The sequence below is a fragment of the Paramacrobiotus metropolitanus genome, unplaced genomic scaffold, assembly GCF_019649055.1.
Source record: "Paramacrobiotus metropolitanus isolate TYO unplaced genomic scaffold, Prichtersi_v1.0 Parri_scaffold0000084, whole genome shotgun sequence".
In the NCBI taxonomy this organism is placed as follows: Eukaryota; Metazoa; Tardigrada; class Eutardigrada; order Parachela; family Macrobiotidae; genus Paramacrobiotus; species Paramacrobiotus metropolitanus.
In genome coordinates, this window is record NW_026570304.1 from 421,919 (window position 1) to 491,733 (window position 69,815).

At 44.6% G+C, this 69,815-nt stretch overlaps 8 protein-coding genes across 8 annotated transcripts in view; 4 read left to right on the top strand and 4 right to left on the bottom strand.

Moving 5' to 3' along the window:
• Positions 1-5,235: 5,235 nt before the first annotated feature.
• LOC129595926 (uncharacterized) lies at positions 5,236-7,080 on the top strand. Its single transcript, XM_055493058.1, has 2 exons — positions 5,236-6,165; positions 6,317-7,080. Exons 1-2 carry the CDS (start codon positions 5,358-5,360, stop codon positions 7,039-7,041), a joined length of 1,533 nt encoding a protein of 510 aa, XP_055349033.1. The 5' UTR covers positions 5,236-5,357; the 3' UTR covers positions 7,042-7,080.
• A 47-nt stretch (positions 7,081-7,127) lies between these two features.
• On the bottom strand, positions 7,128-8,223 carry LOC129595944 (uncharacterized). The gene is made up of 2 exons (XM_055493079.1): positions 7,776-8,223; positions 7,128-7,702 (listed from the first exon to the last, which is right to left on the bottom strand). The coding sequence occupies exons 1-2, from the start codon at positions 8,221-8,223 to the stop codon at positions 7,128-7,130; spliced, it is 1,023 nt and encodes a 340-aa protein (XP_055349054.1).
• A 173-nt stretch (positions 8,224-8,396) lies between these two features.
• On the bottom strand, positions 8,397-10,008 carry LOC129595928 (uncharacterized). Its single transcript, XM_055493061.1, has 5 exons — positions 9,624-10,008; positions 9,481-9,552; positions 9,328-9,420; positions 9,181-9,270; positions 8,397-9,118 (listed from the first exon to the last, which is right to left on the bottom strand). The coding sequence occupies exons 1-5, from the start codon at positions 9,775-9,777 to the stop codon at positions 8,718-8,720; spliced, it is 810 nt and encodes a 269-aa protein (XP_055349036.1). The 5' UTR covers positions 9,778-10,008; the 3' UTR covers positions 8,397-8,717.
• A 24,165-nt stretch (positions 10,009-34,173) lies between these two features.
• On the bottom strand, positions 34,174-34,892 carry LOC129595969 (uncharacterized). Its single transcript, XM_055493106.1, has 2 exons — positions 34,609-34,892; positions 34,174-34,438 (listed from the first exon to the last, which is right to left on the bottom strand). Exons 1-2 carry the CDS (start codon positions 34,837-34,839, stop codon positions 34,196-34,198), a joined length of 474 nt encoding a protein of 157 aa, XP_055349081.1. The 5' UTR covers positions 34,840-34,892; the 3' UTR covers positions 34,174-34,195.
• Positions 34,893-48,564: 13,672 nt separating this feature from the next.
• LOC129595952 (kelch-like protein 2) lies at positions 48,565-52,318 on the bottom strand. Its single transcript, XM_055493087.1, has 6 exons — positions 51,989-52,318; positions 51,505-51,781; positions 50,708-50,951; positions 49,628-50,236; positions 49,205-49,285; positions 48,565-49,109 (listed from the first exon to the last, which is right to left on the bottom strand). Exons 1-6 carry the CDS (start codon positions 52,255-52,257, stop codon positions 48,847-48,849), a joined length of 1,743 nt encoding a protein of 580 aa, XP_055349062.1. The 5' UTR covers positions 52,258-52,318; the 3' UTR covers positions 48,565-48,846.
• Positions 52,319-60,757: 8,439 nt separating this feature from the next.
• Positions 60,758-63,267, top strand: LOC129595946 (kelch-like protein 20). Its single transcript, XM_055493080.1, has 6 exons — positions 60,758-61,062; positions 61,314-61,590; positions 61,745-61,976; positions 62,117-62,728; positions 62,820-62,894; positions 63,040-63,267. Exons 1-6 carry the CDS (start codon positions 60,758-60,760, stop codon positions 63,258-63,260), a joined length of 1,722 nt encoding a protein of 573 aa, XP_055349055.1. The 3' UTR covers positions 63,261-63,267.
• Positions 63,268-65,382: 2,115 nt separating this feature from the next.
• Positions 65,383-67,071, top strand: LOC129595947 (kelch-like protein 41). The gene is made up of 4 exons (XM_055493081.1): positions 65,383-65,657; positions 65,757-66,033; positions 66,367-66,607; positions 66,743-67,071. The coding sequence occupies exons 1-4, from the start codon at positions 65,383-65,385 to the stop codon at positions 67,069-67,071; spliced, it is 1,122 nt and encodes a 373-aa protein (XP_055349056.1).
• A 2,211-nt stretch (positions 67,072-69,282) lies between these two features.
• Positions 69,283-69,815, top strand: part of LOC129595948 (kelch-like protein 3) — a 5,129-nt gene continuing 4,596 nt past the window's right edge. The window contains exons 1-2 of the mRNA XM_055493082.1: positions 69,283-69,370; positions 69,418-69,611. Coding sequence (XP_055349057.1) covers positions 69,283-69,370; positions 69,418-69,611 — 282 coding nt within the window. The remainder of the gene's footprint in view (positions 69,371-69,417; positions 69,612-69,815) is intronic.

Genomic DNA, 69,815 nt, shown 5'->3' on the forward strand with positions numbered 1-69,815 from the left:
GGTTTCTTAGGTTTCTTATTTTTCTTAGGTTTCTTGGGGGTTTCTTAAGTTATTCTTAGGTTATTCAGTCAGAGTCAGAGTTTGGACAGTCAGAGTCTGAGTCAGAGTCAGAGCTTGAGCGCGGGCCCGGTAAGGCCGGTTTCAACTTAGAAAAGACAAGCGGCACTTACTCGTACCTTTAGCAGTATTAAAGCGGCGTTAATATATTCCTTGCGTCTTGTACAAATTCTGAGTAATGAACGTTAGTATACGAGTGTTTCGGAAATACATCCTTGTATCAATATCGTTATCAACACTTTGCTGTATTACTTACAATATATATGTAGAATAGAAAAGCAGACTTGAACGTATGACCTTGCTGGGTTATATTCCCTTTTATTGTTCTAACAGGGCTTCGCTTCGGTCTTATAGTGCTAGCCTTAAGCGGTGCACTTTCCTAGTACAGCGAGGTTTTGTGATTTGGGAAATGTTTAAATTTCTGCCCGCTTACAGAATCCTGTACGGCGTAAATCAGTGATACTTTGTGTAATTAAAAAGCAAAATTTTTTTCTGGCGGACTTCCGTGGTGAATATCAGAGTAATGTTATAGCACGACGACATGCCGCACTGCACAGTTGTGCGCGTGCGGCGGGAATAACTATACCATAAAACGACAGGAAACATGAATTGCCAGCATGCCGCACCAAGCGAACTGGGCAGTGCACTTCCACTCATTTACAGTTCACTTTCAGCTACGTATTTACCGATGTTTCCCCGCTTTAATAATAAAGAATGTACGTACAAACAATTTTTTATTTTATTATGGGTGCAAAACTGTTCTGTAAAACCATTGTCAATAACTGCAACTCTAAAAAAAATATTGCCATGAAAACATAAGAAAAAGAGTAAAATTACTGGTATACTCTGCGCATTCCTGCGATGGTTGTCAGACTGCTCGAGGGTCCTACCAAAATTAAACTTTAAAATGCCAATTGGCTCCAGATACAGTGCATTAAAAAATAAGCATTGTAGATGAGTCGCGTACGCGGACTTACGGCCGTTTGACCGTCATAATTCTACTAACCAGGTAAGTTTTACTGTGCAATGTATTTCATGTGCAGATACGCTGAATCATTACAAAACGAACTTCAAAAATTAAAATCATCTCGATCCTATTCATTATCTGAGTGCAACACAACTGCTGCTTAATTCGAGGCAGTAATATTATAACGTCTCAGAAGCGTAATGGAAAATTGGAGTACAGTGACTGCAAACTCGTCTGCGGCAAGCGAATTACAAACTGAAGATGCTAAAATCTTTTAAATAATCATAAATTTTTTTAAAAAATAGTGATATGTTATCAGAATAACGGCCCAGTCTCGCCTGAAAACCAAGCCAACGCGTTCATGCTATTCAATCACATCATTCACACGGATAAGACAAACTGGCTCTTTAATCAAAACAAAATAATAAATAAGTCGAAATTATTAACGTACAAGTATATATTTATGCACTTATTTATGCCGACCATTAGTGGCCAATGCCTTCCACCGTCTGATACGAAATGTCCTTGGTCTGCAACCATTTATGCACACGCTTGCATTTAACTGCTGGTATCTTCTCGCGCTGATAAAAAGATGGCGTAGACATGTAAATTTTTAAATTTTTTTGCGTATTTTCTTATCGGCACAAAACAATTTTCGAAAATACTAATTCAAAAATTTTTACACAGTATACCGAAAGGGGAGGAAAATTAAAATTTTCAAGTATATAGAGTCAGCTGCCAGAATATGGCTAACAAGGCTGAGAAAACCGGGTAATAATCTAGGCCATTTCACTACGACACCGCCAACAAGCAAACAGTTTGTGCAGTTTGTAGGATAAGCTGCCGGGCAACCGGTGGAATTTTTCGGTAAGGTTGGCCCAGTGCTTCTACCGTACTGTTCCGACAGAATCATCCGCAATTACAATAGAGCTATACCTACATTGCCGTAACAAAACAGAATTCATGGGAAAAACAACAAGATAGAAAGACGTAAAATAATCCCCTCATTTCGCAGTAATCAAATTAATTTTCAAAATACAGATACAAGGCAATACATGTGCTTATATACGTAAAAAATGTCGCACTGATTTTTCAAATAATTTTAAAAATCTGCAAAAATCGCACAAATACAGAATCACCACAAGAACAATTTAACAAAAACAAGTTACTAAAATTTACTTAAATCTATACCAAATTTTACTATCATTGTCCATCAAATTGTTTAAAAAAATTGAAGATGCATAACAGATTTATCCAATGGCAGAAGAAACTTGTACCATAATTATGAATAAAATCTGTAGGGTAAATTCTGCAGGTAATAAATCATGGGTGGGTAGGTACTGTTTCCCCCGAATCAGAAGAAGTCGCCAAGCGTCTTCTCGTGCAGCGGCTTGAAGCCTGCTTCTGTGGTTTCTTCCAACATTCCACCAATATTACTGTACCAGATGCGAAGTGCTTTTGGAAGTGATCCGGCAGCCTGATGTCTGGTCGCGACGGATGCTGTTCCGCGCCGTCTACAATCGCCGGATCACCTGCACAACAATCAACATTAATTTATCCACCATTTAAATTATACTGAAATCTTAAAGCACATCATTGTTTCATCTAGTGAGATCGCGGAAAAAAAGCAGATACGAGGTACAACCTACTGTAAACAATCCGCCTGACTCAAAACCAATACAAAAAATGATTCTCGATTTAGCGAATTCACACCGGCAATATATATCTAGCAGCTTTACAGGAAAGCCTGAGTCAAAACGGCAGCAACTTGCAAACCAGCTCACTACGTTACCGACGACCAATGCAACAAAGGATTATGCATGGCACATTTGTGCATAACCCAAATAAAACATGATACATGGGCGCGCAGCTCTTCCGCCTTGGCCTTCCAAATTTGTTGCCACCGCAGAACGGTCAAATACTCAAGTGCGTCAAGAACAAGAACGATCCAGGCAGCATACGCATAACGCTCAGCGATCGCTGTATATTATGTTTAGACGGCGATTCCGGCTGCCGCTCCTCGCGAACAGCCCTCGGAATCGGGTGACCTCGCTGCTCAATTACATCGCTAGCCTCTTGTTGTTGATATAACCTTTAGTTGGCTCTTTCCGAAATTCCGATAATCGAGTTTTTTTTTATTTTGTGGTTGCTTTATGTTTCCTGATATTGCTCTGCTGGACTTGCCGCTGTTCGCGAACGGTTCAGGATGGAGGGCGAAACCGAGCCATATCGGAATAATTTCGACAGTCTGTGGCAGGCGCTGCTGGCAGGCGCTGTTCCAGGTGATTGCGAAACTTCCAGCGAGTTCTTCCTGATAACTAAGTTATTGTTATGTTTCTCGGTAATTTTAAGGTAAGGTGGAGTACAGTATCGACTGTGCCAAGCGCGCGAACAACTGTGTGCGTAGTGCGATATTTTAAAGCAGACGTAATACGAACTGTAAATAATGAAATTTTTCACCTTGCGAAAGCTACTGCAGCTGGGTATTGCTGTAATTTTACTTATCGTCAGTTAGTTACATGGAGCAAGTATGTGTCAAGTACACTACAGAGGCTGAAGAGGCGAAAACTGTAGAATAGTGGCTCTTAGTGGAACGTTACGTAAAGTCTTAACGTGCTTGCCGTAATAATTTGAAAACAATGAAATGTAACGAAAGAGAAGCTTCTTTCTTGTTTCTTTCTTGTTACAAAAAGAAGCTTTCTGTCGTTTTATTAAATAAAAATTTAAAACAGTATTGTGAAAGACATTTTGTAGATATTCCGTTCAGTATTTTCTTGACCATCACCATTGGCAATTTAGCCGACGCATGGGGAATAACGCAAGTGCAGAAGGAGGAGCTGCTGCAAAAGGCGTCGTCATCGCGTCAAGGGTCTCTGACATTGCCCACGGCGAAGGTGGCCATCGAAGCAAAGAATTCCAGCAGAATACCGGTTTCAGCAAAAAAATTATGCTGCTGCACCCGTACTCGATGTCGCTGTGGAGATTACTTTACCCCGTCCGGTGGCGATGACGAATGTTGCACTGCGTTGTGATGTTGAATTAATATTGTTTTTCTCTGAACCTTATCGCTGAAGTGAAACAAATAATTTAGTAAGTAGCTTTGTAAAAGAAAATATCTATACGAGTATCTATCTGTATGTGCTGGAAGTGCTGCTGTAACTGTGTGACAGTGTATATGCTTAGCTAGTATGTACGTCAAGTACTTTATCAAAATTTATATTAATTTATTACTTCCGGTCCATGTTTAACATTGCTCGAATTCGAAATTTTAGTACGTACGGTACTAAATTACGTAATTTAGTACGTCGTGTGTACATGTACGTACTCACTCGAGTATGCCCAAAGCCAACTCACGATACAAAGGCTGGATCGCTTTTATGATTCGCAAAATTTGTGGGGGTTGTAAACCACATCATTTGCACCGAGCGAGACCCAGGACCACTGATACATGGTGTTGGGTTTGTGTCCGTTTGTGGGAGAGCACTGAGAAAAGTGTTAAATGGCGCTCTTCCCTGCATTAAGCCTACAGCATCTCGTTGCGGTCGATGCAAGTAATGATATTATCACCATGGCAATGCAGATTATCGACTATGTAAGTATCTCGCACCGTAATTCCAGTGAAAATTTCACACGGCAGTTCGTTTGTGCATTGCCCAAGTTGTACTTTCTGGGCATTTTGAAAAAACTGCAATACTGTTGTTTTAAAATTTCAGTTTAAAAAATAATCAATAATTAATTGTACTTTTTGGGTAATTCAGATTTCTGTTCCATAATGCACCGGATTCCCTCTTTTCCCCCAACACAAATTCTGCTTTAGACCAGTAAGTCAGACTTGCATTCCTGTCTTAGACGTGACGTATTAACCGTGAAGCCGTGATTCCAGAGGATGCGCAGAGTCAAAACGCGGACTTACATCGAGCATCTGCGACTTACATCGAAACGAGAAATAGGCGTTTCAAGTCCCAATTGGCTGGGCTTCGATGTAAGTCACTTTTTGCTCGATGTCTGTCGGTGGGCGTCGACGAAAACCGTTACGAACATGGGCGTACCTTGTAACGGGTCTAAGCGACGCCCAGGTACTTACAAACTTCGTGTTTCCGCGATTTTTATTGGTGGGTCAACATTCTGAGTTAGATCGAGGCTGCCCACCGCCAATAGCAAAATTCCAAACCACGTGGTACTGCTTCAATACTTCAAGTTTTAATTGAACCACTGTTTTCGGTTTTTTGAATAAAAGTTTTGTTAGTCTATCCTAAAAGTTGAGTTTCGGCTTTAAATTAGGATCTCCTGAATTTGTCTTTCTTATCGGGATAACTGCTGGTGGTAACCGGCCATGAGCGGACAGGTTCAGATCGAAGCTGCAGGCACGAGCAGTAGCTTAGTGCCTTCCGTGTTAATCCCATCAGCACCAACGGGTTTACCTGCGCAGGGTTCCCTGCTTTCCGCTGGCAAGCCAGCTGATACTGAAGCTAACGAAACTACCAGTAGTTTACAAGCGGCCATCCGTTCCACAGTGGCTAAGCAGTACGCTGTAAACAATGCGTATCGGAAGCCTAAAGGGAAGAAACGGCCTAATGCTGATGACGACCAGAGTAAAGACAGGCCATCCCGCAGGCCACAGCCACCCAACGAAGATACGCTCAAGAAGCTGCGAAACGTTGTGGAGGTTAATCCCTACAGCCATAGCGTGAAGGACAGCCACGACGCTTGGTGCGAGGTTGTGCTGCTCAGTCGCGAGCGGATAAGAAACGACGCGGGGGACTTAGTGGTGGATGCAAGTCCCGTTCTTTTCAAAGAGATTCAGAGCCTGAAAGCTTTGGTTCGTCGGAATTCAACAAAATTTAACGAACGTCATGTGCGAATCACCGGCACTGAGGAGGAATGGGAAGAATGGGACAAACTGATGGAGCAGATAAAAGAGTATTCTGAATGTGTGCCATTGTCTACTCGGGATCCCGAGAAAGCAGCCAGGGAAGCCGGCCTACAGGCGCGAATCCGCGCTACTCAATTGGGTATGAAAAGTGGAACAACCAAAGAGTCCTGGGACGCTGCGGACGAAGACCAAGCTCGAGAAGATTTGGAGTTTGATATGGGATTGACGGATCATCCCGATGATTTGGCCGGGAATCTTCGCTTTGACGGTAAAAATAAGTTCAAATTTATCTTCTCTCGCTAAGAAATGTGAATTCGTTTTTTGGATTTTGTACGCAGAAAGTAAATTAATTATCTCCTGACATATTGGTTCTTGTTTGAAAGATCTTAAAAAAAATTTATTACCTAAATATTTTGCAGTTGACGAGTTAGCAGATTTCAACGAAGATGGTACGGTTGCGGTTTTTACGGCTAGCCGCAAGAATGGGGTACCCCATAGCGGAACCAGAGGAGAAACAGTTGTTGCAGTAGATGGACAGGCACAATTTCCCGAAAAGCAAACAGCGGCAACCCGCGACGCACGGCTACCCGGAGAACGGTCAAGCGTATCGGAACCTGCATCCCCTGCAAGTGAGGACGAGCCCTCTGCTGCTGGTAGTGATGTCACTAAGAAAGTCGCAAACAGCAACTTCGTTGCGAAAAAACTGTCTAAGCCAGACGAAGCTGCAGCAGCAAGAAAGACTCATCAAAAGAAATTGTCAGAAAAATTGCGTCAAGAGCGAATAGTAACCAGTCGTCAACAAATCGTACAGACATTTACAAGCTTGAATAAAACTGTGGCTCGGATGGAACATGGTGACTCCGAAGAGCGCCGGTTTGAGCGCGTAGAGCGTACAAAGGACAGGGAAGCCGAACGGGAATCGCGACAAGAAGACCGCGCTCTTCAATGGAAGTTGGCGCAACAAGAGGCGGAAATCAAGGAAAAAGACCGCCTGGAGCGCATCAAGAAAGAAGAAGAAGACAGACTCGAACGCAAAGAAAGTCGAGATCAACAGTTTCAACTACAGAAGCTTGAAATTGAGGGCCGCAACAAACAGCAGGAAAGAATGTTAGATATGATGGAGAAGTTTGTCAGCAAAAATTAATTATTTTTGCAGTGCTTTTACCTGCATTTACGATTTGATACTGGCTACCCAGTTGTCTGTAGGGAAGCCTACACCTTTTATTAAATTTAAAAGCGCAAGTATGTTTCTAAAGACGGCGGCTGAAGGCCAAACTTTTGAAAAACAAGTTCAAAGCCGTACATGCAAGTCAAGCAGTTTGCTAGAACTGCTGAGACCAAATATGCTTTTGCAGATTGCTGCCAAAACAGTTTCTGATTTTCGCGGTAATTTCCAAATGCAAACTGCGTGCATATACGCTGAAAACCTAATTCCACGATCAATCGGCATTTTGACATGACGAGGTTGAAGGCAATCTCCGCTTCGCTTATATTGCCGCCTTTGTATGGGCTCTGGACCTCAGCACTTATACTGTACCCTTTGTCCCCAAAAATACAGTAATCTTTTCCCCAAATAAGATTCCGCAAACGTAATCGGTGTCGTAATTTTGATGCACCGAGCATGTACATATCGTGCCGCCGTCCTTCGCAAGGGCCATACATATTTACAATTAAGCCATCCGGAGCAACTAAGCTCTGAAATTTGATAACATGTCCGCGGTAATGTCCAGAATAATACTCTCTCTGCAGTCTTCCTGGGCGACAAATCGCACGTGCAGTTCCGTCCACAAATGCCCAACAGTTATCTAAATAATAACACAAAATCTGGCTAGCCAGATGAGCAGGCATCCCTGCTTACCATTTATAGAAAATGGTTACCGTATCTTCCGCCCGACGCCCGATGAACAGCTGCTGCATATGCCGCGATGTTATCAGCGCCCAGCCAAGGTTGTCCAAGAGATCGCAACAAATGGCCGTGTTTATCATAAAGAAAATTTATGGTTGCATTAAATATCCTCGATAACTGAGTTGCTTCTCTTCCAAGTAAATCGGCGCAGTCACGCCAGCGATTTGGGTAAGCAAGGCGACGCAGAACCACAGCAAGTGCAAATTCTCCAGATACTTGGCACCGGTTATCACAGCTTATTGTGTCCGGAATTTGAAGACACTGAGACAGGCGTTGAAAATCTTCGTAGGATTTTATTCGGAAAAAGTGGCGCAGACGATCGCGCGGCATAGCTTTCAAGTCTAGTTCATGCCGTACATAAAATTTCTCAAGCTCCCGATCCAATTCATCCGCAAAATAAAGAGCGGAAGCATAAACCATAGAACGCACCGCGCTCTTCTTAAATTTCTTCCGCTTTTTTATAACAACTTTGCTGCTACGAAACTGCCTCCTGGCTACCCAGGGAAACATCCTGACGGCTACCCGTTCGAGACAAAATCAACAAAACTTCTGTTTTAGTTCGGTTTCTGCTGAAAAAATGTGATAATTTCAATAGACGTGAATAAATTTGCGCTCTTTTGATATTAAGTAGGGTGGCAGTTACGTTCGTTCTGCCGTAAATAGTTTCTTGTGATTTGGTAAATGCTATCAAAACGAATTTATCTTGTTGTAACAAAACAATTTTAAAAAGCTATTACTTTAATTCTGTAAAAAAAAACGCGACGGACAAGTAGATCAAAAACAAAAGAGATAAACGAATGAGACACATGTTGGTTACAACAGAAAATTCCGATGTTTCTGTCGACATCATGACAACCTCAGAATATCAAAAACCCACAGTCGGCTACCCGACGGCGCAGGCTACCCTGCGGATGCTACTTTTGGTTACGCATAGTGCGCACGGCTTCGTCCCATTCTTCGGCTTTCCGCAGATCTTCGCGGGCACGCTCCGTTTCTACCCGATTGTCCTCGCGTTGCCAGCGGGCATCCATGGCAGCGTCTTCAGCAGCACGAGTCAGCTGCAAGTTGATATCTTCCTGACGGCGGCGGAGATCACGAGCAGCGCGCTCTTCGTCACGACCACGACGGCAAGCGTCGTCTTCGACAGCGCGGGCTTCGCGGATACGACGCTGCTCGGCATTTTTCATGTGAAGGAACTCCTGGAAGCCGCGCGAGCGATCACCATCCCGACGAGTAGGACGCCGACGCAACCGTCCGAAGCGCGGCGTATTTTCATCGTTTACGGCTGGCAACCCATCGCGCTGCATGTTGTTGTCTAATAATAGTAAGCAGATTCGATGAGTATCATTTTTAATATGTGGTTAATTGTTTTCTTACTCTGTTCAGCGAATTGAGCGTTCCCTGCTGGGTAGCCAGCACCAGCTGGGTTGCCAGCTCTTTCGGGTGCGTGGGCGCTTTCGTCAGGTTCTAGAAGGTACACAATTCGCTAAAACTATTTTGCCATTGTGTTAGAAGTGCTCTCACCGTTCAGCTCTTCTCCGCCGTTGCGGCCTGCTGGATAGCCAGCATTTCCAGCTGGGTTGCCAGCAAAAATATTCGCGGAAATATGCAGCCCATCTACAAAAACTTTCTCATTTGTAGCCAGTGCTGCAGTACAGTACTTAGTAGCAGACTCACCGTTTACTGATTTGACGGCAGTTTCAGCTGGATTCCCAGCGATCTTCTGGATAGCCAGAACATGGCCAAGCGCTGCAAATTTATTTGTTTCACTTTACACAAGTACTGAATAAATATACCAAAACAACAGAAGGTGTATTTACCTGTCTCGATTTTCTTCAGTCCTTCCAGCAGTTCTTGCTGAACTCCCTCCTCTGGCGCTAACACGCTAAAGCTGGATGAGCGAGACAGATCGGCCATGCTGGAAGCGCGGCTCAGCATTAAGGGTCGAGGGAGCAGTTTATGTTTTTCAACCATATTTACGTTAGGGCAACTTATCTTTATTGAGTTCCAGGCGACAAATTAGTCACTGAGCTAGACTAATGTCATAAGCTGACAATTCAAAACAGCAGAGATGAAATGTTTCAAATTCTGAACCACGGGGAACTATTTAGTATTTACGTTGTCACTTTGAGTTGAACACGTGCTCTTGCATGTAAGTATGTGCAGCCGTTTGCGCATGCAGTCCGGCTTAACACAGATAGACTTACACACAAGCCGTGCAAAAGGGCGCGGTTTTGCCTACTTTGTATGTAAGTGCACGCTGAGATTCCTTGTAAGTAAGTCCCCGAAGCGCCTGTGCGGATCTGGTCTATTGATTGCCGTGTTACGCGTACATCGATTTCGCCCGTAAATTGCTTAAACTCACTGTACAGGTCAGCTGGTTGCTCACTCACGTAAAATGGACATCAGCGCATGGCTAAAGCCGCAAAACCGGTTTTGCGGCTTTAGCCATGCGCACCTGATCGAGTGAGCGGAGACATAGAACAGAAGAGCGGCTGTTGCTGGTGAGCAAGCTGCTGGCCCGTAAAGCGAGCTTGAACAATTTACGGGCGAAATCGATGTATACTGTATCTTTCGATCACCGAATAAGTACAGATAAGTTGGCACTTGGCAGGCAGTTCAACTTTTGAATTGCAAACATTTAACTAACGTGGCGCTTGAGTTGAACTTGCATTAGGCTGCATTCATGCAGTCAGCTGCAATTTAGCACAAAATTTGAAAAGCTCCAAATTTAATATGAAATGCACGCTCTCCTAATTAAATCTGTGCACCGTCCACTATTATGTACAACATGATGTCTTCGTATCAGCCATATATACATTTAGCAGCGCTTTCGTAGCCGGCTGACCATGCTTGCTGCTCACGAGTCATGGCCACCTTTCGGGGGCTTTCTCTAACGTGGTAAACTCTTTCGTCACTGAATACTGGCGAGTCGTATCGCTGGCCATGTCGTTTTAGGAACGTGTAAAACAAGTTCTACTCCCAAACATCTGCTGGAAGCACACAGTTAACCCTTCGCCGCAGCTTACCGGAAAAGTCCAACAGGTCCTCCACAGCAGGTGAAAGTTAGCGGCGTTTTTTCTGTTCGCTTAGGGCCACCGCCGGCCGGAAAATTACCTAGGCGCATCCTCTCCGTTCTGCAGCAGATCGCCAAATGTTCTCGCATCTTTTTACTGCTGAAGGAATTTGGCTTCTACCGGTCGTCTTTGGTAAGTGATTTCAATCGCAAAAGCAATGGCAAAAACGTCACAGCCATATCCAATTTTTCGCTGCTGTACTCGAGGAAACAAAATGTCGGTCAACTGGCCTGCGTGGAATTTTATAGCTTTTTCTAGCAGCCACTACACATATCCGATCGGGATTGTGCCAGGGACTTCTGTGTGTATCTGTCAGTACTTTTCAATACAGGCAATTATTACCGGGTTTACTTATATCAGCTTTTAGAGCTCATGAACGCATAGTACCACTATACGGAAATCTAATTCGCATTTAATTCCGCGATGTACATTTGTTTTGAAAATCTTTCGATTGAAATGTTGGAAGAGCTAAACGTTCGATTTTAAGAATAATAAGAATTATGAAAATTTTAAAAATTAACCCACTCAAAGATCAGACATACACATATTTTTATACAAAGAAAGCGCTCAAATGCACGTCGTTTTTACTGGTATGATCAAAACATGTTTAGCTCAGCATTCTTCCGGTGGGCATTAAAAAATAACTGAATTTTGTTTACTTCTGTTTTATGAAGACAAAACGAATCCACACTGGCTGCTTGCTCAAGCGCAGTTGATAATATTATGAACAGCTTGCACACAATCTAACTGCATACCGGAGAGGCGAATTCTCATAATACGTAACATCCTACGACATCCTCAGACCGAAATTAATTTCCGGGTGCGCGAACGACAGTAATAATAGTTACACTCAATCTTCAACTCCCCGCAGGGAGATGCAACTCCTTGGAGCTAATTGGCCCCGCCTTGCGGCTTGATTGGTCGCTGTAGTCAGAGTTGCAACTACGGTCTACGGCGTAGACCAGCTAAATAGCTGGTGTAGCTTCACCGTGGACGCACCCCGACCAAACTAACTTGAATTTTCAACTTTTGATGCCATAGACAGGCAAAAATTTATTTCGTGCATTTCTATAAAACGAAGTTCATTAAAGCTATTCAAAAAAAGTAAAACTTTTCAAAAGTAAATTTTTTGTTTCTTTCATCCTATCGCAGATATTTGTACGTTGTCATAAGAAAACAGTTTTAAAATGTATGAAATGAAATTTCTCAGAACAGCTTAAAATTTTGCGTATCTTATTCCGTAAAAGAACAACTCCGGACGCGCAAAGCTATGGAAACCACTCTCAATCTTTGTTTTTAACTTGAACTGGGAGACATTTTCTTATTCGCTGCTTTAAACACTCCCCCTGTCCACGGGGTTGCCAGCCCGTGCAGGGAGTTGAAGATTGAGTGAGACTAATAATGTTATTATGCTTGTAGTGATATTGTGAGTGTGCACGTTGTTTTTTTGTTGCTCGCCACAAATTGTACGTACTTCTATTGCGCTGGGTGTTCCTAAGCAATGGCGAGCCCGAAATAGTGCTGTTCATTAATGTACAGAATATCTATATTCGTTGTGCTGGCGTACGGAACTTTTCGTCTTCTCCAGATTTACTGCGCGATTTCTATCGCAAGCCGCATTATTGGGTGCAAGTACTGTGTAGCGTTCGACATTGTTTCATACGATGAACTTTATTGTAGGTACAGTACGGAAAACTAAGAAAACAATAAATTGTACTTTTATTATATTCAGTAAAAGGGTATCAAACGGATATCAGGATATCACCCATAGGGCTTAAATAAGAGTAAGCATTTATAAAATTATATCATATCATTCATTTATAAGCAATATTTATGTCAATATATGACTCATAATATGAGTCATACTTACCGGTATTTGGGCTCGCGGTTTGTTTCGGTTCGGCTCGCTTGGCCCGCCTCACCCGCTTGCTTCTCCTTCTCTTTGGCAGCCGTCGCCGCCGCCGCCGCTTCCCTGATCCTCACTTTGGACATGGAAGCTGAAATTTGCAAGACGTCCCGGTCCTCCTTGGCTGATGGAACGACGCCGTTCTCCTCGCCGTCCTTCTGGCCGGTCGAGTACTGGCGCTGCGCTTCGGCCAGCTTCGGACAGAAGCGCACTGTGTGCCCACTGTCCTGACACAGAAAACACAGGCGCTTGCTTCTGGTCTTGGTAATTCCTCCTCCCCATCCGGGCATTCTGTCGTCCCCGTCCCTGCCACCACGCCCGGGGGGGGGGGGGGGGGCACATACCGGTATACGGTTCGGGTACTAACATATTGCTTCGGCATTTGTTTTTCTATGACATTATCTTTTTCTTAATCATAATTTTTTAACGAGGATTTTTTAGCCAAATGGCCCCAAAAAGTCAGATCCATTGTAGTGGTTTCGTTGCGAAGATGAATGGTCCGGATAATGCGGGAACTGCCTGAGAAACTGCTTCCGAGGAGCAACAAAACTGTTACCAAGACTATCGAAGTGGTCTTGATAAGTGGTTTTGGTAGCAGCTTCCTATTAGCAACCACCACAACCAGTGCGTAGTGCTTTGCACTGTTCGCATCTTCGGTCTCGTATAAAACTGGACGATAAACACATCCGCACCAACGATGCGTTTGAAGGCTTTGCTGTAAGTTAACTTCGGTTCATCGTGTGCTCCCAATCTTGATAGCTCTTCAGACCGAAAACGCTCTGGAAGCAAAAGATCACAATCCTAGCACCGGTCTCCGGTCCTCTGAATACGCTACTCTGACGTTAATATGGTCCGCATAAGCTTAAGGAGTCACGGGTTTGAAACAGTTCACCAGCAGTTCACACTTAACGTATGTAGGCAGTTAGTGGCTTCTGCTCCCGCTAAGTACCAGCCGGAATCAACGCAGGATGTATCAGTATGTGAGCGGTAGTTTTCTGATTGGTGCGCACCCAGACAGGTGAGGGCGGTTGCAACAGTGACAGTGCGACCGCTTCCGACACCCAATTTTCTGGAGCCTGCCCTTGGTCCAAAGATGGTAACGACAGTACGCTAAAGTCATAGCACACTGTCTCGTTACCTGAAAAAAAACACCCCAGGAATTAGTCACACAGTTGACTCAATTACCTAATTACACTTACTCGTAGCACAAAGGTGGCATATGTGAATTGTGAATCGTAAACCTTTTCGAAAAAGTGCGTGTCACTTTTGTAGAAAATGGTCGTTGAGTTCATGGTCCCAAATTGCAATCCAGTACATAACACGGAAACTTTGGCTGCGTGACATAAGTACACACGTGGCGCAAAAGATACAAGCTGCATGCCCTGCTCCTTCATATACACTACGATACAGTTTTTTGGCATCTAATACTCCAGATTTATGTGTCGTGATTGAACGGAACAGCCGTAAAAAACATTAAATTTTGATTTTTTTAATTTTTTCCTTATTTCTTGCAACAGCAAAATATTATTCCAGCGGCAGCGCCACTAAGCGGACACTAGAGGCTACAGCGGGTGATAATACTGGTTAATTAAGTTTTATATTTCCATAATTTTTTGAAAAATAATATAACTAGAGTTGACTGATTTCTTTCTAACTCCTTGCCCTTTCAAGCTTCGCAAAATAATTGCACTTTATCGGCAGAAATTAGTCTGTAAAATTTTAAGGATGGCAATAATGGTGTTGCACCGCAATGCGGTTTTTGAGCGGCCAGCGACCCGCTAGCACTGAATTGGTTTGTTTCATCAAACCAGCAGTTCCAAACAGCTGCTCTCTTGAATAACGAAATCTAACAGACTGCGTGAACATTCAGGTCATTCAACACTTTCCGTGTTCTCAGCAACAATGTCATTTCAATCGCGTTAAAGACAGCCCTAGCAATTATCAGTACTTCTTCAATAAGTCCCTTCACAGTTAGGCCCCACTCTTCCAGTTCTGTGTTGGCCATCGTTTTATTGACCTCCAGTACTGGCGCAGTCGGCGCAGATACAATTAGCGACGGCTAACAACACCGTTTAAAATCTGCAAATAATTATTCTCTATCTTATATATTTATTCTGCAGTTAATTTAAAACCTACAACACCTTCCGATGGAATATAGTGCTACAACATGCAAGTATTCTAGAATTTCAGTGCATTAACGATTCGATGATACTGTGTCGGTATTAAGTTTATGGTTTCCGCTTTGAGCAGCATTTGGGATGCCGAAAACTGGCATCTTTCTGCTTGCCCACGGCGGAAATTCTAAAGGTGATCATAGTAGCCTATCTAAATTGCGCGCATTAAGTTTTGAGGAACGAGCATTTTGATTCGACCTGTATAACAACAGTTTGCATTTACTGTCAATGCGCTGTTCTTTGGCGCTTAGCGCTGAGCACATGCACGTATCATACCAAGCGCACACGTTTGTGCGAAATGTAACGCAAAGTTCGTTACACGCACTGCAGAGAAATAAGTACCTTAAAACGAAAACTTTTGTGCCGAAAGTGAACCGCAATAAAAGTACTCTAAGTACATACAAGAAGATCGTGAACTGCTGCTGAAAAGGTTATTAGCGGTAACATCATCTGCACTAATATGTACACTTAGCGCTTTACCAGATCGTGATGATAATTTTATTAAGTACAGTAAGTACCTAAATTGTTGTTATGTACAAGTAAGTACCAAAACACTGTACAGAGTATGTGCCATGCGACGGCAAACAACTGTGTAAGTAATTCAGTACCAAACAACCGCATGTCATTTTCGTATACTGCAACAGTGCTGCAAGCAATTACGAAGACGCCAAGACGTAATGACCGACCCACCAGAGACCAAATTTATGTGTTGCCACCATGTACAACAAGTATATACTGCTACATAGTTGATAATAATAAAACAACAATATTACTTCCAACATATCTTAATGGCGCGTCAAAAGAACAGTGAGTATTGCAAAATTACGATAACTACCGTAATTTTTAACTTTTTTATGGCGAGAAAAGCACCTGCTCAAATTAATTTCGCCGTATTAAGGGAACTTAGGGAAGCGTTCAAGTACATGGTACCAAATTTATAGTACCAACACGGAAATTTTCGCTTTCGCGCATTCCCAACCATTTTTTGCATTGTTTTGTAGCCTTTTCTATTTGATATGTGCACCGTCGTACGCGACATCCCTTCCTTCGCGCAATATCCGGTTGGGGAGTTATGAGCAAAGTACTATTCCAAAACGCTTAAGCGCAAATACGTGTACAGTACCAAAAAGGCGCGTTAACGGTCTTGTATAATTTTGCAAGTAAGAGCACATAACCACACAGAACCAGGATCTAGCATTTTCTCTAGTTGCAAAATAAATTTAAAGGAATGTAAAATTTAAGTACCATGGCAACACTCATTGCACCCTGCCAACAGTTTTCGCAGTACCTACCGTAAGAATCTACGGCTCTACGAGTACTTGCTTTCTAATCTGGGCGCAATTTAATTTCTTTCTAATTTCTATTGGAAAATATACAAGTACGGTATCACGTACTATTTATGGTACTGTACATTCCAAAATTTAAGCGAAATTTTAGTACTCTTTAGCCCATATTCCAGAATTGTGTTCCCAAAACGCGATGGACACTTTCTTGCGAAGGCAGTGTGGAGCGCACTATCTCATTCCGAACACCGACGCCGGGGTAGACAAGTAAGAGAACTTTGCCTTCACAGCCAGTTAAAATGTTAAATTGAAAGGAAGCCATTATTATTTGCAAAGAAATCCATTCTAGGCAGTATACGTTTTATCATCTATATGTTGTTTTTGATCGCAATTAGCGAGTTTCAACCAACTATCCAGGAAGGTTACTGCTGATGCAAGTTATAACTGCTTTAATTTAATAAAGTGCTACCTTTAATTTAATCTGCATTCAGTAAAACCAATTATCTACAAAGTTCTATGGAGTATAAACTCCATAGCCGCACTGCTGCATATATGAATTCTGGTTTCTAACTCAGGCACTGAATACTAATTTGATCAACGAATTTTGTTCGATGGCTCCGGCGGCGTTATCCAGAGCGCGCAGCAGCTGCAGGCGCTATCTGAGGATTTCAAGCGGCTCTTCATACTGCCCGACTCCCGCAGCGGCGTCTATCGTGTTGCGGGCGGTTTTGTAGGCGCTGACGAGGACTCTGGTCCAGTTCTCGCCCCGGAGAGCCTAAACCACCTGCTGATCAGCATACGGCTGGAGCATTACTTGGCCGTTATTGCTGGCTGAAGGGCAGCTGCGCTGTCCGGCCAGGTAGGCGAGGCACCAACGGAATGCCGTCCGGCAATTCCACTGCGGGGCATCGGAGGGCTGTCGTTCCTCCGCGGCCGATATACCGGCCTCCTCCGCCGCGAAACTACAGTAGCGGACACGTGCGCGGTCTTCCTGGGCGATATTATGCCCAATTTCGGCGATGTCGGATTTCAACCCGCGGCGTACTCCGAAGTACGCCTCGACGGCGGCGCTAATACGGGTCCGCTGGACGAAGACACGACGCTGCAAATAAATATTTAGTAATATAATTTAAATTTTTATTTAAATTAATATATATATATATTATTGATTACTATTTGTAAATTATTATATTTATTTATTTAATAAATTATTATTTAAATTAATTTGTTTTAATATACCATATTGCGGCGCCCAGCAGCGTTAAACGCAAAAAGGTGTTGGTGGACCGGTCCGTAGTTGCCAGCGTTGTGCCGCCCGCCATCCCATAGGTCGTCCTCGGACATATGTGTCGTAAAGATAGTACGGTCATCAGCCATTTCGAGCCGGAAGAGTACAAATAAAAAATAATAAAAGTTTCAAAACCACTACAAAACGAACAAATTTTTATTTGTACCCGTCTTGACCCTAGTGCGTCTGTTGTTGCCAAGTGGTTCTATTAATGTATTTTTATATAAGTGCTTACTGTATATACTGTGGTGCCAAGTCGAAACCGCACTTTTTCGTACAGTGAGCGGTTTCAACTTGGCACCACAAAATATTAAGTACTGTAGTTACCTGTGCACTGTGTATGTTTTACTTATGTAGGTATTACGTAGCGTACTTCATATAGCTATTATTATTGTATTTACATGCGTAATCTAGGCTCACATAAATTTTGGTATGCCCAATATCGTTTTGTCACTGGTGCATTACCTTCCTGGGAATGCAGATAATAAGAAGAGAGAAATAAAATGAAGGAATAAACAAATCACTTTCGTTTTTTTCGTGAGTTCATTTTGCAAATTAGACGATCTTTAAAGCTAGGTTTACCACCTGACAATGAGGATACCAAACAAAAAATAAACGGTAAGAAAATCAAAAATCTAAATTGTGGGTTTAGTACATTGTACATTGTTCGGGCGTAAATCCGATGTTACAGTACGAAAGTTTGTTTCCGTTTTGCGCAGCATTTGGATGCCCTAAATGGGTATTTTTTGCTTGCGTATGACGGAAATTACTGACAAGACTTCAGATTTAATATTGTACAATATAATTGTACACTATGTCGACTGTGCACAATACCGAGAAAAAAAAACGTTTTGCTTAGATCTACTGTAAACCGCTCTGCAAAATTACTGAAAGTACTGCAAGATTCTTTAGCGTTCGATACTACCAGATTACTATGGATTTTTCTACTCGTACACAATTAGTCGCGCGCTTGTCGGACAACGCTGTTATAAATGTGTTGTTAATTTTTAGCATAATTATTGACTGTATGTAATAACTAACCATAAGTTAAAACATGGAAGTTGTAAATATGACAAGTTCTAAATATGTAAATATGAGTACGAGTATAAAAACATTCAGAGTGCGCACAACACAGCTACGCGCTAGACAGTGTCCAGTACTTTAATAATAACTTGCAATAATTACGAGTATTATTGTGAATTACTACTGTATTTAATTCTGACATAAAGTAATTCGATGACAATGCTGGCGGCAGGCTAGTCTTCCCGTGAGGCGGTATCGGCATACGTCGGTCGGAGGAATTAGCACTTCCAGCCTTTCTGGCTTCGATTTACTCCGTTTCCGATCTCGGGTGCTCCCTGCTTCCTGGTCACGCGGCCGTTGAAATCTCAGGCGCCCTAGAGTTGTGAACAAAGGCAGCAGCTGCGTAGAAGCACAAGTACTGAAGTGCTGCATATTCTGCGCGTACGCAAACTGAAACGTTATGCAGCCTGCGCGTACGCAAACTGAAACGTTATGCAGCGGAAGTCACCCATCATTTACGAACCAGCGTATCACGCCGTATGTACACGGTATTTGGCAAAATCGAACTGCGCCTGTATGAAAATACAATTCACTCCAGTAACCGGTGTGATTGAACAGGACCATGCATGATCAGCAATCTGTGCAGATTGATGGTTAAGGCAGATAAATATGCGCGTATTGCCACTGTAGCACCTGCTTGATGTAAGCTTACATATTTCTAGGGATGGTTTCGCTGTTTCGATAGTTCCACTGGCTGCATTGCTACCCGCTTAAATGCGATACTAACCATTTTGAAGGAGCCCATAAGCAGGAATTTACAATTACAGTTTTGATAATCCTTTTGATAACGTCTTGAAAATGGAATGATAGAAGCTATTGTGATATGTATTACTGAGCCACTGTATCATACGACATAAATACTGGTACTTCTACTCGAAGTACAATTACTGCTTATTGAGGAATAATATTAATAATAAAATCCTTTGCTACATGTATACATCATTTACTGCATCGAAATAAAGGGTGTACAGATACATTTTGTCCATCATTGCATTTCTAATGGGAAATGTACTGCATTTCTTTAGAATTTGTATTGAATTTGCATGGTGCGTTGAATTTGAAACAAAAAGTGAAGAAATTAAGCCCATTCTCACAGTTGTAAGTAATGCTGTACCAGGTGCCAGGTGGTGCGTAGCTGTTCCACAATCAGAATACGTACTTAATTAATCATTGCAACTAGATCAAATTTTAGGATCTTAACTTAAGGAGGACTAATACAGTACTTAGTAATGTAGTACGCAGATACGGTATGCAGTTATAAAAAAATAATTGTTGAGAATCGTTGTCAGTTCGTTTTCAGCAGACTTTTGTAGTGTAAATTGTCGCATGGAATGGTGAAGAACCCTTAAGATTTCCGCATTCGGCAAGCAAGCGGATATCGGTTTTACGATATCTGAAATGCTGCCGAACACGGAAACCCGAAGCAAAATTCGCGAATTAGCGTAATGAAAGAGCCAGTACATTTTCTGAATATTTTGCTAACATGAGTTTGCTTTTCCTAAAATACGGTCCGCCAGATAAAAACACAAGACAATTCGCAATTTATGAAATTCCAAAAAAGCGGAAATCTGAGTAAACCGAATATTTTTGTAAGGCCTGCGAAAACGGCAATCAAAAGTGTCAAATACTTACGCAAAGCATGGAAGCTAAAATTAATTAAAGCACCTAATTAAACGCTAGCCGCACCGGAAAAACCATGCGCAGCAGAATATACTGACGGACGACTTACACTGGAGTACCCTAGGATATATTCAGCACGCACACCTTCCGCATCGGACCGGTCTCAGTAAAACAAAAACAAAATCATGGAGGAGTGAAAACAGTGGTAACAAAATGCCTAGTTTTGCGGGTTGCCGCGGTGTCCTGGAAAACTGCCGGCGGCAAAAAACAACAGCCGATTGCATGGCCCACCATACGATTTCAGTCAAAACCACCAGTACACCCCTCGTGCCATCGAGACGAGCGCGATCGCACCATGATCAGAAGCCGTGCCGCTGTTGAGGTTTATATCGCTGCCAGCCGCTACCATGGGCGGCTCAAGGCTGATGTCGCGTTAATAGAGTTCATTTCCCAATGCTCAATAACAAATTAATGAACCGATTAAATAAAAACAATATAAAAATATTCAATACTAGTCGTATTTATTATACTTAAGTAAGATTCCGTTTGCTGTGTACTGGTGACCTGGTGCTGTCCAGAGATTTTGGCTGGCTGACGACCGGATGCTGTTCGCCGCGCGCGCATCTGTACGGTGATGAACTGCTGGACGCTGGACTGCATAATCCGCGAAAACTAGGCGTCATTTCACCATGTAGCGTTTGTTCGACTTGAACGCTGCCGCAAGTCACCACATCTTAAAATAATTTTTTTAAATAAGCTTCTATGCAAAATATTAGTACAAAAATATTGACTTCTACAAATACTGGATATTTCTTCTGCTGACTCGTGCCGGCTCCGCTGTCGAGGCGTACTTCGAGCTCCACCCTGGTACTGAAAACGCCGTCGCGGAAATCGGGCAAATAACGCTGAAAGATGGCTAGAAAGAATTCGCTCTGCCTGTCATGCCGCAGCAAGTGCCCGTCGCCGCATACCATCTGTCCGGGCAGAACCGATGTGAGATGTCATCGAGGATGCCAATCCGGCTTTACTGGTGTGGAACGGACTGCCATCATCGTCTCCAGTATCCGCTGACAGTTTGCGATCTGCTGTGGAGTACGGTGGCCTCGATGACTACCTGGTTGATGGGCGGTTGGTGGAATCTGATTATACGATGAGTGGTGAAGAGTTTGATGAATAGTTGTAAAGGTTGTCTGAAGAAGAAGCCTTGCTCGAGATGTTTGTTTAGTGGCTGTTTTGTGCCATCAAGATAATTACTGAATGCTTGTTGTGTCACGGATTTCTTTCTGCCGAATCCGCAGACGTTGATTTTGAACGACAACAATTTGCTGATGCGTGGATGTGTGCATCGTTTAGTGAGACGTTTCCCTAATCTGGTGAAGTTATCGATACCCGACAACTGGTTTGGCGAGAACAGCGCATTTCATCCGGAGATGGGTTTGAAGATGATGGGGTTTTTTTTGTTCGTCATTTAAATAATTTATTACTAGTTTTATGTTTATTACAACTGCGGTTCTTCCTCCAGCTGACACGTGTCAGCTGGAGAATTCATCGATTTTACTGCTCTGTCGGTGCATGCTTACGACGGCATGTTTGACAATCGGCCACGTCATCCCACATCCAAACCGTGCCAACCAGTACCAGCAGAGCTTGCTGAAAAAATGCATTTCAAAGCGGTGCAATCGGCATCGCATCACTGACCGGATATCGCTACATCAAGGTTCACGTATGCCCTTAAGTGGTTTGCTCAAGAATACCGAACTAAGAACGCTGCTGTTTTGATGTCGCCTACCTAAATGAATTGTAAAGTGCTGTGCATAAAGTTGATTCCATGAGTAACAGTAAATCGCAGGTCTATGCAATGGCTATGATGTGTTCGACCATCAAAATCTGTACTACAAGTATGGCATATTCAGCCAGTCAGACAACGCCGCAGTCCCGCATTTTAGCAGTCCCGCAATATTTATTTAGCAGAAGTTTCTTATATTACTAGACGTTAGCGCCATGTCGTTTTCCTCCAAGATTAACCGTGCTTGTGAGCATTTATGTATCTGTACGCTGTCATTAACCCAAACAGCTATTAACCTAGACGAGCGCCGTATGGAAGTCGTGACCGGACGTCGGGAATTTGGGACGCTATCATGGTTTCCGAATTTGCACACTCTCAGCATGCGAAATTGTGACCTGGACAATTTTTGTGCGTTATCGTCCCTGCCGACTCTGCGCACCCTGGACTTAGGCGACATTGCGAAAAAAGCTTGTTGAAGCACGGCTGCCTGTACGTTTGTCCGTCTCCGAAATAGATGTGTGCCGTGCCGATTATGTAAGAATAATTGAGTGTCGATTTGTTGCAACAATTGCAGCAATGGAGGAACTGATGAAGAAATACCTCATCCTTCGAGATCTCTACTTCATCCTTAATATCTCTATCGCCGAAAGATTCGGAAACAGCTTAAAGATAAAGAGCCAAACGGAAAGCACAGGAATTACTGCAGGAATTTATGCTTACATTGTCAAGGAGGAAGCGATGCCCACGCAATCGGAGAGTGGTTACCAACCTGTGCCAGCAGTTCCAAGCTGATTTGGCTTTGGCGTGTTCCACCTGCTCGTCCATCGCAGTCTGTCGTTTCATCCAACCAACCGCAGCTTGTCCCGCTCATTCCACTGTCGCCTCCACAGTCTAAAACCGATGTGAGGTGTCATGTCAGCAGCCGTTGCCGCCTCATATTCTCTCCAACACGGCCGGGATCGCTACCGGCGAATGACCCAATGCTTGCCTCCGCAGTGGAGCACGGTATCTACGAAGAATTTATGGCCGAAGTTCCGTTGGTGCAAAACGCAATGACCGTACAGGAGTTTATTGAGACAGTGTTGCACCTGCCTCAAGAAAATTTGCGTCACATGTTTCTTTAGAGTTTTTTTTTCGTGAGTTTAACTGTTCATGTTGTGTGTTATGTGGTGTAAGTTGATTATCATCAAAATTTGCATACAAATACATAACGTCTTCTCGGGTTGTTTTGACCACCTGGGGTAGACTACAGCCAGCCAACTGGTGCCATCGCATAATTACTCCCACAGCAGCAAAATTAATAACTTAATTCGTTATCCACTGAAAATTTAATGACTTTTGTCCGCATACACATAGAAACTGCGGTTACCTGAAATCAAAAATTAATGTGTTACTCTGGACGAAATAAGAATGCAGAAAACGGGCAAACACGTACGGCTATTGCTACCGCGGACTTTAAATATACTATAATGGGGACGAGAGAATCTGGACAATGTTTGGCTAAGACATGGGAACTGTTTGCGTTCCACAGATCATCTTCACAAATCCAGAGGGAATTCGAATGCAGTGATCAGCGTTACCAACCTCCTCAAGTTACCTTAAAAGCGTAAGAAGCTTATGCTGTCGTTAGCATTAGGACCATTACGTTTCAAGAAGCTGCAAACTAAAGCTTGGACGCTCGGGACTTTATAGTTGAACTGATCCCAGTCCGAAAAATACTTCTAACTGCATGTATAATTTGTCGGTCAAGTACTGTATTGCCTGATTTGGCGCCCTATCATTTTGGCCACCATTCATTTTGGCCACCATTCATTTCGGCCACCATTCATTTTGGCCACCACTGATTTTAATTACCGCGTTCGATTTTCAGCTTATACCGGGTACATGCATTCACTACGCTAATGCAAGTTTGCGAGCCTGTGATCCAGCAATGTTTCTTAATTAGTAAAACACACTAAAAATAAACGTAAGAGAACATAAGAAAAAACAAGTAAATCTAATAACCTAGAACAGTAAACACACCAGAAAACCTAGGGTAAGAAAACCTAAGAAACCTAAGAAAACCTAAGAAAACCTAAGAAACCTAAGAAAACCTAAGAATAACCTAAGAATAACCTAAGAAAAGTATCACAAAGTAAGTAAATATTAGCTGAAAATCGAACGCGGTAACCAAATCAGTGGTGGCCGAAATGAATGGTGGCCAAAACGAATGGTGGCCAAAATGAATGGTGGCCAAAATGAATGGACACGCCTGATTTGTGGTTAATCTGCATCATTATTATCGGGCATTCAATGACACATTAGGAAAAACAGCATTTGTATCGGAAAAATATTTTGTTAAGCATGCTGTTAGTCTTTATTAGCAACTATATTTTTATAAGCAAAGTCTTCTGATTGTGGACCTTGCCTGTGCTTTTAGTTGTTCAAGTATACAGATGAAAAACTTGAAACCGTTTAAAAATTAGAGGGGAGTCTGTTAAAAAAAACACAATAAAATTATTAATAATTTCTTTTAAGAATTTTTAGCGGATATTATAGGAAAAACGGGCGTTGTCGCGCGAAACTGCTTTGATTGATCTCTCAGTCTACGTTGATTTCAGCATTGTAGTTGCTCCTTAAAATTTCTTTAGCTGGAATAATTTTTCCACAAGCGTACTAGTAATGATTTACTATTTTGGATCAAAGTTCCCGCAAGTTTTGCAGTAACGAATCTCTAGTTTCGCGCGGAAGTGGATATTCAATTTAATTTATAACATTTATGATTTTTTATTCCTGAATTTGACTTTCTTGAAAAAAGATTTTTTTGTTTATGGTAATGCTTGTTGCAGGCACTCCGCCCGGGAGCGCCCAGGGGAACTGTTTAGTGATAAAAGTTTTGTATTTTGACCGCTGCCGGTGCCTCTTGTGTATCGTTAGCCTAGCCAACTAGCCACAAACATTTCATTCAAAGCAGCTATCATAAAAAAATTAATACGAATATTTGCAAGGCATGTAGCATGTCTTGGAATTTCGCCTCGGTTGTCTCGTGTAACTACAGTAGTTCACCCCAGCTTTCTTCCTCAAAGCCTCACAGTTCTTTTGAAAAATTTGCCGCCGGGACTATAATTATTATATAACTATGTACAGAAAATTATTAAGGACTGACGAGGTGAACATGTCAATGCATCCCATTGCGCTCGTTCCTATTCCTTCCTTCTGGCGCACGGGTTGTTACACGTTTTCTTAGGTATTTTAAGCCTCCACATTTTTCTTGTGGATCATATGTGCGACTGTCTCAGTATCTTGCGTTAGAAAAAAAATATCGATTTCGAAACCATCAACAAAAGATAGCCTCTGGCTCTCTCCTAGAGCTTGCAGCTTACTGTGCGCACAGCGCAGTAGCACATAATTATTCGAAAAATTCAATGCAGTACAGGAAGCGTCGGCTGCGCAACGACCAGCTGCGGACAAGTAACCGTTTTTATTTTACAAAGTACAAAGTTTTTTACGAACAAAGTTTTCAATGGTTCGTTTTTGCACGAGTAAAAGTTAGTAAATGTTAGCTCCGACTTACCTGCTTAGCGTCCGATACATCATACGGTAAGATGTACTTTTCCAGGAAAGGGCAGCATATCGACCAAGGTTTCTTATACGCATGGCAACCATTCTGAAAACTATTACTGTACTTTAACGCAATATTACGGCGATAATGAATTATGGGCGAGTTCCTGGCGAGAACATCGAACGTATGTAGAAGACCTATTGATCAAAAAATTTTAATTAAGCAGCAAATTTCAGGAATTATTAAAGTTAAGCAAAACGTTAAGCATTGTTTATAAATTTCTACCGCACTGTACACCGAATTACATTGCAGGTTGATTTTGCGCTTTCGCAAACGACTGCAGCTGTTGAACATTAGTAATTTTGTTACTCATGGAAGTACAGTGCTACAGTCCGTGCGATTGAATTCGAACGAAGTGACTGCGGCATCATGCGGCGAGTTGCTAAGTTACCATGTTGCAGACTACCGTACATAGTATAAGCCTTAAATTAGCCCCGTAATTTCTGACGAATCGATACAATTAATGAGATAACACATTTCAGTGTTCTGCCAAACTCCATACTACAGCGCGCCACGCCACAATGCATGCATGCATGCACGTAACATGCATTTGGCTGGCTGGTAACTTGGTGCACGCCATATAATTTGATGAGAATACTAGTAATAGTGATTGCCTGGTGGAAGGTGGCAAGTAAATGATCGGTGCAGGAAGCGACCGCTAACTGCGTGGCGCATTTAGGCAGTATGATAAACGTAGTGAAGGGACCATCATAATTAAAGCCCAAACTTTGCGCTAGGCTGTACCTTTACGTAGGAAATCACCGGGGCTATTAAGCGCCGCGGCTAGACACTGCTAAACTATGTCGGAGCGCGGTGGACTCCCACCGCGGACTTGGTGCAATGTGACGCTTGGGTTAAAACCTATAACGCACAGGAATGTAGTGCACGTATCACTGCAATCAATTCTTCATTCAGATAGCATCCAGATGTTTCAGCGTATGAAAATTTATTACCAGACATGCAGCCAGTGCTGGTACAAGCAGATTTCAAATTTTTCAAATGACTCCCGCTCAATTTATAAAATTTGACAAAGACATACGCTTTAGTCCAATCCAGAACGCGGCGACCATTAAAATACTGTATTGTCACGAGTTTCAGTACTGTAGTTAATGTCATCGAACGGCGCCATGACATTTAGGCCACCTGACACTTGGGCCACCGTACGTTTGGGCCACCAATACTTTCAAATAAAGGAAAACGTAATAAAATATTTGAATGATAGCTTCTTTATTCTTACTGCACGTAAAAAATTAAATATTGGCTTAATAATAAAAGTTCTGAACTTGCAGCATTAACAACGTACGAGTAAGTACACAAGATTCGAAAACGAGCGTGCATTAATATTATGGAGTGTTTGTAGGCCTATAAGCGGATACACGGGCTGCATGGGTTCGATCATTGCACTCTGTAAGGAAATCGAACTCACGCACTGACGATGTCAGCAGTTGCCGTTGAATTTACTCCGCATCCCTTTACTTATCAAACAATGTCATCTTCCTGATCAGATTTCTATTTGATCAAAATTGCAATTAATGCATGGCGCTAAAAACCTAAGTAACCTAAGAAAACTGAGAAACATAAAAACTACAGGGAAAGAAGAGTTACAAGAGACCGTAATGTGCGGTGGCCCAAGTGTCAGGTGGCCAAAATGTCAGGTGGTCCAAATGTCAGGTGGCCCAAGTGGCAGGACACCCATCGAACGCACCAAGACCAAGCTGCAATTTCAATGTAATAATGTTTATGTACATGTAACTGCCAATGTAATGTTAATGCAAATGTTAATGTAAATTTCTATTAAGTGACAATTTAAGGGAAATTTTGTTACCGTGAATGCCAGCACAAGCGGTAACAAGTACAGTCTGTACTGTAAGCAGGTGCACCAGTGCTGTTATTCACAGAAACTGTACTTACGCCGACCTTGCGCTTCTCCCGGACGACAGCAAATCGTCTGGTCGGTGTTTTAAACTGCTTTCGTCCAGTTCGTTTCGGTAACTGCTCAGTCACTTTCTTCTGCGAACGGCGACTCATCTGTTCCCAACCGCGCAGGTACTTTTTCCACCGAGGCGGGCATGACGGTAATTGAAGGAGGTGTACGGTATCTTTTCCCCAGTTCCGGAGTACTCATGGAACTTCCGCCACTCCCCAACTCGGTATCATCGGTTGATACGGTGATATCTCTGGATTCATCATTTTCCCCATTCTCTTCGCTTTCGTTATCAGTGCTGGACACGTCGTTCAAGGAAGGCGCTGGCAAAACCGGTGATTCGATGGGCAAGCCCACTAATGCTGCTAAACAAACGATATCATCAAACAGAATGACAGGCAATACTGTGCCGACATCCGCTTTCACCTGTACTGGCGCCATCTCGTTGTCAACTGGATGGCCGTGTTTCCCGGCATGAATCGAAGGGCGTTTCGTCAACGTCATTCCCAGCAGCAAGTGGACATTGCCGGAAATCGACTGCATCATACAAAATTCAAACCAAATATACGCCAAAAGCAGTAAAAAATAAATGTAATTGAATTAAATCAGGTAGGTATCTACGACAGGCTGCTGGATTTTTTCCTTGCTTACAGATTCTTTTGGCCATTCAAACTTGTAGCCATTCAAAAGGTCACCACAAATATATCCGACGGCAAGGGGATCTTGGTCACGCCAAAAATATGTAATGTCCGCCGTCGGGTGACTAAATGCCACATACAACGACGATAAAGGTGCAGTCAAATAGTTATATTTAATAATAAATAATTCAAACCACCAAGAAATTTTTCAATAATTTCTTCTTTCCATTAGTTACGGTTCGGGTTTACATTTGATATACAATGCACGAACACGTATCGTAACTACGAAAAGAATTTAAATCACAATTTCGAACGTTTCGCATAATTTCGTGCTTCAGATTAAATAATTTCAGAATCAAACAGGATTTCCAGCATTCTTTTTCTTAAAATTACTGATGTTTTGCAGTAATAATTACAATAATAATCATTGAAAAGAAATTTTGTATTGTTCAAATTTAAAAATTTCTCATTTGTTTCTATCAAAAATATTTTAGTAATTCGTAGACAGAGTATGTCCAGAGAAAGCGATAAAGTGACAATTAACGACACCACACCGGCTGAATAAAACTGGCCGTGAAGCTTAAAACGCCATTCAACCCCTCCAGAACTTCCTTCATTTCCCTCTAGTGTCACGGAGAGAGTAACGTGCGGCCGGTTATTCGCGACGCGTCGTTCATTTCGTCGTCGAGAGGCACATCGCTCGCGACATCAACAGAACCGATATACCATTGTTCGACCAGACTTGAAGTCCCTTTTGGGTTGTCTGCTCTTGTGCCGTAATAATAATAATAATTATAATAATAATTATACCGGCCCCCAAAATGGAACATGTCCGGCGCTGCAGATATTCAAAACTGTACGTTCAGCAACATTGTATAATGCATAGTGCATACATGGAATACCAATAAGAACGGAGACTGACCGCCTCGCTGCGGATTGACGCTCGGATCTCGACTAGGTGTGCTTAAAACCGAGAGACAGTGCGCAGATGACCATATTGCAACAACTGCAATTGACAACGGTACCATCGCTAATGAGGTGTGATTTCGGCTCTATTGTGTCATTTGGAATGAGACGCTCCGCAAGGTTAAGTATATGCGTCTATGGGAAAAACACCAGTGCAGTCCACATTTCCAAGTGTGTATGCTCTTTTACTTGTTTTTCCCAAGAACAATAAAAGAGGACTTGTTCAGAACAAAAAGTACTACAAAAATAAACTAATCTTAACAATTTCAGCTGTATCAACAAAATGTCGCACACCATTTTCTGCAAAAGCAGATGATGTCCCACGTTATAGCTCTTGCCATATAACGTAGCCAGGGCGGCGAATTCGCTGTACTTGCATAGCTTTCGTTTACTCTTGTACAGAACCTGTGAAGTGTGAGCGTCATTAACTTGTCGTTACAACGACTGAGAAAAACGATTTATGGCAAGTTTTCAGCAACGACTTACAAATTATGTTGCACTTCTACTGCGTTTACTTTATAATCATACATTTACAACTTACATATGTATTTGCACTTTTCTGCAATTTATCACTAATCTTTAAAATTTTGCATAGAACTGAACTAGTTTTGAAAAGTTTAAACGGATCTTTTGAGCATTGCAATTTGCAAGCCAAAAAAAATAACGAAGTCAATTTTGTAAAAACTTCAGCTCTTATTACTATTTGAAAATATACTGAGACGTTTGCACCGTGATCCAATATCAACAATTTCGCGGAAAGACGTTTTCCTTTATATCATAAAAAGTGTATAGTGGTACCTACTCTAGGACTAACTACTACTATTTTGTAAACATTATCTGAATTATTTACATATCCTGAAGATATTCCAGAAAGGCGCGCCCTATAACATCCTAAATAAACTTTTACAATAAGTCTTTAGCGCGCGTTTTTAGAGAATCGCTTTTATAACTAAATTGGCTACTACAACCATTCCATAGGTCAAGCAATTTTCGCCAATCCACAGGCTGTTTACAAAATTTTCTGGAACTACTTACAGTAAACACAAACACCAATTCAAAAATATTTTCATTTTCTCATTTTGCGCAGCATATAATTTCAACATTGATCATGAACTCTCAAACATATTTGCACCATGTCAGTGCAAAAGCATGGTTAGATTACTTCCATATATATGGCATTTCAGTAATAAAAGTGTATAACTTTATTTAAATGTGTTATAGTAAGCGACATTAAAAGCAAAACGACATTAACGACGAAAAAACGGATCCGTTTCCGAATGGAGTTCTGCATATGGCGGTGTATGTCACACGATATTCTCTCATTCCAAATGACAAGCGCTAGGCACGCTACGCCTCTTATACCCTCGGCACGCCTGATGGTACCGTTGCTAATTCACATACATGTACGATCATTAATGAAGGTATTATTTATAATATTATGCTCCAGGTCTAGCGTAGGATCAATTTAGATTATCCGGGGTGCGTTGGATTGCAGCGCCTGATTAACATACGAGTACTCATACAGATAAGTCATATAAGAGCAAAAACGTACAGAAATATTTTAACATGCTTTCTTAAACCATGGTTTACTGTGCACATAAACGGTAAAACAATCTAAACGAAGCGAATTCGGCATATGTTTAACTGCGTATGTTCTGCTTGCGCATTGCATTGTTTTGTCGGCACTGAATAATTCTGCGTGTACCATTTAGACTCTCAACAGATATCTCTTTAATGTAATCCAAATCAACGGAGCGCAAAACAGCAATTTTGCATGCGACTATACGAGTATACGTACATAGCAGTATTTTAGTTACATAATAGACGATAACAACTATGTATCTGAAATATCTTAGCAGTCCTCAATAGTATTTACTGTTAGCTGCACTGGAAGGAAGAAATTTTATACGTTGAATAACTGTAAGGTTTGGCGAATGTGCCGCATAAAGCATAATTATGTGTTTAAGACAAAATACTAACGGCACGTTTATTACCATGCTAATTAATCCACACCGCGATCGAAATTACAAATTTACAGTACTCCCGGTCTGGTTAACATGCTTTTTGAAGTGATACTTTTGAAATCCCGGGGCAGTATTACCGCTACTCACTCTGATTCCTTCATTACGCTAATATACCGATAAACGCACCCTTTTTTAGTACATCCAGATTGTAGTTACAGTATATGTGTTACGAGTTTATTAACCCTCATTAACAGTTTTTATTTAGTGCTGCGCATGCATCGTTGAAAGGTTTTATGATTCCAAAATCTAATTACCCAAATAACTGGCGTAAAAAAACAGAAAGAATGTTTCTCTGTGCAATGTTGCGTACAGATTATCAAGTGTCATTTTCGTCGGTTGGTGCACAAACTTCTGGTCAAAGTTTCGCCATTATCCCCCTCATGAGCGTTAATATTCCCAAGGCGCAAAGCATCGACTTTTTATTTGGGCTAGACGTGCAGTGACAGCAGCCGTTGCCTTCCGGTGGCCAGTGCCACCGGATTTCCGGATGGTTGCCATTCCGGATGCCGGTGCCGGCAACCCGGAGCCCAGTGTATGGATTCGGATACCGTCTGCACGCAGTCCAACATCGACGTGAATCTGCCGGTCCTCGGACGCGCAATTCCATTTCCGACGTGGAAGATTGGTGGACAGCACTGTCTATGGACTGCCCCGTGGAGGAAGGACAGCACACGGAATATCTGCAGATATCCATTAACTACTGCTGTCACCACATCGCCCGCAACTACAACGGAAGCATTATCTACCACGAGTCTGCAGTTAAATCCGATACAATTACAGTACCGTTAGCGGAGCCGACATTGGTAATACGCCGTCTGAGCTGGGAACCACAACTGAGAACACCATCACCGACATCACCTCGACTCCAACGGAAACCTCAACTGACAGTAGCGCTCTGTTGTGTATAGTGGAAAGTACACGTAGATACAAGTGCACAGATGTGTATTCTCGCGAGTGTGAATAATATCCGATGTCCATCGTGCCGTAGCAGCTGCAGGGTAATGATAGTAACTGGTAATAATAAAGGTATCAGGTAATAATAAAGGTATTATGCCGTCGCTACAAACATGGCAGACCAGGACTACGACGATACTGATACGACGGTACGGCTACGATCAGTACTGATACCACGACTACGACGGAAACCACAACCGCCAGCAGTCCTTCTACCCCGATTACAACATAGTTCACAACGGAAAGCAACACAACGGATTCCACTGGAACCATCACCGATATCACCACAACCAATACGACATGGATGTTTGTTTGTTAGTGTTTAATAGTTTTGATAGCGCCCAGCACACACAAAACTCAACGGCAGGTTGTTTTGACACACAGGCGTGATTAAGTTATGCAATTTATTTTAATGCGAAGTGTTTTGCATTACACGCTGCTAAACATACAAAACTTATATAAGTACTCCAGTTCAGGGTGCTGCTTAATTATTGTAGTGGAAATATTAACAATGCAAGTTAAAGAGTTCGGTATGCAGAGCCAGTGCCGCTCTACAGTAGTATAGGCTACTGGCGTAGATACTAATGTAGAGCGGCACTGGCAGAGCACTGCTGCTGTACTCGTATGATGGGCCGCATCTATACGAGTACAGGTATCACATGTAAGAACAGGAAACCCATCAGAAAATTCATGTTCGTCGATTTCAAAAAAGCATTGTGCGTTGTACGGTATCTGCAGTTCATATTCGCATGATTGTTTTGTACTGGAACGCTAGATACAAAGATACGTATGTACTCGTGTGGCTTTGCGTTCGGCAGTCACATTTATACTCGCAATAAATTCATTAATAAGCATTCGTTTGTCGCAGCAGTAGTACGAAACAAATGAGTTTACCATCAAAATGGTTTTTGCGATGACTCGGTTTTCAAACAGATTGTCAATCAACAACCTGATATTTTAATTACAGTAGAAGTAAATAAACGACTCGATGAATACGCAAATAAGTGCTGGTACATTAATTAATGAGCGAAAGAAAGTCACATGTTCAAGTGCATCTCAGTTAAATTAAAACCCGACACTCAATCTGCACTGCAACTGTTGAATAAAAGGTACCGAATATTCTATCTAAACAATTCCATACCAAAAAATTTAATGCCGAAAGCTATCCTGTGAGGACTGCTATCTAACCAGAGCTGCCAGTGGCAAACATGGTTGGACTCCGGTTGACGGTGATCGTAAGTCCTATTGTGCTTCTTAATAAAGTCGGCTGGTTTCCGTTGTACCAGGGCTGAGCGTAGTTATGGGTTCCGTGGATGTAGCCATCATTGAAGATGTATCTGGTGACGTTGCCGAAGCAGTCGTCGTACCCACAGTCATTGTTACCATTGCCCCGGTAGTGGTGGCGGGTGAAATCAAAATAGGATCTTGTGAAACCTTCGGTTTTCGTGTCTGCTGAAGTTACAGCGCTGGTAACCGTATGCTTCGTCATTCCCGTTGTACCGGTGTCGTAGGTTTTGTTGGTAACTTGTTTGCTGTAGTTGATTCGACAGTCAAATTGCTGGCAATTTAAGATGAAAAATGCAAACAAACCAGCGAAATCGCTCATGAAAAATTGGCCATTTTGTTGTCAAATGCAGCCCTGCAATTTACTTATCTTTCAATACGATAAATATTTAGTAACAAGAGGAAACGCAACGGAAATACTTAACCATTTTCAATCCTTCAAACACGAGCGTTTACTGGCGACACGAAGAGCGCTAACCATCGCTCCCTTGTATTCATAGCTGTATTATTATCCATCGCTCCCTTGTATTCATAGCTGTATTATTATTTATCACCAACCGGCCGAGAGAAACTTCGCGTGACAAAATCGCCTAAGAAACGACAGTTAAAATAACTCTATTAACCACCGGCAGTCAAACGACAAAATTCGCAAATAACACCGAACATCCGCACAAAAACAAGCTGCATCACAAGCAGCGAAGGGACAAAATACTGCCGAAACTAGTTGATCAGTGAAGAAACGAGTGTGCGGCCGGAGCGGCCGTGTGGCTCAACGGACAGCCGTTCAGGGACGCCAGGCGCGTGTCTCCACGAGGGTCCGGAAGAATGCCCGCTCGTCCGTTTTCCCAAACCACAGGCGCCCCTTGCAGCGCAGCTCCCACTCCTCGGCGCACTGCACCACGCAGCCCAGCGCCAGCGGCGACAGCTGGGAGAGGGACAAGGGCTGACGGAAAACCGCATCCTTGCACCGACAGCCGCCTAGTCCGGGTGAACCGTCCAGACCCAGCGCCTGCAGCCCACACAACGTCTGCAAAGCAACCATGCATCAAGTACACTATCTTCCGCTTTCGGTTCCCCGCAAACCAAACAAAATTTCGTTTAAACTCTGCTGAATGGCGTGTGGTTGGAGTAATTGGGTACTACTTGAAGTAATACTTGCTGAGATTAAAACACAGCAGCAAGCTGCACCTACGGTACCTGGCACAGCATTTTCATCATGGTCCCTTCCCAATACCGCCGGCTGTGTTTCTTGAGATGCAGTTGCGCCCGGTTGGCCTTGATCCAGGCCACCCATTCGGCCGCCCGCCGCACCTCCTCCCCGGTCACGCGCCACTCGACGCTCTCCGCGATCAGCGTCCACACCGTCTCGGCCAGATCCGCGCTGGCTACCTGCAAACGGGCCAGGGAAATGTGGGCCGGTATGTCCATGATGAAGGCCACCGTATCCCGGTTTGGGAGGTCCGGCTCGGTCGCACGGGGGTTGACGCTGAGCAGGCGCACCCGGCACTGCAGCAGCACCACCTCCGCGCCCGGCAGCCGACCCAGCGCCTCCGCAAAGTCGTCCGCCACCCGGATCTCGTAGGAGTCGTACTCCTTGTTGCGCGGACAGGGGTCAACGGACAGCTGCCACTCCATGCGCACGAGGTGCACCACCGGCACACGGATGCCCGGGAAGTGGGCGGCCATCGCGGCCACCTTCAGAAGGGTGTCTAGATACCCTCCGCGGAAGATGAGGTGGCGGGTGGCGGTGCGGAAGCAGTGGCGGAGGGTGGCCATCAGGGCGTAGTCGGCGAAGGGGTAGCTGTTGGGCCCGATGACGAGGACGTTGGCCAGCACGCCGGACTGCAGGACGCCATCCCAGAGGGCGCAGACGGGGCGCACTCGCGTCTGCTGGATCGTGTCGAGGTGGGCGAAGACTGCTGACAGGAGCGGCAGTGAAAGACGCAATCCGTCGTCACCGGAAGAGGCCACGGACAAGTCCAGCATTCGCAGCATCCGCGGCAACGCCAGTTGAAGGCGCGCAGCATTCTCCTTAAAGCCAGTCTGCAACATCAGCATGTTAACTTTTGTATGGTGTCTAATTCGCTCTACATCAGCGCGTCCATGTCCGGCCAGGAATCCAGGCGCACTGAATAACTGCTAGGCTTGCACTTTCAGTCACAACTTCCAGATCGCAAATTGCAAATATTAAACAAAATCCATTTCGAAATTAAGCGGGTTTACGCAAGTCTGAGAACATTTGAAATTACTCTGGAAAAAGTGCTGTTTTTTTCAAATAATTTATATCAGATCCTAACATTAGAAGATTTAAGGGGAAAGGGCAGAAAAACGTTGGAATTTTAACACAAATCAAAGCATCCTTACCCAGTGCGGCCATTCTTCCCAGTCTGGGTCCGTGCGCTCCACATAGAAAAAACCGGCGTCAGTGTCCTCCAGCCGGCGCACAAACACAAACCCGGGTCGCCGCTCGACAGCCATGCCGCATCGCAGCACGGCCCTGCTGCGGCAGCGGTCCCGCCAGGCCTCCAGGAGACAGCGCTGCACTGGCTCCGGCAGGGCGGCGCACGAATCTGGCAACTGCACCTGGCCGACGGCGTAGTCCCCGCGGCGCACCAGGGCGCCCTCGTAATCCTCCCCATAGTAGTCCCGCAACGCCGCCTTCCCGGGGGGCCCGCTCGCTCCGGCCAGCATGCGCTTCCAGCTGGCCTCGTCCAGATCCGTAGGCGGGTAGCGGATGCGGGTGCTCGGGAGGACGAGCAGAGGCCCGGTAGCCACGCCCGCCGCGTTGAGCAGACGCAGCGGAGTGGCGCTTAAACAGATGAGCAGCCGAGTGGGCGAGTACAGCGCCATCTCGGCGCTGACCCACGTCCAGGGAGAATGGGGCTGCGGACGCAGCAGCACCTCCATGAGGCAGCGTTCACCCTCCGTGGGACTCTCCTCCAAATCGTTGCCAACGCCAAACGTCCGGTGAAAGATGCGTCCGAAGGGGATCAGCTCGCGGCGCCGACCCGCGCACATCAGGTCGATGTACAGCCCTTTCTGCGCCACATCCACGACACGCCCGAACAATAAGCGCCCGCTCGCATCCCACACATCGACTGTGTCGCAGCCCTCGCCCACCTTCAGCGCAGTCTCCCGCACCATCACCTCCACGGATGCCAGGCTGAGCCGCTGCAACCGACAGACAAGAAACGCAACATTAGCACAGAATATAAACTAGGCAAGTGCACCGCTGCTCGCTAGCACTAAAAGACCGAAGCGAAGCTAGAAATACTTCGAGAAGCACATATTATACCCTAACTAATCCACACATTAAATATCTGTACCAAGGCGGATCTTTACAATTTAAACAAAATAAATCCAATCAAAGCTTGTCCAGAAATAAACTGCCTAAAAATTAAAATTGAATCATTAACTTTAAATTATCATTGAAGAAATTACAAACAACAAATTTAATCAACACGTTAAAAATATTTTAACAATGTGGTAAATTTAACTAAATAAGTAAATTCAAAAACGAACACAAACAAAGCGTCTGGCTGAAGTTTCGATCTTCTCAAGAGGCTCGCACTCAGAAATTCATGCAATCTCACCATTGGCAGCTGATTTCCTACCAGTGTTACCATGCTCGTATAATCTGAAATTCCGAATTCTTCGGAAAATGTGCTTCCTTCTAAAGTTAGTCAGGAAATCAGTTACGAAAATCTAGAACGCACTTTCCCCATCCCTCCACCGTCAACCGCTGATGCTTACATCCTCAGAAATTCCCCGTGTTATCTCCGTGCACAGTAAGCACAAAAACTGCACGGTGAAGTAGGATTCACGGGAGAAAACGAGAGGCAACGCTGTTAGCGAAAACCAGCTGTACAGAGCTAGAGTTCGTGTTCGCGGACTGCGCTGCATTGTGCTCACCTTTTCAGATCCATTTAGCAGTGGAGCGTGACACCGAAAAGAAAAGCAGAATCCCAATGCGGACAGCATGAAACGGTAGTCGAGATTGGAGTAAGTACTAGCGTGAAGCGATGAAAATTGAAAATAGCAGAAAACTGCTAGCTAGCAATCAAAAATTCACTGATATTGACGGACAACTGAAATTTCCACATTCAAATGGCCACACGGGTTAGTTTGGACTGCCAATGGGCAGCGAGTTTGAGGGAAGCTGGCATGAAACGAAAAATGGCGAGCCAATAGGGGGGATCTGTTCTGAGCTTACGCTCCTCCCACTATATCGAGATAGGTGAGACGCCGGTCGTTCTGACATGCGCGGAAGCCGGAAGGTGTTTTCGGGGTTCGTGCAGAGCCATCGGTTGAAACGAGATGGCAGCACCCAATCAGACTGCTAATTAAAAATTACTAATACCGTTTTAATTATGTACGTACTGCAAGCAGTGTGTGGGACTGTGACGTAAACCGACGTGTCTACCAATGGTAGTCTATGGCAATGTGGATTGGCTGTACTGATGTACTGACAAGTGAGATAGCTAACGCCTAACAGCGCTGCTCGAATCCTAGCTTAAACTCGCACGTTCCCTGTAACGCGCACGCAATAAAACCTTAACTAGCACGCTCCGCCCCCCGCTTGCAGATACGCTTGTTCAGGTAGGGGTGAATGAGATCACCTCATCATACTATCACGTCATCATCTCGTCATCATTCTGCCCGCCTGGCGTAGCTGGGTTTTGGAACCGCTTCCGATATTAGGACATTCGCTACAAGGAATTTCAAAGTTTACTTTCAATGGTATTACTGTACTATCCACTTTTGCTGGTGAGCACCACTGATGCTGCGAAGTCAGTCGAGGAATCCGAGCTGCCTAGTGCCTACTCACTGTCAGCAAAGACTACAAAATATATCTCGCGATCTGAAGGTTTAGCAGTATATCTCTTGCTTCCAGATTCTCCAGTTTCTGAGGTGAGATCCCAGTTGCATGGATAATATCGGCCAAGCATTGGGGTAAATTGTTGCACTGCTGGCATGCTCGTTGTCCACTGAATGCAGTTCTCGATGCTGTCTCGTAATACTGTAGATATTCTACTGTACACAAAAACACTCAAAACTATAGATATTCTGCACACAAAAACACACAAAATCGATATCCACACAAACGCACATATATATATTCTGTAGATATTCTGCACACAAAAACACTACATATACAACAACTGCATATTGTACAACTACGTATTGTATAATCAGCACAAAAAACTGTAGCAAGATTGCAGTAAATGCTGATTAATATGAAGCGTAAAAGTAACAACATGCCGCAATCAATCATTTTCAAATTACCTAGCCATAAAAAGGAAAAATTAAGAATGCAGATCTACAGTGCTACCAGATAATACTATGCATTGAGAATTTATTCTCCACCGGCGAAACATGAAGAGCATATGGCACCTACCCGTTAATACGCTGTCAATATGTACGATACCTGCATTTTCTAAATTGATTTTTCGTCACCCCCCTGCACAATCGCCGACGAATTTACTTTATTAAGCATTCTCTCTACTTACTCTGTTTTCGAACACAAACCGAAATTTTTCTGAGTGGGAGCCTCTGACCGGTCCGTGGTTAATACGCCCAACCAGTGGCTTTGGAGTTGGATGAGTCAATAGCAGTATTCACCAGAACTTAAACACGAGTTTCTGGCTTCGCCTCGGTCTCTTAGTGCTAGCCCAAAGCGGTGCACTCCCTAGTATCTGGTTATAAACTGAGATCTTAACTAAAACTAAGTTGTAAACACAAGAGAGCCAAACGGAAAAATTCCAGAAAAATACAAGCGTACAAAACGACGTTCTGAAGAGATATTAAACAATTTCCGGAAGGACGGTCATTCCATTAGGTAAGAATCCGCACTGCATATTACGACCAAAACAGTAGATTCACCACACATCCACTCGTATTGCAGGGGGTTCATCTGACGTTTCACGTGTTTTTACAATTATATCAAACAGGCCTTTTAATCGCGAGCCGCAGGATGTCGCCGTTTTTAAGTTATAGCGGGAAGATAAAAAAATTATTAATAAAAACCTTTTACTGCTCGTAACTGAGCGCGGAGTCGTAAACATCGGATAGAATATTTAGTCCATGAACTTGCGTGTGGTGAGCGCTGGAGTGTCCTTGCATGGAAGCAGGCGTGACCTTTCTCCTCTGTAACGCACTACTCATTCCAGCCGTTAGTTATATACAAACTCGAACGGTGAGAACACGTACAAATCTAAACTACAGCTGAATTCGAATTTCGAAGACTCTCATTTTTGAATGGCAACTACGAGCCCACGGCCGGATAGCAATTACCGACTTTATAAATGATTTTTTTATTAAGTGCAACTATTTTTTCCGCTGTTTAATTCTCGTTGATCTGATATATTTATACTGCTAACAGATGCATTGTTATTAATTATAATTTGTAAATCGCTTTTGTTATGGTAAGTAGTAAGGTTTTTCACCGTTTTTGCAGTTGTGTGAGTTTGTGGATGAATCGTTTGATAATTCCGATAGTTTCTTCTCCGAATTAAAACGCTTCACTTTACCGACTTTTCTTGTTGTTTTTTTTGCAGTCCGCTCCGCGACAAATGAATGAAGACTGTCCGCTTTTAAATTAATTTTTTAAATTTATATTCGACCGGAGCGAAGCGAAGGTCCTCTTAATTCAACACCAATGCATTCGTTGATTTCTGTCCGTTACGGAAATCCGTTACGGAAGTGCGTTACGGAAGTAACAGTATGACGTCACCGCAGCCGACAGCGATGACGTCATCGCTGGCCACCGTGACGTAACGGCTGTATAGAGGGGCACTGCAGCCATTGATTTCTGTCCGTTACGGAACAGCGTTACGAAAGTAACGCCGTGACGTCGCGGCGTGACAGTGCGTCAAGCCGCGACGTTCGTCCGCGGATGTTGTTGTGTTGCGGGCTCGGAAGTTCTGTTACATAAAATTGTTACATAAAGCGAGTTTGTCGTTTATTTTTTAAGAAGGCCCGAGAACAGGTTGGTATGTTTTGACAGTTACGGTTGAGACAGTTAGTATACGGACAAAAGTCCACCACATGACGCAGGCAAGGCAACTGGTAAAATTTCGTTAGCTTTAAACACAAAAGATAAAGCTCAAAATTTTACAGTTGCATTAAGGTGTGACTAAACAAAAATATTTTTACAACGTTTTTTAAAACTTTTTAAAACTTATTTGTCCACAAAAACCCCATTGGCGCTAGAACGATTAAGAGATATCGTTTTGAAAGAAGTGGTCAAGAAGGGAGAAAGATTCATAAGTTGCCGACAAGACACTAATTTTGGTATGTAACATTCAGTAACCTAAACGAAACCACAGAGTTACTAAAGTCGCACAAGTGAACGCGAAAGATCGGGAAATGGAGTTTTGATAGGAAAAGCCCGTCACGCCGCGACGTCACGGCGTTACTTTCGTAACGCTGTTCCGTAACGGACAGAAATCAATGGCTGCAGTGCCCCTCTATACAGCCGTTACGTCACGGTGGCCAGCGATGACGTCATCGCTGTCGGCTGCGGTGACGTCATACTGTTACTTCCGTAACGCACTTCCGTAACGGATTTCCGTAACGGACAGAAATCAACGAATGCATTGGTGTTGAATTAAGAGGACCTTCGCTTCGCTCCGGTCGATTACTTAGTAATAATTATTTATTGTTATTACCAATAAAACTTTTTATGATGTTATAATATAACCATGATGCACAAATTTTTTTCTCAACAGGAATTTCTGTTAAATGCAACAGGTAGGCAGATATGACTGTGCTGCTTCCATCTGATCAACGGAATACAGCACCGCCGTACTGATTACTTATTACACTAATTAGTAGTGCCCTGCAACGGAGTACAAAATTGCGTCCAGTCCGATCCGAACTTAAAAAATTTTATCCGAACCCAGTCCGACTCCGAATTCTAAAAATCGTACTCCGACCAATCCGATCCGAAAATATTTTTGGCCAATCCGAACCCACTCCGATCCAATCCGAAAAATTTTCCGAAAGAATATTGCTTAATTTTATTACACATCCCCAGATTAAAAAAAATTTAATGCCGAAGCAGTTAAAAATTTTAATGCCGAAGTACCGTAACATGGCATTCAAAAAAATTTTAGCCATGTTGTCGGTAGCCAAAAGACTTCAGAATTCACAGGTACAAGTTTCTTGGGCATAATAAAGGTTAAGCTAGAGGATTTATATATACAAGATTTTTTAGGTGAATTTAGTTTTTTAGCACTACAGTGTTGAAGCAATTGGAGAGGTTAGTTATCTATCCTCACTGTCAGATATCTGTATCAGATCTTTTTGTTGTATACGCTTCAGGCCACGGATTACCCACGTATTAGTTAGGTTCAAAAATAGGGACAGAAATTTAGAGGGATGGATGTTTCTAAACGTCCGGAACTAAAAATAAATGGTAGTTTCGTGCATTCCTTAGTGTAAGTTTATATTATTATATATAATGTTAGTATATATAATTAGAATATATTATTATTGTTATCTTAATCTCAAGTATTAATCGAATTACAAGTGCTGCAAATAAAAACGGGAAGTCGGTGCCTAGCGAAACTGACTGAGCTGCACAACACATGTGGTCCGTTTAAACTTTAACCGTACTGTAATAGTTATACTAAAATTATTTGATAAGACAATAACAAATAACGACATCATAACAATCGTAAAACACTCAAAATAATAAAAAGTGTCAGGAGAATTAATAAAAGGAAGTAAAAGAGAATTAACAACAGTCAACTAAACAAAAGCAGGTACTTCGATGAAAATTAATTAAACGCAAATGGAAGTAGTTGACGAAAATTTTTGTTTTGAAGGCCGGTGAAATTTAATAAAAATTAATTAATAAAATTTATTTAATTACGGATTATTCGGAGTCTTGATTGCATCCGAACCCGATCCGATCAGGTGCACATAAACTCCGAAACCACTCCGACTCCGAATTTTCCAGATTGAAATCCGTCCAATCCGGTCCGAAAATCGGAGTGGGTTCGGAGTGGATCGGATTTCCCAGTCCGTTGCAGGGCTCTACAGTAATTAGTAACTGACGACATATCGCTAGCAAATTTTTTTATTTATTTGTTTTCTGTTTACAAAGCCAAGACATATTAGCGATTTTTTTAATGAGTTTTATTAAGTGCAACTATTTTTTGCGGGTCGCTGGTTTTATTAATCTTCTATTGCCTACGCTTTGCATTGCTTTTGATTTACAATCCATAATTTGCTTTTGTATAAAATGAAGGCAGGTTTGTCGCCGTTTTTGCAGCTCTGTGTGTTTGTGGATGAATTGCTGGATAATTCTGATAGTTTCTTTCCCGAATTAAAATACTTTACTTTACTCACCTTTTTATCGTTCTTTCAATAAATAATTTTCATTGGTATGGAATGAGCGTAACTCATGGCAGCTATAAATAGTGTAAACCACAGATGCTTGTGGAATTCGAAAGCAGCCATTGCAGCTGGATATCACATTAATTTGTCATCTATTACTTTTATATGTGCAGCAAGTTATTATAAAGTCAAGTGCAGTACAGAAGCCGAAGATTGTAGAATAGGGGCACAGCAAACTATGCACTGAGGCATTTGTATTTCGGAAAGCCTTAACTTACTTGTCATATTATGAATTTTGATAACATTGAAACGGATCAAAAAAGATTTTTTTGCCGCTATATTGAACAGTGAAAACTGAATGAAGTGATAAAACAGAACACTGAAGTGTTCGGCGGTGGACCCAATACCCGTTGTTCATCTTATAGCTTGCTTGGCTTGCGGCAACTGTAAGTTTTCCTGTCCTTTTTGCATAACAAAAAACTGAAGAGCATTAAAAAATAAAAAAAGCACATTCTTGCAGATATTCTGTTCAGTGTATTCAAGACTATTGCCGCCGCCCGACCCGTCGGCAGTTTAGCAGGGGAAATGACGTAAGTACCAAAAGAGGAAGTGGAACTGGTCAGGCTGCAAAAGTCATCGTCATCACTTTACGCATGAAATCCAAAATCTTCACCCGTCAAAATCAACTATCTAAAAATTAAACAACAATGTCTTCCGGCAATCGGCATTTATTCGGGAGCAGCGTCCAGCTACTAACCAGCTTCAGACTGATGTCCCGCATGTTATCCTTGTGCAAGGGCCGTCGCGACCTTTTCGGGGTGGGGGGGGGCGCTATTGTTCTCCCCGAGGGCGAAATAAAATTGCAAGCAACACTAAGAAAGCTTCAAATTCTGCTGCCTTTGTCCGCGTCATCTGCACTGGGGCCACTTCGCGCCACTCCAGGTAGTTTCTGTTGCGCGGTACAGTATGCGAGCCACGAACGTGGGAAATCTCAATCGAATAGGCGACCAGTGGCACTGCGTCGCAGCCGTCGACGCCAGTGGCCAGATCCTTCAGGCGCCACAGGCCGGGGTCGATGGTGGATTGAAACCGTACACGCTACTTGCATCGTTGTATTCGCAATCACCCACGCAGAGGATCTTTTCATTTGCACCTAAAACTAGCAAATATACGGTTCGCCTGCTCGTTTCTCCGCAAAATGGCTATAGTACGTCCGTCCACGAGGTTACTATAATATCACTCAACGAAGAGGCGTACTGTACTTAATTATTTTGCAATTAATCCAAACTGTGCCAACCCAGTTAACACAAACAGTCGCCTGGAGAAGAGCTGTATTTCATTGGCCGGGAAACTTATGAACCCAAAGTTCACAAAGTAACACGAGAAACGCGTTCTACTGTTTTCTCAGGCCAGCTTTCCGCTTGGGAGTGACTACGAGAACCTCAAGTACTCTGTTTTGTAACCACAGAAGAGCAATGGCTTTGGTTTAATTAGTTTTTACGGAAAAGTGTGGCCGTGCCCGCCTTCTGTTTATTGCAATATATTGGAGAACACATGTCATATAAAATGATGCGTTAACACTCGTATAACTGCAAGTCCTCACCGCACGAATGACGTTCTGCAGTGCTTCGCCATTTTCCTGCCGAAAATTTCATTGGCAGCCATTTCGAACTACCAGTCCTGTCGATCCTGGTCGCCGAGGAAGATACCCCGAACGTTCTGCAGGACAGCGCTACTGCTGCCGACAATGTTGCTGCCGTGGTTCGAAGTGATGGTTAAGGTGACGTACAATGGGCGGCAAAAGTGGCTACCAGTTGAGCCGACGCTGCCGACCGGTTTTAGCGGCTTTATCGGTCGGGTCTACTGCAGTCATTTCACTCCGTTGTACAGTACTCGTTGAGCCGTACTGCAGTACGACTCTACGAGCGTACTGTAGCTTTGGTCGCTTCAGGCTTTGAAGCACAGAAAGGTAATAGCGTTTTAGTTCAAATTCGTATCTTGCGGTTCTTTTCCAAATTTAATTTACTTAGGTTCCCAGTGAATATTAGTGATAGATAATTAATTCCGATTCGTGCATCATCGAGATCCGAGTATACTCTATACAGTCCTGTGGATCAGTTGCCATTTAGCACCCTAACAAACAGGTACGAGTTGGAGAATTTTTGCTGGACATCCCTGCGCGGGAATTGTGGATACCGTAAAGCGTAAAGGGCCTGCAAGCGCATCGTTTTGCTTTGATTGTAGGCTGCGATCCGAAGTTAGTGTTGTCAGCCATGTTTGCGGAACGGCTAAACTACGTCAATTTTATGGGCGACAACAACGTTTTCCTGCATGGCCGCGTCATGGCCGTGTCGGAGAAGGGACTCTATATCGATCTGCTGTGCCCCAATCGTCGCCGCGAACTCATTCCTATTAACCGCGTCTTTCTATCCAGTCACTCAAAATTCAGCGAATGGAGCTATGACAGAGCATTGAGGCGGAAGGCCTGGACGATGCTCCCGGTGGAAGTGTTGCGCCGTGAAAATCCCGATGGAGCGTAGCGTTAATGGCCCGGGGACCTGATTAACGAAGAAGCGTCGGGATCAGCGGATCGGCTTGGGGGCTCTACGGTGGTGGTCGTGCAGGGGAAGGATGACAGCGGTGCCATCTGGACGGACATTCTTCCCAAACACCGCGTCCGTTTTCCCGTCTGGCCAGAAGATCGCGACGAAGAGCTGCAGAAATCGGTGGTGACTTCTGCTGCGGACTGGAGAAGAACGCTTTGTCAAACGCAGTATTCCACTGCAGTTCGAGTGGCGTGCACTATCTGCGGCACTGCTGTGGCAGGAATGGCTGAAAATGGGACTGCAGACGAAGCGGGGAATAGTTTGGCGACGTGAGAAACTGACCCAGGTGATCGGTATGGGTGTCGCGGATGGACAAGTGAGCTATATTGTGGAGTTGAACGGGCGGGATGTCGGCCTTGCGCAGCGGCAAGCGGAAGACGTGGCATAGGTACTACGATCGCGTAAATGTTTAAGACGCGGGCAGCGTACAGTTCTAAGAAAAGTTGCCATGAATATTACTGACTGCATCGTGCAGTAAATGCTAGTGTTAACATTAACTGAAATTTACTGGGTTAAGTGGGGACCGTATCTTTGCTAAGTTACACTGAAATTCTTGCAGAAGACTGCTGGGTCGTTGCACAAGACATTACTTGATCGACTCCCGGGCATTCTGAGTGCTGCGAGGCCTCCTGTTGAATGTCTGCATATCAGTGGAACGACTGATGAATCCCGTGTTCTGGGTGTGGATGAGGGGCAGCCGGTCCTTTCCCACCTGGACATCCTGACACAGACTAAGCTGCGCGCGGTGTGGCCCGCGTGGAACGCTATTCTGGACTCACCGGCTCTAATGGCCAGCATCATCATCGAGAGAACCGCTGCCAGTCAACGTTTGCCGGATGTCTAGTACACCCTCACGGCACCCATCTTCAAGTGTCTCCGCTCCTCCACCAAGTACGTGATCATGCATGAACGCGAACACCCCATACAGACGCTGAATGTCCTTCGCTTGTTGGAAATGATTCACTACGTGGGACGAACCCGTCCCGGGATCTCTCTAACGGCGTTGTATCTGGTGGGTGTTGCGAGCTTGTCTGCCGAACCGAAATGCGGATTCTTGGAGCCGGGCGAGTGCGGGGTGCACCGTCTCGTCGACGGATTCGGGGAAACGGCTTCCTTCAAAGGGTTCTTGGATGATCTGATTGCGGCGTGCCGCGGTCTTCCGTGTATTGCCGTCTTTCTGGTCCGCTGCCAATTGTGTCTGCGCTACAACGGTGCAACGCAACTGCTGCTGAACCGCGACGTCCTCTTACAGCTGAATGTCGACTTCGACAATGTGCGTCTGCCGTTGACCGGGGATTTTGCGTCCACGCTGTGGAATGCGGTGGAGACGGCGCTGTCGGCACCCAGCAATGCCGAGATGCGAGCACTGTCAAAGTGGCTGAAGTTGTTCATTGCGGAGGAGCGGAGGAGAGCCACAGGAAGGCAGTTTGTAAAGTAAGGAAATCCTCTCATGTCAAAAACACCAGTACTCTTGGACATCATTCGGAAATAGATGGTTCTTTACAATATGGATGAATTTCTTATTCCAGCGCATTTCTTGTGTTTTAGGTCCTGTGCATTACGGAAACGGCTGATCCGCGTCCGTCGTGGCAGTAACGCGGGAGAAAGTGGTGCATAAAGGCAGAAAGCCTGCACTGCAAGAAACTGTCACGTATTGCCCTGCGCTTTCTAATGCTTCTGCAAGGGGCGTAGCTGCATTAAACCTGTTGTGTGAAACGATTCCTAGATTCTACAATCTACAGCGGTGTTAACTTATTTTTACAGTAGCGTTTCCCCATTAAAAGTGTAATAATTCTTGTCACTCTTCTAACAGGCTTTTCTTGGTTTATTACTGGGTTCTATTTGAAACGCTTTGATCGTTTGATATGGGACAGCTGATTGGTGTTTGCGACATACGTTGAATCTGAAATGAACAGCGTAACCGCTACGAAGTTCCAGTATCTTCATCATACACTAACTCACCTGCATTTCCGATAGCTGCATCCATTTTAACAATATAAGTGCGCTCGTAACTTACAGGAAACTTTTCAGAATTGGCATCTCTCCTGTTTAAGCGTTTACGGTACATATATCTCTGAACTCATCACTCACAGAAGAAATATTGCCGACAAAAATGATACTGCTGATAATGGAAGCTAAGGAGACAGCAAGTGTTCTGCTACTGTCACCGCTCTAAACGGACTTGTGCCTACAAACGCCGGAAGGACCTGGATTTGCTTGGTTCAAACTCCATCAGTGTCGTTTTATTGCGGGGTAATGCTGCTTGTGTTCAGGAAACGCTTTGTGTCGGTAGGAGGCTGGATGAAGTTTATGTGCTGAAATAATGTAATGCGTGACACATGTCTTGTGTTTGACCAGTGCTAGTTTGAACAAGCCAATAAAAGTAATATACTGTCCATGTGCCAAGTGCAATAAACCGGTTGATGTGTATGGCTACCACGGCTTATCCTGTTCCTTCTCTGCTGGGAGACACGCACGTCACGGCGGCTTAAACAGTATTGTGTGCAGATCGCTAGTGACGGCTGGGATCCCGGCAAGACTGGAGCCCCGGGGGACGTTCCACACTTCGGATTGTCACCCTGATGGATGCACCACTTTTGCCTGGAAACGCGGAATGTGCCTTGCATGGGATGTGACCTGCGTGGACACTGTTGCGTTGTCCCACCGAAAATCTACGTCGGCCACCGCAGGCTCCGCTGCCGCGCAAGCCGAGAACAAGAAAGTGCGCTTGTAGGCGTATCTAAATGGCAGATACGTTTTCGTACCACTAGCCTTCGAAACACTTGGCCCATGGGGAAAGTCAGCTATCTTATTGGTGAAAGAAACCGGCAAGCGACTGCAACTTCATACGGGTGACCCTCGCTCTCATGAGTTCCTTCGTCAACGGCTGTCGCTGGAGATTCAGCGTAGTAACGCCGCTTCCGTACTCGGTACAATGGAGGGAGCAACAGCGTTAAACGAGATTTTATTACTGTGATTTACTGTTTTTGTTCTATGTTCGGTGTATCGTACCCGTATTTTATGAAATAAACAACCGATAATAGATGATATACTGTCCGAGTCAGTAAGCATTGGCTATGATTTTAATTTTGCGACGCTGATCGTCATGTTGTTGAAGTCTCGTTTCTTGCTTAGCTTTCTGTTACATTTTGCACCGAACCGAGTTCAACGCACAGCGATCATTAATGTTTGCAATAATAAAAACCTGCCTACCGACGATCATCGAGAAAAAAAAATCCCACTTCGCAATTCACATCAGAAATGCCACAGAAAGATCTCGGAACTTAAGGGCTAGCCAAGGATAGCAACTGCGGACGAGACCATTCCCCAACGTCACGCAGTCAAGAAAACGAAATGTACGTGTGCGGATCAAGAAACAGACGCAGGACTGAAAGTCAACTCCTGGTACGCGTGTGCATCAGCCCGGCTTGAAGACGAAGATGTGGTGTCATGGAGTTGAAGGGCTTGCGCTCCGCTTGCGGTGTCATTGCTTCCCATTCCAATGCCGTCGCTTCCGCTTCCTCTCGTTCTCCCTTGGTCGCTTCATCTTCATGACAACACAAGCCATGCCAGATTTGCCCTCCGGCAGTCGGCAGTTCTTCGGAAGCAGCGTCCAGCTGTCCGTCTCATCATCATACACTTCGATGGTGCCATAACTGTCCCATTCCTCTACATCCCCTCCAATGACGTACAGCTTCCCGTCCAGGTAAGCGCATCCGGGACTAGAGCGACTCCTGATCAGATCCGCTGCAATAATATCAAATTGGGTTTCGGATAAACCTTAGTTTTAGTGCCAATCACAGTAGAAACAGTTCCACATATTACAGCGGAACGACACCAACCTTTCCTTATCCACTGACCACTGGCAGGGTTATACGCATCCACGCGCACAAACCGATTCACATTAGTGATACTACATCCACCTAAGGAATTCATCACAAAAACTGGGAATTAATATTCATTATTACTGTATAAAAAATTGCGCCTTATGATGTTCTGTCCATATGCTCGCCGTAGTACGCTGCCTGTAAACGTACATGTGCCTTGAGTTCAACCGCTTCTATTACAAAACGGCAACCATTCATTTCATTATTAAAACCGAAACACGCAGAAGATTCTCAAAATTTTCCAAAACAATTATCCAATACGGTATTATTTCTTTTTAAAGGATCTGGTTCCTGTAATTTTATATTAACAGCCGCAATACTGTAATCATACGAAGTGTTCAAGTACAAATTATCCCCGCTCACGTACTACACGCGTACCGAAAACGAAAATCAGTCCGCCTGCTCCCACGCAGGCAACACAGCCGTCGATGTCAGCCGGCATGTCGAGCAGTCTCGTCCATGCATCTGCTTTTGGGTCGTACGAGAAAACCGGATTGTAAACTTCCGCGCTTTCCCCGCCGAACACGAACAAGCGACCGTCACAAGCCACCAATGCAAATCCCGCCAACTCAACCGGTAGCGGAGCGACTGCACTCCAGGTATCGCTTTGCGGGTCAAAGACTTCCACGGACGTCAACGAACTGAAGTCCATAGGTCCTTGGTTAAGAGCACAGCCACCGACGGCGTAAGTGCGACCATTCAGCACGGCAAGCGTTGTGTCCGTGCGCGGTGTCTGCATGGGAGCCAGCTCGCGCCACTCGTCAAAGAGATCCAAGTAGTGGCTGCCGCGTCGTACGGTTTTCATGCCTTTAAAATGGGAAATCAGAATGGAAGTGGTGTCCAGACATGCTGCGCTGCAGCCACCAGGCGGGATGTCCAGATCCTTCAGGGGCCACACGGCGGGCACCGATGGGCTGAAAACGAATGTGGTGCCTACATCCCTGTAGTCGTCGCAACCGCCCACGCAGAGGATCACTTCCTGCGCACCTGAAACCCACAACAAAATAACGAAACGCATCAGGTGGGAAGTGGAATGCCAACAGGAGTCTACAGTTTATGAGCAAAAAGGACGAAGAATTTCCCATAATGATTTTGCAATTAAACAAGATCGTACACAATCAAATCGACGAGTACACCACAATCAATCGGATCATCCACTGATTAAGCGAACTAAATTTCATGAGCCGGAAAATGCGCACCCTGACACGAGCATCGCATTCTAAATTCTGATGGGATTTTTAAACAGGTAGCGCTACAGAGTGGAGCTTTACGTACATTCCCTCTTGACCCGAGAAGCTTGACACGAGAAGAGAGATACTGGTTGATTTTTTAACGTTTAAATTTCAAATCGAATGGAGTGTGACCCGAATGGCACTCTTTTAGTTTGATAGCTATTCCGTATTACAATACTGTAAATTCTGCATTCATTAATACAGCCGCGTGGTGATTGGTCCTTACCGCACGAATGGCGTTTCACAGTGCTCTGCGCTTCCCCGGCGGGCACTCCGTTGGCATCCATTACGGACAGGTAATCGTATCGATACTGTTCGCTGAGAAAGGGAACACGGACATTCTGTAGAACACTTGGCAGATGCGCCAGTCTCCCCGGATCATGGTCATGGTCCAACCAGCGCACCACCGCCTGCCATACTTGATCTTCGCTGAACACTTCTACTTCATCCGAGGCGATCAGCGCCGTCAGCTGCAAACAAACTGACTGTATGAATCCAAATTGAAGCATTTCATCATTATAACTGGCTTGCTTGATCACTGCCGTATAAAAAATTATACTCGTAGTCGTGGAATAAGGCGCAACGCAAGTTTAAGGCAAATAGTTTCGACCGCTTTCGAAATATGCATTCGAATAAATAATTTTAAATTAAAAGGATGCACTTTTAACATTCGTTTTTGACATTTTTTTCTGCAACGAAGGGAAATACTAAAAGTTATTACCTTATTGGCATTGCAAAAATTGTCCATTATACTTTGCTAAATCGACATTTAATTCGATTTCTCCTCTAACAGTTATTAGATATTATTTAAAAACTTGATTTTCTACTTCAAAAAGTTTTAAATACTTGAAACCCGGTTTGGCTTTGCATTAACTCGAGTTGAACGCGTCTGAAGTGTTGACCGTTTGTTAAACGGTGTCAGGAAGTGAAACTGTCACTTCCTGACACCCCACCAATGCACACGCAATGTTCTGAACCGTGTAAGACTATAGTCCGTTCTCAGTTACACCCAGCAGTCAGCACCTGTTGCGCGTCCATCTGCAGAAATTCCTGGCTCTGCGCCACGCGCACGAAGTGTGGAAGGATCAGTTCCAGAGCTGCGTTCGCCAGACGGTCGTTGTGGCACTGCGAAGCCAGAGCGTGGACGGCCAGGCAGTTGGACAGGCACAGGCGCTGCTCCACGTACTCCCAGCACAGTCGGACCACTCGAGTCATCTGCAGGAACTGCGCCGCAATCACAATGGGCCCCACGTTGTCATCGCTCAGGTCCAGATCCAGGGTATACGCATACTGGATCAACCTGAAGGATCATTAAGCGATTACTTCACAATACACATTTTTGAAAGACGACCAGATAATATGATGCGAAATCTCGTGGTAGCATCAGCGCATCAATGAAGGAGCAAAACAGGTGTTTCATGCAGAGTGCAATGCTCGAACACTATACATCACACCTCTCGTTGCAGCATGTTTCTTTCCCTATGGTTTGTTACACAGTGCCACTCACTCGTTCAACGTACGGCTGTCGATGTTCTGCAAGTGGTATTCAGGTTGTGAAGAGTCCTTCCAGTCCTGACAGAAAGCTGCCCGAAAGTACAGGCTGTGCGCGGTGAGAACATTGCGATGGCAGGGAATGCCCACCGCGGATTCCTCGCTGCCCAGCAGTACAACATCGCACAGGCTCCCCGTCAACTGCAGATCACGTAGTTCGCGGAGAAACTCCACAGCCAGGCACTCGTGATGAGGCTGCTCGGGACGACTTTGGGGCTTCGACATAATACTGAGGACGACACGGGGTGGTCCAAACAACGATAATGGATAGGAGGCGTTCAGGGACAAATCGCAAACAGTTCTTAGCTGCAACTGCAGCTCTTCGTCGACGAGAGCGACGCGATGACGACGACGCGTCGTAATTCTAGTTATTCCAGTAAAGTGTACTCGTACACAAAATACAGTACGTAACTGCACTGAGTACCATTTACGTGCTGCAGCTGCGCTGCGATAAAGAAGTGCTACAGCCGCACATGTGTGGCGGTGTCTGCACTTATTTCGCTGTAGTGGCTCGCGTGGTGTGTCTTTAGTGCTTTCGTCATCGGTTGTTTATAACGCAGAAAATTTAAAAACGCGTGAACCGATTTTAGAAATTTCAGGTTCTCTGGAAAGAGCAAACTTTCCTGAATTTACATTCAGGCAGAAACGTCCGGCTGCGAATTTACAGTCAGGCAAGGTCGAAAAAGCAGAAAAAACTGAGTTCCCACTTCTGCTGGTTGCAGCGTCAAGAATTACGCGCAAACTGGCGCACGGTAAGTCGGTAAATACTGTAAGCAAACAGACTGTACATGCCGGTCAAAGGAATTCTTCATGGGGGATGGGAACATACCCGGAAGTAAAACTGCACGCCGGGAGCATCGTTATTTTTATGAGCAAAGTAGCCAAAGAAATACCGAATTTTATTTTTCAATATTTCCTTCGAGTATAGTTTTTATTTTTATTTAGCGGTTAACAACTGTACTGTACAGTGTGCATACACTACGTAACCCTGCATTTTTGTTTTTATGAAAGTCTTTTCAGTACAGTACATTAAGAATGAGCGGTACGGTACTGTATGCCGTCATTGCTGTGTAAGTGAATTGTACAGCGTACCGCTTACTTGCGTTGCGGGTCTAGCTTTAAAGTGCAATCTTGTACTTGTAGCTAGTACTGTACTGAGTACAGTACTGTAGCGGCTCGATCAAGTGGCACCACAGAGTTGGTGTACGGGAAAACCGCACACACGCAGCGTGTGCATGCTCATGCGCTTTGCAAGCACGAGTAATGCACACTTTGCAAGTGCTGATTTCCCGTACACAGACTCTGTGGTGCCACTTGATCGAGCCGCTACAGTACTAGGCTACCAGCTACAAGTACATTGTAAATTTGTACGTAAGTAGTGCGTACGTACAGACGGTACGAGTACAGTCGATAGCAGCTTCATTTTCGTTACCAGTGAGTAGTTATTGCACTACTCCTTTTTATTCTTTACAGTTTCTCGACCATCTAGTGTCATCCTCAGTCCGCTGTCGCAGTCCAGCAGTTGTGCCGACCAGCCTTCTGACGTGCGCCTGGCTCTGAAGTTTCTCCGCGAACTACGTGATCTTTAGTTGAAGGGGAGCTTGTGCGGTGTTGTTCTGCAGCGAGGATTCGGCGGTGGGCATTCCCGGCCATCGCAATGTTATCACCGCCCACAGCCTGTACTTTCGGGCCGTCTTCTGTCAGGGCTGGCAAGACTCCACACAACCGAAATTCCGGCTGCAGAACATCGACACTCGTACGCTGGATGGCCATTACCAGTTAAATATAATTCTATAACAAATTCGTCGTCCTCTCTGAGGCTTGCTCGGCAATGCTTGCAAATCACGCGGTCGCGACAGGACATCACACTGGAATAGAGTCCCACAGTATCGTTACAATAAGCCACCAACCTGCGAAAAAAGCTGCCATCCACATGTAGGAAGTGTCGCCATCATCTTTACATTCAGTTTACACTTTACAGTACATATGCTTTCTACAATTTCTTAGGTTATTCTACAATTTGCTTGACATTCTCCAGCGCATAACCGGCGAGCGTGCAGCTCCTAATTATCATAACTTCACGAACAAAAATGCATTCAACCAAAACTGATTAAAACTACCGGTACCCAAAACTTCTAGGCGAACTTTATATTTGTTTCATCGTATGTAAGGAATATTTCCGGTACGCAAACTACTACAGCTGTATCATGCGGTAACTGTATTTATGAAGATGCTTTTCTGTAATGCAACAACAGCAGATTAAAGGTTCCATCGCTGGAAACCGATAACTGAATATCGTAAACAAATAATGTTACCGGTGAAATGCGAGGCAAGTTGGCTTGCATGCCAACTGCCTAAGAGAACAAACAGGAGATGGAATTTAAAACGCAACGGTGTTTGTACGTTGTTTGTACGCAACGTTGTTTGTTGGCCAAAGACCGCCGGGTTCGAAGTGGAAACTCGTCATACGGAGCAACAGCGTGGCGTGCTCAATCCCCGACGTGGAGTCAGTGAGCAGAGGTAGCGGGGTGGAACTCCTTCGCCTGACCGCTCCACAAAAATTATTCGGCATTGATCGGACCATGGAACAGGCGAAACTCAGGGTGAGATATTCGTAAGAGCAGGCTGAGCAGCCGGATCAAACGACAGTTCATCCGCCTTGGCAGCGCACTTACGTTTTTAATTACTGCATTTTCCATCAGGGATTATGTAATAATTTGAATACGCTTCTGTAATTGAAGGTTACAATTACTATGCTGAAAAAAAAGGTAAAATCATTACTCACAGAACCAAATATCCGATTGTTAATTTTTTGGATATTAAAATTCTGGATGGGAGACTCATGCACATTATTCGATGCATTTGTTGATAAGAAAATTAATTTGAAAAAAAGTTTGACGTCAAGTTTTCTATCAAATGCAAAACATAAGAAAAATGCAAAAGCGTAATAACGAAACTGACAACTTATTTAACCGAAATCCTGTGCTAATTGATATGACATTATTTTTGTATGCACATTACCGCAAATGGTTCTGCAATAGCCCACACACTACGCCCGTCGCCCACCAACTTGCAACGCATCCGCAAACCACATGACCGTTAAATAAATCGAATACTCACAAGAAAGCTGCGGCGAAAAATAATGCATATTTAAATTTTTTTAATATTATCACATGTAAACGAACGCTGGCACTTACTGACCGGCGATGCGAATGGCGGTCCGATTGTAGACTTCGGTGCCAAATCTGCGTACTTTTACTTTACATCTGGTGCTTTCTTGCAAAGTTAATTGAAATTATTGAAATTCAAAAATTATTTTCTGTACTAAAATTTCGTCAGCGTAAATAGAAAAAACGAGAAGTTTAAAAATATGGAAATTCGTTCGAACGCTCGTAAAGGTCGCTTAATTTTCTTCGGCTGAAATGGAATAAAGAAAGACCGGCAAGTGCTTCTAAAGTTTGTTACTTGTTACGAAGAAACTACGATTAAAACAAGTAAAAATATAAGCCTAATAATAGTTGACATATTTATTCTTGTAATGATAAGACACAAAAATTTGAGATGTCAAAAATTTGATATTTCTGCAATATTTACTGTACTCTGTGTGTTTGGTATCTACTCGACCGAAACGAAGAGAAGGTCCTCTATGTTAGAGAATACGGGATTTTTGTCGGCCACGTCCTTCACGCAGAAAACTTAAAAAAAACTTGTTCAAAATTTGTTAAATTTATTTCGTTTTAAAAAATATGTATTGTGAAATGTAATTTTTTAAAATATTTTTTTTTAAAAATCAATAATACTTTCCGGCGTCAATATATAGTATCTACTATGTGATAAATCCGGCTGCAAGCAAAGACTGATTCCAAAAATGGATTCAAAAAATATTAAATACCGTCTCAACTTGAATATTATCAGAGTTCTGCAAAACAACTGCTGAACATTTTCAAGCAATAATGTGATAACACACCGGGAGCGTGATGGAAAACGTAGTACAGTGACCATAATTGGGTCTTAACAATCGAGAGCTGGCAGTTCGTTCCTCGGCAATTAAATCTCAAATTGAGGAAGCTGCATTTTTTACGCAGCATTGCACGAATGCTAATAAATGATCATAGTTTTTGCAGTAAAAAAGGGTAAAGATATGTCTTTTGCAAACATATCAGTGATTTGTCATTTTTGAATGTTTAAGTTTTAACTTACAAGTAGTGTACCGGCGCCTGCAATCATTGGTATCTTGGCGGATATTGCTCATTAAAGTGTAATTTGTCATTAAATACAAGGGATAAAAATAGGCATTTAAATAAGTAGGCATTTAAAACAGAATTTTGTTTCAAAAGACACGTAAATCAGAAAAATTGCTTGTACAAACGGTCGCTTTTATCGGAATCTTCCGGGCGCTCAGTTATCTTGCTATGCGGCCGGAACATAGTGACCCGGAAATAGTCCTGAAGTTTGCGAATCAAATTCGCAACTTGTGAAAAACATCCGTATTGTTCTTGATTTTATTTACTCATCCCCTTTTGTGAATCTTACTTAACTGGTGTTCGTAGTGTGAAATAATCTGGGACTTACAGCCAATAAAAATTACCAGCAAAATTACAGATATCGTTTACACTCTAAACAGAATTTTCACGTTTAGCTGCTCCAGTGCGGTCTGCGAATGCGCAACAATGTGCATTTTCCTATTTATTTGTCATTACAGTACAGTAATATTAATTTTGTAAATACAGTGCAGCCCCAGCTGCAGAAAAAAGTAAAACTTTATGCTTATCTGTAGAAGTAGTCGGATTCATTGCTAAGTTGACAGGCAAATTAAGCGGACATAACGCCTCAAATGCAAAGGTTCAGTACTTTGAAAGCAAACCGGAATGTTTGGATTTCCCTAGCATTAAAACATCAATTGTAATTTGTTTCCGTTTTTTTTCAGATTTTAAAATTAATTCCAAAGTAACTAAAATAAAAGTAAAAGTTGAAATAAATTCATAAATGTTTGGACTTCTTCAACGGTTGGACCGCGCCTATGTTACACCGGCACCACAAAAACTGACTGATTTTTTGTAGCAGGAAAACGATCAACTTTATTCTGTCGGTACACGCCTTCCCGACAACCGGACAACGTTCGCAATACTCTGGCTAGAAAAAAACTAATTTATAAATAAGCTTCTTGCTTTAAACTAAAAATCTAGGCTCAGCAGTCGATAGTGCTGTCTGTACACATCGTACGTATCCGCAATTTCGTGTACAGCATATGAAACGGCATTTTGTTGGGTCTCTTTTTGCGGTCTCTGCATGACCGAACCGCAGCAGGGTACTTACCCAAGAGCAGCTCAATTTCGGTCACTTAGCTAGTTGGCAATAAACTTTTATGTAACAGCATCAGATGTACAAATGTACAGCATTCGCAAGTCACCAGCAAAACTGTGTGGATCAACCTTCCGCTAGTAAAAAAGACGGCCGTCAATCTGACTATTTTTTACCTGTACCAGTGTGTGTATTCGCTAGCGAGGGATTTTGACGAGCTGACATGTACAAATTCCTTTGTACCAGAACTTGTAACGACACTGCAAGGTCACCCACCATCTTTTAATCTTGTCACGACACTTCGGCAGTACTGTCCCATATGACAAACTATCAGGCATTTAAACTGAACCAAACCAATCTGCTAGAAAAGCGACAAGAATTATTACGCTTATAACGAGGAAATGCTATTGTAAAATCAAGCAAACGCCGCTGTAGAGTGTAGAATAATGGAATCGTATCACGCAACAGGTTTAATGCAGCTGCAAACGGTGCAGAAGCATAAGAAAGTGCAGGGCAATACGGGATAGTTTCTTGCAGTACAGGTTGTCTCCTTTCGTGCACCATTTTCTCCCACGGTACTGCAACGACGGACGCGGATCAGCCGTCTGCGTCAGGCACAACACCTACAACACAAGAAATCCAAAATAGAAATTAATCTGGATCCACTTTACACAGAACCCTGTATTACCAAATGATATGTACACAGAGTACTTATGTTATTTTAACATGAGTGGATTCCCTTACTTTACAAACTGCCATCCGGTGGCTCTCCTCCGCCACGAACTTCTTCAGCCACTTTGACAGCGCACGTATCTCGGCCTTGCTGGGTCCCGACAGCGCCGCCTCCACCGCATTCCACAGCGTGGACGCGAAATCCCCGCTCAGCGGCAGACGCACCTGGTCAAAGTTGACATCCAGCTGTAGGGCGCCATCCCAGTTCTGCAGGAGTTCCGCAAAACCTTCGTAGCGCAGACGCACCCGGGAGCGGACCAGATGCAGGGCCACACACGGAAGACCGCGACGCGCTGCAATCAGATCATCCATGAACCCTTTGAAATTAGCCGGTTTCCCGAATCCGTCGACGAGACGGTGCACCCCGCACTGGTCCGGCTCCTCGAAACCGCAATGCGGTTCGGCCATCAAGTTCATTACACCGACCAGATACAACGCCGTCAGAGAAATCCCGGGGCGGGTCCGCCCCACGTAGTGAATCATTTCTAACATGCGAAGGACATCCAGCATTTGGACCGCATGTTCGCGATCATGGATGATCACGTGCTTGGTGAAGGAGCACAGACACGTGAAGATGGGTGCTGCGAGGATGTACTGGACATCCGAAAGACGCTGACTGGCAGCGGTCGCCTCGATGACGATGCTGGCCATCAGAGCCGGCGAGTCCAGAATGGCGTTCCACGCGGGGCACACCGCGCGCAGCTTGGTCTGCGTCAGGATGTCCAGGTGGGAGAGAACATGCTGCCACTCATCCACGCCCAGAACACAGGATCCCTCAGTCGCTCCGCTGATATGCAGACATTCAAAAGGAAGTTTCGGCTCATTCAGAAAGCCCGGGAGACGATCAAGCAGCGCCTTGTACAGGGCTCGAACAATTTTCTGCAAAGATTGTCTTCAAGTTAGCAATGAGAGGCACACGACAAAAACCCATTGAAATGAGTAAAGCACGAATAATTAAGACGGAAAAGAAAATTTGAAAAACATATGGCTACAGAGTGCGGATACACAGTTTAGTAACGTAGCCGAGCTACGTCAGCATTTTCAATGCAAAAAGTGGAGAACACACTGATACTCTGATAGGCTGGATACTACCTTAGCTCTTCTTATCGATATAAAATGCTTAAAAATATCTGAAAGTGAATGCAAGTTTGATTCGCCAGATATAAGAAGTCCGCAGACCCATGAAGGTTTGCTTCTCCATGAAAAGCCAATCTACTGCAATGATGCAGTCGACGGCATCAAAAGTCATGGCAGATTTTCTCATGGCTCTACGCTATGATTCTGGAGTTCGTCGTACCTTTGCCTTGGGAACACCGTCATCACTGTTCAGCTCCACAATGAAATGCACGAGCTCATCCGCAACGTCGATGCCGACCACCTGGTCAGGTCTGTCACGTCGCCAAACAATTTCTCGCTTAGTTTCCAGTTCCTTTATCATCCATTCCTGCCACAGCTGCGCTGCAGATACCTCGCGCCACTCCAACGGTAGCGGAATACTGCGCTTGACAAAGCATCCTGGTCCAGTGCGCATCAGGTGCGTCATCACCGCCTGTGGCAGCTTCCCGTCGCGATCTTCTCGCCAGCTGGGAAAACGGACGCGGTGCTTGGGGAGAATGTCCGTCCAGATGGCGCCGCTGTCCCCCCGCCCCTGCACGACCGCCACCGTGCATTCCCCATACCGTTCTGCTGATCCCGACTCTCCTGGATTAACCAGCATCCCGGGCCACCAACGCCACGCTTCACCGGGATGTTCCCGGCGCAACACTTCCACTGGGAGCGTCGTCCAGGCATTCCGCCTTAAAACTTTACCGTAGCTCCATTCGTTGAATTCTAAGTGATTGGATAGGAAGGCGCGGTTAAAGGGGATGAGTTCGCGACGACGGTTGGGGCACAGTAGATCGATGTAGAGCCCGTCCTCCGCCACGTCCATTACGCGACCGTGCAGGAGGACATTGTTGTCGCCCACAACGTTAATGTAGTTTAAACGTTCCGCAAACATGGCTGACAGCACTGATCTTTGATCGCAGCCTACAAGCAAAGCAAAACAATGCGCTGGCAGGCACTTTACGGTTTACAGTATCCACAAATCACGATTCACGCGCAACGATGTTCATCAAAGATTTTCCATACTCGATACCTGATTCTTAGGGTGCTACAATGCACAACAAGGATGGTACAGGGATATACTGCAATCTCGATGGTGCAAAAATCGGAGTTAATATCTGTCAAGGATTCACTGTGAACGTGAGCAAATTAATCAGAAATCAGAAAAGAGAAGCCCAAGTGTATCTGAAGTAAAACGCCATATTTTCTACTGCTTACACGTTGCAGTGACCAAAGCAGTTAGTACGACTGCACCTGCAAAAATGACTTAACGCCCGGCCGATGTAGCCGCTCAAACCGGTCGGCTCAACTGGTCCCGTTCGACGTTCAGCCACTTTTGCAGTCCATTGTCCGTCATCTCATTGGCTCCCCCATTTTGGCTTTTTTCATTCAGCTTTTCTAGTTTTCTTTCTTTTTTCTAAATTTATCTATCTCCGGGTGAATTAGTGCTCGAGAATTATCATTCTGATTAGTTTGCGAACGAATCAAGTGTGCTTACTAATTACTTTCCTGACTGCCCGCATTGCCATTCGAATAGTTTATCGTACAGAACTTACAGTTCTCTGACTATCAGTTTCTAGCCGTTGTAATGTATCCCTCCGTACTTTCCTTCTACAAGGATAAGCCGAGCAGTTCCGCGCATCACCGACTTCCGCAGGACTGCCCCGCTAACACTGTGGAGTTCCTGCGTGGAATGCGTGATCTGCAAGAAGCGGGCACTTTCTGCGACGTTGTACTGAAAGGCAGTGACGCGTCTTCGCAGGGTATTCCTTGTCATCGTAGCGTGCTCACCGTGCAGAGTCCGTATTTCCGCGCTGCCTTCACGCACAACTGGAAAGAATCCTCTGCACCAGTTTTCCGGCTGGCAAACATCGACAACAGCACGTTGAAGGAGTAAGTCTCGTGACAGCGTAGCACAGTGGTAATTCAGCAAACCTACGTTTGCGATCAGTTGTAGCGCTCCAGGGAATTTACAACCTGGCAATGCTAATCATAAATGTTATATCTGCATGTTAACCAAAGATCTGGAGATTTCAGTTTTGCTCTTTCGCTTTTGCATGAGTCGGCGTCACTGATAATGTTTGTAAATTGATGCAGCGTATGTTATTAGCAGTCATTCGGTGATCAGACTTGATTCCCTGTAGATTGGTGACGTATGCGTACACGATGGACCTGCGCTTGAGCGATGACAACGTGGTGCCCATCTTGATTGCGGCGCAGTTTCTGCAGATGACTCCGGCGGCCCGTCTGTGCTGGAAGTACGTGAAGGAGCGCCTGTGCCTGTCCACATGCCTGGACATCCACGCGCTGGCTTCGCATCACAGCAATCCGAGCCTGGCCAACGCAGCTCTGCACGTGATCCATCCGAACTTCCTAACCGTGGCGCAGACAAAGGAATTTCTCCTGGCGGATGCGCAGCAGGTGCTCGGTCTAATTATTGAACTGTTTCAAGAATGCTATTTAAAGGTCATCCTCATTCAGCCACTGAAATTATGAGAAAGTTACTACATTTACAACAAGACAATGTCTTCACTTATTCTTACATTTGGTATGCGCTTAGTTAATTTGTTTGCAGCTGGCGGCGCTGATCGCATCTGATAAAGTGGAGGTCTTCAATGAGGACCAAGTGTGGGAGGCGGTGAAGCGCTGGCAGGACCACGACCGTCCCGGACGTATGGCGCACCTGGCCGCTGTCCTGCAGAATGTCCGCGCTGCCTTCCTCAGCGACGAGTATCGCAAGGACTGGCAGTCCGCCTATGGACTGCATGTCGGGGATGGGCAGAACACTGCGCCACGCCATTCATACAGTAAGGACCTAGCAGCTGCATTTATTATGTTGTACGATTTAACTTAGTTGCAAAAATTTAATCAATAGCCAGTTTTTGTCGTGTGGTTTGTAGCCCTGGCATTTGCATTCCACGTTGTCATATTGGTTTGCTGGTTTCAGAGGCGAAGGACGTGATCCTTTGCGTGGGCGGTTGCGAAGTCGACTATGACGACTACACAGCTCCCGTCACATGCTCCGTGTACGCCTTCAGTCCGTCGATCCCGGCCGTGTGGCGCCTGAAGGATCTGCCCGCTTTCGGCGAAGGCTGCCACGCCGTGCTGCTGGACGCGGCTACAATTCTCATTCTACACCGTGATGGCATGCATACCGTGCGACGCAGCAGTCGCTACCTGGGTCTCCGTAACGAGTGGCGCAATGTGGTCCCAATGCGGACACAGCGCCGGGAGGCAGCGCTTGCCGAGCTGAATGGCCGGATTTATGTCGCCAGTCAAGAGGATAAGGATCCATTGACGCCCGTGGAAGCCTTCGACCCGAAAAGTAGCTCCTGGTTCGAGGTCGCATCCATTCCCATTGCTCTTAACGGCTTTGCCATGGTGGCATGTGACGGTCGACTGTTCGTGCTGGGCGGAGACAGCCACGAAGAAGAATCTGGCAGATACGTCTTCTCCTACGACCCCGGGGCAGATCATTGGACTCGACTGCGCGATATGCCGACCGAATGCAGCTGCATCGTTGCCTGTGTGGGTGCTGGCGGATTGATTTTCGTTTTCGGTACGTGTTCACCGTTGTGTCGTTCAGTGACAAACTGCATGGTATTGTAAAAATTGATTGGAGATAGTGATTTTTATGGTGTACGGTGCAGGTGGAGATGATAGTGCTGAACGGTGTGTGCGCGTGGACGCTTATGACCCCACCTCCGACCAGTGGGTCAGAAAAGGTAGGTGCCGTTCTGTTGCACATTTTTAATAATGCGTGGCGGTATACGGCGACAAACTTGTACTCCAGTTCTCCTCAAATTAGAGCTACTTTCAACGAGAAAGCCGAATTATACTCGTAGTTCATTTACCACGATATTATTGCAGCGGATATGATCAGGGAACGTCTTTATCCTGGATGCGCGTACCTGGATGGAAAGCTGTACGCCGTTGGAGGAGATCGATGGGTGAAAAATGGCTATTACAGCATCGAGGTATACGATGATGAGACGGACAGCTGGACGCTGCTTCCGAAGAAATGCCGATTGCCGGAGAACGCGTATAACTTTGACTGTGTAGTCATGAAGATGAAGCCTGAGTTTGACTGATTTTCATTTTCCGGTTTCCGATTACTTTCGTTTAAATTACAGTATGAAATTAGGATTTTGTCTTATCCGTTGATGGCGTACTTTTTATACTTTTCTAGGATGTTTTGATCTTTTCGGATATTCGATGTGAACGGTCAAGTACCGTATTATTAGTTTTTTTGAGGCGATCTCTGGTAATGGTTTTGCTTGCGAAATGGTGTACAGATACTGGTTAAAATGACGGTGCGCTGAGCCGGGCTCTGTGCGAGAAGAAACCAAAACCTAAGCGAAACGGAGAACGTTCCAGGCTCCAGCACAACACCCGCAAACATATTCTGATTTTTTCTTCGAACACGGTTTTACGAGCAGTATCAGGTAGTTTTACCGTATTTCGATTGAATCCGTCACTGTATGAGTGTTACTACGGAGTCTACGGCTACTGGATCACTCGATAGGATGCTAGATCGACGGACTAGTAACAAACGGTTAGCTTAACCGCAAAGTAAAAGCTCGATCGGTATCGTAAAGGTGTCACGAACTTGATTGCGGAACTGGATTGCGGCGACGACTAATTCCAACCGGACTAGTGCAAGGTGCACCGTCTCGGCGACGGATTTGGGGAATCGGCTACTTTCAGTGGGTACTTGGATGATCTGATCGCAGCTTGCCGTGTGTGGCCATCCGTCTGGTCCGCTGCCGAGTGCGTCTGTGCTACGCCGGTTTTACGGAGCCGCTGCAGAGCTCGGACGTCTCCTTGCAGATGGATATTGTCATGCCCATGGCCCGTCGGCCGTTGAGCGCGATTTCGCGTCCACGATGTGGAATGCGGTTGACGACCCGAAGTAACGATATACGAGCACTGTCAGATTGGTTGAAGGCGCTCGCGCCGGATAGGAAGCCGAGAGTAGGGTGTTCGAAAAGTAAGCGACTCAGTTATTCATAATCCGCTATCTGTAAGTAATTTGGGTAAATGCGGTTTTATCGGCGTGCTGTATTTGAACGGGTTTCTGGTTTGGTACTCTAGGTGTTATGCTTGACGAAGATGGTTGATCCGCGTCCGTCGTTGCCGCACGGCGGGTAAGAGTGGTGCGGAGATAGACTGCAGGATCTGCGCTGCGAGAAATTCTCCCGTAATGCACTGCGCGTTTTTCAACTTCCGTTCAAGGAACAGCTGCGTTTCTGAATCTGTTGTATTATTACACTCATTGATTCACCATAGAATATGCACATGTATTGAATACTCTCTGATTCAGCCGTGTCGTTTTTTCTATATGGAAGTCTTGCAGCGATAGCTCTTTTCACTTTTTTACCTGGTTCTTGGTTTAGGTTGATTCTTGGGACATCTCAGGTTTGCTGTCCGCTTCCTTTCATGGAAATTTCTGCCTGTTTTTCTGTTTAGGAGAATTTCAATAGCCACACTCAGAAAAATTGGTTTTGTGGTAATTAATACGCATGTCAATGCTAAATCACAAGCATGCGACTCAGTTGTTCGTTCTGTACCTCGTTCCTGCTTTCATTTAGCACTTTTTTGGTTTTCTTCACCGTTGAACGAACACAAAACAAATTATTAAATTCGGCAAAAATTCTGCTGCATGTAGAATTAGAATTTATATGGGCACTGCCTCAAACAGTTTCCAATTTGACTCGCCTGGATTTGATGTCCGCTGAGACCGCGGTTTGTCTGTGACTCTGTGTATTATAATTTTTGCGTTAGCAGTCAAGTACAAGTACCACACAGAATTACTATGCATAATGCATGTATAAAGTGTAAAGTAAGTACAGCATTAGTCTCTTCGGTTGAACGACTCGTATAGTCGTCTAGTCGTACTGTACATGCAGACTGCTGCAGTAACTTTAGCAGCTGCTTTGAAAGCAGTAGGAGGGACATGAGACTCTCTGACTGCAAAAAGTGCACACTGCAATGCTACAGCTTTTGTTTCTTACTTCAGAATTTAATTACTGTACTTCACAGCAGGTCGATGCTAGAGAGCTATCATTCTTATTAACTTGTGGCCCAGTAAGTGTGATTGCTTACAAAGTTACAGTAACGTTCCTGACTGCCAGCTGTGTCAATCACTAATTCCAGTTCCCTGACCATTGGTTTATAGCTGCTGGATAGTTTTCCCTCCTGATTTCCTGCACCATGTCGCAGCCGAGCGGTTCCGCAGATCACCATCCTCCTCAGGATTGCCCCGCTAACACTGTGCAGTTCCTGCGTGGAATGCGTGATCTGCAAGCAACGGGCACCTTCCGCGATGTTGTCCTGAAAGGCAGTGACGCGTCTTCGCAGGGTATTCCTTGTCATCGCAGCGTGCTCACCGTGCAGATCCCTACTTTCGGGCTGCCTTCACGCACAACTGGAAAGAATCCTGAACCAGTTCTCCTGCTGGCCAACATCGACAACCGCACGTTGAAGGAGTAAGTCCTGGTAGCAGCGTAGCACGACGATAATTCAGCTAAACTGCCTCTGCTGTCAGTTGTACTCAGTACAACTTGATCAGACTTGATTCGCTGCAGGTTGGTGACGTACGCGTACACGATGGATCTGCGCCTGAGCGACGACAACGTGGTTCCCATCTTGATTTGGGCGCAGTTCCTGCAGATGATTCCGGTGGCCCGAATGTGCTGGAAGTACGTGAAGGAGCGCCTGTGCTTGTCCAACTGTCTGGTCGTACACGCTCTGGGTTTTCACCACCATAATCCGCGTCTGGCCAGTGCAGCTCTGCACTTCATCAATCCTCAATTTCTCAGCTTGTCACACTGCCAGGAATTCCTTCAGATGGACGCGCAACAGGTGCCCGGCTATTTGTTTCTGATAATGACAATTACAACATGTCGTCCGCTGTGTATGAACACAAATTCGCATTACAATTTGCGGAAGGGCTAAAATCTCGAACTCTAGATTAAGGCTTTCAAAATCAAACCAGGCTTCGAATATTTGCAACGGTTTAAAATAGAGGAGGTTATTTTTCTAAAAATTGAAAGGTTTAAATGGAGAAACCATGCAATATGCTGATTTATCAAAATAGGTTCCGTAATGTAAAATTAAATAACTGTTTTAAAAAATGATGTCTACACTGTACAATACATATCACGTACAACATGCGCTTAGTTAATTTGTTTGCAGCTGGCGGCGCTGATCGCATCCGATAAAGTGGAGGTCTTCAATGAGGATCAAGTGTGGGAGGCGGTGCTGCGCTGGTTGAACTACGACCGTGCCGGACGAATGGCGCACCTGGCCGCTATCCTGCAGAATGTCCGCGCTGCCTTTCTGAGCCGTCAACATCATAAGGACTGGCAGTCCGCCATGACCGCCTGTGGACTGCCTCTCGGGCAAGGACAGAGGACTGCACCACGCCATTCGTACGGTAAGGACATCGCAGTTGCATTAATCACGTTGTACGATTCAATTTCATTGCAAAAATTATTCAAGTGCCAGTTTGCTGTGTGGTGTAAGCCTTGCATTTGCATTCCATGCCGTTTTAATGGTTTGCTGGTTTCAGGGGCGCAGGACGTCATCCTGTGTGTGGGCGGTTGCAAGAGCGATTGCGACCACCACACAGCTGCCGTGTACGCCTTCGACCCATCGATCCCGGCCGTGTGGCGCTTGAAGGATCTAGCCGCTGACGCCGAAGGCTGCCGCACGGTGCTGCAGGACGCGTCTTCGATTCTGATTAAGCACCTTGACGGCATTCACACCGTGCGACGCAACAGGCACTACCTGGGTCTCCGTGATGAGTGGCGCGAGGTGGCCCCTAACGGAGACGCCGCGCCGGGAGGCAGCGCTTGCCGTGCTGAATGGTCGCGTTCACGTCTCCGGTACCGGCGATAACGAGTGACTGACGTCCATGGACGTCTTCGACCCGAAATCTAACACCTGGAGCGCTGTCGCCCCTCTGCCCAGGGATATGAGCGGCTTTGCCATGGCGGCGTGTGACGTGTGACGGTCGACTGTTTGTGTTTGGCGGGGTTAGCAGACGAGGACATGACAAATATGCCTTCTCCTACGACCCCGACGCAGATAAATGGACAGGACTGCGCGACATGCCGACGCAACGCGTCTACTGCACTGCCTGCGCGGGACCAGCCGGGTTGATATTCGTCGTCGGTACGCTAACGAACGTTAAGTTAAGACAGCATGCCATGGTTGAAATCGTTCAGTGATCAAGATGGTTTTCGTCGTGTACTATGTAGGTGGAATTGCGCAAGAGCGTGTGTGCGTGGACGCACCGACCAGTGGGTGAGGAAAGGTAGGTGCGATTCCGTTGCAGGTTCCGAACTGCGTTGCGGTATTTCGTGAATTACGGGAAGCTGTACGTTATCGGAGGGGAGTCCCCGGGAGGCGGCGGCAGCATCGAGGTGTACGATGAGGAGATGGACAGCTGGGCGCTGCTTCCAGACGAATGCCGACTCCCGGATAACGAGTACGCCTTTGATTGTGTGGTCATGAAGATGAAGCGCGACTGATGCGCGCACCGGCTAGCGGGTGGCTAGGAACTGCGTATCTTTTACTTTCCGGCTGCAATTTAGTTTTCCTTTTATGGGAAGTTGTCAAATTCGTTTTTTACCGGTTTTTTAAAAACTTTAATAACTTTATGGTGTTATAAGCGTCCTGCCGCATTGCGATGTGAACGGCGAAGGGCGAAGTGATGTTGGTTTCCTTTGCTATGATCTCCGGTAGATATGAGCTGTTTTTCTTGCGAAATGGTTTGATGGTTGAAATGAATGTGCGCTGAACCGGGTTTTGTGCGAAGAGAAACAAAAGCTCGCTCCTCTCATTGTTTACATACGTACCGGTTTACATACTGAACAAAACAAGCTTTAACAGATGTAAAAGAACAAAATAGGCTCCAAAAATTCGAAACAGGAGATTTACTCGTCCTTTCGCATTCGTAAATAAGCATTCTTGCTCTGCGGAGTTTCTGTATTTTGTTAAAACCGTTCTAATCCGTGCGGTTCGGTAGGAGTTGCAATAGTGATTTGAAATAGTATCTGTTTCCTTTTTATTACGCGGCAAAAGGAGTATGCGAAGCGGAAGATAGGGCAGCGGGTTGTGAATAGAGTGAAAGGCGGTACACATGAGTAACTGATACGAATATGGACTTACGATGATATGAAAGGTAGTATGATGACCGGTAGGACCGAAGTAGTACCATTATGACACTCCGTACGAGCATAAGTTTGGGGTTATAAGTTGGATTATGAATATGAGGTCTCTTGTGAGCACTAAGTACATCCCTAAAGAGTACTTTTGCCATAACTTGTTGCCAAGAACCAGAACCCACTTTGCACCCTGAACCGTACTTATACCTTGGAAAATTTCTCCAAAAACATATTTCAGGTTGTCTACCGGCGTTAATCGCGAGAAACATTCCACTTCAGTGACTTTCCCGGCTCACAGTAGAAAAACGTTCGCAACGCAACCAGCAAGAGAACTGAACAAAAACTTTTCAAGTGTTGATATCCTATTGCTTACGTTGAATTGTTCACTTTTGACAAAGATCAGCGAACATTATCATTTTAATCGAATTAGCAGTTCGCACAGAAAAACTGTTGCTGTCTACCGGAGATTATCCCAAGGAAAACAAGCACCATAACGTCGCCGTTCAAGATAAAAAATCTGACAGAAAGACCGCAACATACAACAGGAATAAAAAAATGCGTCAAAAAATGGATTTAGCAAATCTTCAATGAAAACCAAATTAAAATGCAGCCATAAAATAAATTATGAAAAACACTGGGTCAGTCGCTGGCCGGGGCGCGCTTCATCTTCGTGCATCGGGCAATCAAGCAGCGTCCAACTGTCTGTCTCGTCATCGTACACTTCGATGCTGGCCTGACCCTTCCTCTTCCGCCCACCGCCTCCGATGACATACAGGTATGCCGCTTCCCATTGAGGTATGCGCAGCCGAAGAAGCCATGATCTCTGACCAAACTGCCTGCAATAACATATACAGACAACGAATGTCATGTCATAGATTTGGGTTGTACGCAATACAGACACCGTCAGACAGACAGCCAGCCGGTACGCAATACCGCCACAATGGAAGCGACGCCCCGGCGCAGCGTGCTGGGCAATGAAGCTCGCGACACCGCCCAGGTACAACGCCGTCAGAGAGATCCCGGGACGGGTTCGTCTCACGTAATGAATCATTTTCAACATACGAAGGACATTCAGCATCTGTATGGGGTGTGAGCTGTGAGCGGATGCTGTACACGGCCAACGGAGCAGCGGTCAGCTTCGAGGAGGAACTGGCTTATGCGCGCCCGATCCTGCAGCGCACGGTAATTCACGACGGGTTTCAGTGTGACAAGGCCAATGTGCTGAAGGACGGGCAGTGTTTGCCTTGCAGTCCCGGCACGTTTTTCCAGGTAAGTTGGTGTTTATGAATTTTCAGATGCTTCTTTAACGGAAGGAATTAACAGCGGGTTTTTCTAAAGGAGGTTTTCTTAAAATTTATTCTTCATACTAGGGTAGGCTTAAATAAGTTGATCTGAGCAATATTTAATTTTCTTTATATAAATTTATTCTCATAAAAATTATTTTTTGTATATTTTCCTCAAATGAAATTACAA

Excerpts from the sequence above, each read along its gene's own strand:
- LOC129595947 (XM_055493081.1), top strand. The coding sequence starts at position 65,383 with ATGTCGCAGCCGAGCGGTTCCGCAGATCACCATCCTCCTCAGGATTGC. Across the intron at positions 65,658-65,756 it reads GACAACCGCACGTTGAAGGA|GTTGGTGACGTACGCGTACA; the intron begins GTAAGTCCTGGT and ends GATTCGCTGCAG. Across the intron at positions 66,608-66,742 it reads TGCACCACGCCATTCGTACG|GGGCGCAGGACGTCATCCTG; the intron begins GTAAGGACATCG and ends TGCTGGTTTCAG.
- LOC129595944 (XM_055493079.1), bottom strand. The coding sequence starts at position 8,223 with ATGGTTTATGCTTCCGCTCTTTATTTTGCGGATGAATTGGATCGGGAG. Across the intron at positions 7,703-7,775 it reads GGCGTCGGGCGGAAGATACG|ATAACTGTTGGGCATTTGTG; the intron begins GTAACCATTTTC and ends GTTATTATTTAG.
- LOC129595952 (XM_055493087.1), bottom strand. The coding sequence starts at position 52,257 with ATGTCGAAGCCCCAAAGTCGTCCCGAGCAGCCTCATCACGAGTGCCTG. Across the intron at positions 51,782-51,988 it reads GACAGCCGTACGTTGAACGA|GTTGATCCAGTATGCGTATA; the intron begins GTGAGTGGCACT and ends ATGATCCTTCAG. Across the intron at positions 49,286-49,627 it reads CGGACTGATTTTCGTTTTCG|GTGGATGTAGTATCACTAAT; the intron begins GTACGCGTGTAG and ends TGAATTCCTTAG.
- LOC129595928 (XM_055493061.1), bottom strand. The coding sequence starts at position 9,777 with ATGGTTGAAAAACATAAACTGCTCCCTCGACCCTTAATGCTGAGCCGC. Across the intron at positions 9,271-9,327 it reads CGGCGGAGAAGAGCTGAACG|AACCTGACGAAAGCGCCCAC; the intron begins GTGAGAGCACTT and ends TGTACCTTCTAG. Across the intron at positions 9,119-9,180 it reads CGCTCAATTCGCTGAACAGA|ACAACAACATGCAGCGCGAT; the intron begins GTAAGAAAACAA and ends TACTATTATTAG.
- LOC129595946 (XM_055493080.1), top strand. The coding sequence starts at position 60,758 with ATGTATCCCTCCGTACTTTCCTTCTACAAGGATAAGCCGAGCAGTTCC. Across the intron at positions 61,063-61,313 it reads GACAACAGCACGTTGAAGGA|ATTGGTGACGTATGCGTACA; the intron begins GTAAGTCTCGTG and ends GATTCCCTGTAG. Across the intron at positions 61,591-61,744 it reads TCCTGGCGGATGCGCAGCAG|CTGGCGGCGCTGATCGCATC; the intron begins GTGCTCGGTCTA and ends ATTTGTTTGCAG.
- LOC129595926 (XM_055493058.1), top strand. The coding sequence starts at position 5,358 with ATGAGCGGACAGGTTCAGATCGAAGCTGCAGGCACGAGCAGTAGCTTA. Across the intron at positions 6,166-6,316 it reads CGGGAATCTTCGCTTTGACG|TTGACGAGTTAGCAGATTTC; the intron begins GTAAAAATAAGT and ends AATATTTTGCAG.
- LOC129595969 (XM_055493106.1), bottom strand. The coding sequence starts at position 34,839 with ATGGACATACCGGCCCACATTTCCCTGGCCCGTTTGCAGGTAGCCAGC. Across the intron at positions 34,439-34,608 it reads TGATGAAAATGCTGTGCCAG|ACGTTGTGTGGGCTGCAGGC; the intron begins GTACCGTAGGTG and ends GTTGCTTTGCAG.